Source organism: Saccoglossus kowalevskii, chromosome 14, assembly GCF_978046115.1.
Source record: "Saccoglossus kowalevskii chromosome 14, keSacKowa6.1, whole genome shotgun sequence".
Lineage (NCBI taxonomy): Eukaryota > Metazoa > Hemichordata > Enteropneusta > Harrimaniidae > Saccoglossus > Saccoglossus kowalevskii.
Genome location: NC_140654.1, coordinates 20743360 through 20815448, shown reverse-complemented (window position 1 = coordinate 20815448; position 72089 = coordinate 20743360). Strand labels below are relative to the sequence as shown.

Genomic DNA, 72089 nt, shown 5'->3' with positions numbered 1-72089 from the left:
AAAAATATTGTGTATCGATGAGAAACAATTTTGAAGTTCCTATGAAATGGTCAGTTATCATATTTTGCGCCATCTTATATTTCTGGCAACAGCTGTCACAGTTCGTGGCATTTGTTTCTCGCTTTAACGTGTTGCATGTATACCAAATCTTCCAATGAGACAAATAAACTATTGTCGATCAGTAACGTCCTTTGACCGCCATTTTGGATTACTAGCAATGTTGTGGTATATATGAGATACAGTGAAAAATAAAATAATTGTGATTTGTCTCTTGTTTATTGTCATGGTCGTGGTTTTACGAGAACATTGAAAAAAAACTATACTTCTATGGGCATAGGAGGACCGAATTTACCTGTATTCATTACTATTAATTCTCCCGGAATAAATAGTACATGCTGCAATCATGGTATCAATCTTATATTTATGATTATCAGTCCTCACGAGCTAAATAATACATGCTGCAATTAATTGTACCATTCCTATATTTATCATTATCAGTTCTCCTGAACTAAATATTACATGCCACAATTTTGATACCGTTTCTGTATTCAGTATTATCATTCCCTCCTTACTAAATAAAACAGACTGTTATGTTGGTAACATTCCTATATTTAAACTATAATGTACTCCCCGGTGGCTCACAACTAACGTAAGCAAACTTTGGACGACATAACAGCCTGACCAAATCGAGCCTGTCTTTTACCTTTCTGACTGCCTGGCTGAAACTGGCTAGATTTCTGATTTATACCACTAGTCTGTCCATGTGCATCTCTAAACTTATCAGTTAATTCAGGAATTTACTTAACTGACTTGGGTGACCTTTCACCTATAAAAATGGACAACTCATTACCAAAAGTACTCGTCAATTGATCTCTCATCACTAAGTCCTTAGCTCCATCAAAGCTCCTACCAACTTCAGATCAGACAGCTCTACCAATCAGTCAAAATAACTACTTAATCTAGCTGCAAATTGCTTACGCCACCTTCTTCCCTACTAGTTCGAAATTTCTTTCGATAACCTTTTTTATTCATATCATGACGCTTCTACAAAGCTGCCTTTACAAAATTGTAATCAATGGACTCTGCTGCAGACAACACATACAATGCTTTGCCTGTCAATAATGCACTAAGATTAATAACCCAACTACCACGGGCCATTTCTGAGTTTCAGCTCGAACCTTATAATAAATGCATCCATCTCGTCTCTAGTCTCATCAAACAAAGATAGTGTTGGGCCCTTAGAACTAGCAACGGACTGTGCCAACTGTTCTAAGCCTCCATTTTGACCATTAGCTTTCGCACGTAATCTCAACACTTCAAGTTCATGCTCTCTTATTTTCTCTTTTTCTTCACGGTCTCGTTCTCTCTCTATTGCCTCAATTTTCAACCTTTCAACTTCACGTTCATCCTCACGCTCTCTGTCCCTTTCCTCACGTTTCAACCTTTCAGCCTTACGTTCAGCCTCACGTTTGGCTGCTCGCTCATCCCTCTCCTCACGCACTCTCTGTTTCTTCTCACGCTCAGTCCTCATAAATTGAGTCAGCTCTTCCCCTTATAGTCTAATCTACTACATAACTCTTCGAGTTCAATAACAATATCCATGCTTGAAAAGGTGCAAATCAAATTCCAGTGATATTAAATAAAGCAATTTAATGTCAACCTGACAAGCTGGTCTGACAACAACGCGTTCTCTAGACCTTAAGCAGTTACGAAACAGTCAATTTAGTCAAAGGATTGCTGACAATAAAATCCAAATCAGAATCACAATCCGAATCAGAATTACAATCCCACTTCGGACACCAAAATGTCACAGTGTAAGTACTCAGGTTCTTTTACTGCTAGTATGGGGTAGACAAGACGATAGTACTGAAAATGAAATACACACACACCAAAATGTCACGCTGAAGCTCCTGGTTTTAATACCTCTCAAAATAATTACAAGAAATAAAGCACAGAAAAATACAATGAATAAAGTCACTAAAATAGGGGATTGCTCTGGGAAGTGTGCATCGGTGATAACTCACAGTTCCAGGATGCATTAATGGACGACAGTGAATGGATTTAGCAACACAACAATGAAGAAATACAGGAGTCTTGCTTGCAGAGGAACGCTAGTATTCTGGAGGGCACCGATGGAAGCAGGAGATCATACAAGTCTCACAAAATGATGGTTGTAGCCTGTATCACTTGTCACACAATATCGTAGCAGGACACACTGTATACCAAGTTGAACTGATGGAGCACAACTGTCCTGAGTCTGTCCAATTTATAGGCTTGATTCAGTGTCACCACCTGGGTTTCCACATGAGCCAATCAGAATGTCATCTTGCTAGAAGCTGTGTCACGTAGGTAACTCAGTAGATCATAAACATCCTTTGTTATTCAAATAACAGCACACCTGGTATATTCCTATTCTCCTTCCAAAGTTTAAAACACCATTTGTTATGTAAATTACCCGCACAATTGGCAGATTCCACTGTTTTTCCAGAGTTGAAAACAAGTATTACCTGTCTATCACCTTTATGACAGTTATCACAAGACAATGCACACAATTTCTTTCCGTGATTCCATGCACACTTCCATTTGAAGGGTTTGGGGTAATATGACAAAAAAATAAATAAAGGATGCTGACATATTTGTTATCGCTACAATGAATACAATAATTATCATCATTAGGTAGCAACAATGTTTTTTTAATAATCGGTATATTACTTTCTTGTATTCTTTCAGTACAACTAACAACAAAAATAGTACTAATGTTATTTTAGACGCAAATTTGTGAGAAAACTGAGCACAGCAAGCTGACTTTCAGTTGCCATTCAAAATGCAAACAACCACTTAATTATTTACATAATTCAAATGATGAACAAATTGTGGACAATAGCATTACGTTACTTCAAGTAATCTGTTGTCTCTACAGCTTGGCTGTTTGCTATGGTAAATAAAAGCCCATCTTATCAGCTTCTGTTATATTGTCAGTGTCAAGAGTTTCTGTATACACACATTCATTATTGAAAGAGCAAACGCACAACACCATTTTTTCAGCAAGGCAAAGCAACATCATTTTAACATGAGAAAAAAGAGAGGTCGTCAAAAAAAGTATTTTGAACCCATGAGTGAAGAGAAACGGGTCCGACTGAGTGGGTACAGCCGAAAATTAGATCCTGTTTCAGATGATTTAGAAGACGCTACTTTTGTTCGGAGAAGATTGATTTGTATAGTGACAGCGACACTGTCATTTCCGTTGACGAAGAAGTACGCGCGCACAAGTGACAAACATTCGTTAATTTTAGTGAAATTAGAGTCTTTAAACGAGCAAAGTAGCGACATGCTGGTTTGTTGTTTATGAAAGAAAGGTGGAATTCGGTTAGTGGAAGACATGGACAGACTCCATGGATGGGGTAGCTATTTACACTACCGCACAACTATTAATTCATGGTCTCTTAATTTGCCCACCTATATATTGTATTTTATTATTATTTGTGTCATATTAATTGGCCACGTTCAAAAAAAATAATCAGTATCCTATTAATTTGCCATCAATATCGCTATATAACTTGTTTTCAGTATGTGTTTATCTTGTGCACTTTATCGAGAAGCTGTGACCACCGGCGATCGTCGCAACAAGCACAGCTTTGACCGGAAAAAAATGTTTCATTCACGCACAATAAAAAGTTTTTTGCTGGATAATTATATGGTCATCGAGCAGTGAATATACATTGTGAATATCTATGATAAGCAACAATATTGAAAGAGTATGACAGCCACAGAGTTGAATCGGTATGCGTCCGCCACGTTGGAAATTAAATTCAGTTCTTACAAGGGTCTACTTTATGGACCGCCCGGGTGCGTGAGTTGACGATTTTGATTGGCCGAACGTTTGACCGCTTTTCATAATTCCGTGATTGACGAGATGAGTGGAGCCTGGTTTAATAACAATGGTTAAAAAAACAAGCCCAAGTTACTAGTATGGCTTCGGTGCTGATTGCTGACCACGTAGTTTGCGTTACACTGAAAGGGCACATGACCACGTAAATAGTCGCTAGATTCAGATCGCATGGCTTTCTTTTATTAATTCAAGCCAGTAACGTCAGAGGCAAAAAACAGTCCCCAGCACGCATATCATTTGGTACAGGATATAACTCTTTCTGAGGGATTTTTGACAACGTTTGTTTGGTTACACCGGGATTTTACCGCTGCAGGGACAATATTCAAACTCAGACCTAGTGTGAATTCTTCGTAATGTTTTTGTTGCACTGTGACAGGCAAACGGTGCGTCTTCGGTCTCAAAATAATTTATCAGACGTTACACTGACTACTTCCTGACCCCTTCTAGTCATTGTAGATATTATGAGCTCATTTGAAAATTCAAAGTTGTAAATAGATGGGCACGTGCCAGCTTTGTTTTTAAACGGGATGTGTCGAGCAATACTGACAATTTCCTGTCCCTTTCCAGTCAACAAAAGTGTTTCGTCTTTGCTCAGACAAAAGAAATATTTATTGTTTGTCTGAGGTCTTCGTACACGATATGCTTTTACAGGTGTTTCTCTTGTACATCTCCTTTTTCACGGCGGATTGTTTCAGTTTTTCGCATATCTCCCCTGGCTATGGTGACAAAAACCACGGTTTATAGTAACCGAGCAAAAACAATTTAATAGACCTGACGAAGATGCGTTGAATATCGCAATCACGTGCATATGTTAATTTGGTGACAGTGCAGGAAATGTATTTCTCAGGAACGCGTTAGACAGCGTAGTTGTAACTGCAGTCGCAACTAAACAAAAATGTATGAAGTTCTAACGGTATTGATAATTTAAACTTAAACCTATTGATGATTTAGTTTACATAATCCGCAAATAAACTAGATGCGATTAAGTAATCAGTAAATATACTTGAGTGGGATGACCCACCCATGTTTAGCATAACAAAACATTTGAATTAATGAAGTGAATATGACGCCATGTTGACGAAAAGACAAAAGACAAAAATGTGTTGTCATCCAGGTAAATTTGTTTTTTGTTGTTTCCTCAGTTCATACATCTGCACTGTTTTGAACTTATATAACTTCGAAATAATTAGTATTTATGATAATTATTAGAAAAATAATAACATACATACGTTCATTTACACTTTATAATAACCTTTCACAGCGACATTATTCCTAAAATTCCCAATCAAATGGTTAAATCGCAGCGGCAGAACTTTTTGATTTGTTATTCTGGCAGGGTACAGTTAATCCCTGGGCACATGACCCCTATGTAAACAATCATTTCAAAATATGAATTATCAAATTCCTGAATATTTCAGCTTTCATAAAATATATAGTTTGCTATTAAAATGTTTTGATTTGAGTTGCTCAAATCATGTTGCTACCTTAACACCGTATATTTTGATACTAATAAAAAAATCCCCACTTAAATTGCTTACGAGTTGCACATTGTACTTCTTACTATAGGGTATCATTGAACCGACATCACCTTGATATAACTTGAATTACGACACATAATAACCAGGGAATCAACAACATTATTTATTATTCATTACTAAAATGCAAATAGCTATGACAAGTATCTTGAAAAGTAGTCGCCAACTTATTATGCAAATCGATTTGTGTACATTGTAAACATGTACAATGTACGTGAACCATATCGCATAATCTAGACTAGTTTGGCATACCTCCTTATGAAAAATGCGAATGCACATACAACACATATACAACATACGAGAACGAATAGGTTACATATCGAATATAGCACGTGATGTTGGGATGTGAATGGAACGACTACACTAATTAAGATATTTCAATGTTAACATTTAGAATTGTTTGACTAATTTGGTTTAATTAACAATTGTATCACAATTGTATTATTTGATAAGATAATAGCTAAATATAATGTTCACATCTACAACTGTTGTTCTTGTATTTACGTTTTGCATAAACACAAAAAGTATGTCAGTATAATGGAGTTCATGGTAGATTAACAAAGATGTAAACAGAATTGCTGAGAGGGCCACCTTCTCCGTTAGGTGAACACTGAAATGAAGGACCATACGTATTGTATGTTTGGCAAGCGGTGCAACTTGATGCGCACCATCCTCCATTCTGAACCGCAAACATTCCGTAACCATTATCTAGAGCTACGGCAGCACATTTCTCAATAGGGTTTATGCGTGTTTTGTAGTATCCATCGAGTCGTGCATCAGTACCTTCAAGGGTGGGGATAGCACGTGCATATGTGTCAGTAAAACACCCAATTAAAAAGTAACCTGTAAACAAAGAATACAAACGCATGTATCTAGCAAATATTGAAAATATTGTTTTTGAAATTACTCTAGTAAACATACTAGTAGCTAATATACTTACCACATGTCACCCCGGTACATGGACATAATGGTACATTATATAACGAGCAAACATCACCACAATTAGCAGGACATGGTGTTTCTGCTGTGACTGCAATATATTACAAGACATGGTGTTACATTGTATAAGATATATATGTGTTATAGCATGCTTCTATGTAACTGTGGTGATTTATTTATTTCAATGTATAAATAGATAAGTTTATATTAATTAGGTTCACATGTTAGTAATGTGACAATGCACTCATTTGGAAATACGCTTACCTGTTTGAATTGAGAACATAGTTGTTTTGTTGTCATTGCCTGTAATGATGTTAGTATTATAATAGGTTTTTTTAAAAATTCGATACAATTTTATTCAACAATAACACAACTAGGTATATTATGCGTGTTATCACAACATCAATCCTATCTCGCCTTTTAAAAATATCCTAGACTAAGGCGAACATTCTCACGAGTTTTTGACGTAATATCAACTACTTGTAAACGCTTACCTGTTTGCAACGTCCATTGTTTCTGCATAGTTGAGAACATGGCTGTACCGTTGCCATTGCCTGTGTATAAGATATATATGTGTTATAGCATGCTTCTATGTAACTGTGGTGATTTATTTATTTCAATGTATATATAGATAAGTTTATATTAATTAGGTTCACATGTTAGTAATGTGACAATGCACTCATTTGGAAATACGCTTACCTGTTTGAATTGAGAACATAGTTGTTTTGTTGTCATTGCCTGTAATGATGTTAGTATTATAATAGGTTTTTTTAAAACTTCGATACAATCTTATTCAACAATAACACAAGTAGGTATATTATGCGTGTTATCACAACATCAATCCTATCTCGCCTTTTAAAAATATCCTAGACTAAGGCGAACATTCTCACGAGTTTTTGACGTAATATCAACTACATGTAAACGCTTACCTGTTTGCAACGTACATTGTTTCTGCATAGTTGAGAACATGGCTGTATCGTTGCCATTGCCTGTGATGATGTTAACATTTAAGATTGATACAACTTCGAACCCATTTTTTCAACAATAAGTACTTATATTGTGCGTGTTAACATATAATATCAAACTTATATTTGTGAAAAGCAAACATTGTGTAAGTGTTTGTTTTCACGATTTTCTGAAATATCAGGGTCCAATTGTTGAAATTCACCACTTGTTTGCCTGTAATAATATGCATTAACGTGCTTATTTTATTTGTAAATTCATACATACCCGTTGTCTCTATAGTGAATTGTGCAGATGATGAGATGTGCGATGGCTTTCTTTCACGTGTCGTTTTTAACATTGTTGTTTGCAAATCTGCCTCTATTGTATTCTTCTCAGTGGTTGGATTGAATGTTATATCCTTTATTATGCCTGGTGTCGTCGAAACGGTGAAACCATTGTGCATAAATGAATATTTTTCACGTGAGACAATTCTGCAATCTGCATAGTAACACAAAAGATGGAAAATAAGTGTTGCCTATACATATCCATGGCAACTCAAACACATTATGATAGTGAGCGCTATACTGTCCATTACTACAAAACACATATACTACGTGTACCCGTAATGACGACGGATGGAATAAAAACGCCGTTGGTGCACTCCAAGGGCCAATATTGTTTAAGGCGGAAGACGCCAGGCTTCCTGCAAGACATATGAATAGTTACTACAGGGATAAAGAATTATGTTGTGTTTAGTTCAAGCAATGATACTTTGACCATCTAAACATCCCGAGGTGTCGACAGTACGTATGGGGAATACTAGGCAAATATCGAAAGCGGGTAAGTCGGGAACGGGAATGCACACTAGAGCTTAACCAATGGAGCTAAAATGATCCTCCACCAGAGAAAGGGAAGAGATAATCGACAAGCCGATGGTTGATGCTGCAAATTTCTATGGAAACCAACACATGTTTGAAATGATATCCCACTAAGATACCGATATAGTATCGCTAATATAGTTTTAAGCCCTTAAATCAGTGGGTTATTGTTTGACTAATAATAAGTTATAACTTCTTTTGATTCAAACATCTGTTTTCACTACATATGCGAATATGACACGCCCCTTTGATATGTATACGTAAAAATACATGACGGCAATTGACAGTAAGTATCGTGTTCCATAAACAGTACCACGAGTTATCCCATCTGTTATATGTATAAGTGGTGATTATTTCAAAATAAGAAAGCGAGTTCTAATGAAATAAATGCTTTTAGATATCACAAGAGTTAGGATTAGTCAAGGATAGTTTGCAACTATAATATACACATGTTTTAAATTCTAATCCTATCTGCTTTTCTTACAAATTAAAGTGGAATCTGACGGACATATGCTAAAAGAAGGCCACCCCAGGAAACATACATGTACATTGTAATTATGTTGCAGGCATTCAAACAAAAACTCTTACAATAATACGTAATAACATGGCTGAATGAATCGCAAATGAAATATGTAGTTTACTTTGATCACCTTGTTATACAATAAAATTTGTAATAAAATTATGTCATACTCTATAATAATGTTATCTGTATCGTGTTTCAAATAAACCATGTGAATTACCCATTTCATACAGTTCATAACTGATTCCCTGTACGCATGTCTCTCACTCATATTGCAATTCAATGTTTAATTTAATCAAGTTCAATATTACGCGGCTGCTTTGCTCTTTGATGTCTTCTTGATTGTAGTAGTTAATCCCGTCAGTCTGAATTGTTATATGCATTTTTGAGTTCCCATGGGAGTGTTACGACACGCCCTTTTTCCGAAATATTATTTTTACTGCTTTGAACATGAATGAAGGTTTAAATCTACTCGCAAACTGTCATCTGTCAAGAGAGTCTAAGCTGAGCTTCTCAGATGAAGTTTTCATCAAACAGCTCAATATCTTAAATTTCGGAATTAACATCACAAGTATGGGGTGGTTATAACACAAATATACACTCTCACCCAGGGTGATGGTCGTGCCGATATACAACAATTTTACCCATATTTTCGAGGACACTGATATCAATAGTTCTTGGAAAGATCATTTCAAATTGAACATCGCTTGAACTTATAACAGATGAGATGGTTTGGAGGGATAAACAAATATAGTATTGTTTTATAGAACATAATACTTACCATCACGAGTTATGTATTCGTATGTATACAGATCAAAAGGGCACATCAATTCACTTATGTTGTAAAAATATAAGATGAAACAAAAAATTGAACACAGCCGTCTGACCTTTTGAAAGATATTTCCGAAAACCACCATAAGGTCGAGGGCCGACTGGTGTTTGTAAAATTATGCCAACAGAGAGGGCAAATAATGTCAAAGCGTACAGATTTATATCTCAAAGCGTGCCGACTTATATCTCAACAAACCGGAGGCTACGTTGCAAAATATAAATATCATCTAAAAAGGTTTACAAATTATAGCGTTTAACAATTTTCTTTTGAATACAACTGCACCGGTCTACTCTGGGTATAAATAAGAATGGACTTAGTTTAAAGAGAATATCTATATTACAAACAATTGACACACGTACAAAATTACACCAGGTTAACGGAGGTAAATTTAATTTAATTTCAACACTAAATTGTCCTTGTTCAACATTCACTATAAAATACACGCGCTTTCAAATTTGAAAGCAGAACAGAAGCATACAGTCACAAATCACAACCACACTGTTCTCCACCAAATGTACATAGTGCTACAATTACTCAGTGTGGCGTCATCAGAAACTTGACACAAAATGACAATCATGTCTTCTGTTAGCAATATATTTACATATATGTGCAATATCATGAACATATTTAAACATTGAACAGTTTGTAACATACATCACATACTAATTCTAACATATATACGTTTAGCTTGCACTTGAATTGTGTGGAAATGGGGAAATACTAATAACCTTCTTAAAATAATGTCAACGCTAATATATCACATGAACAAACATATAGATATACATTCAAGGATTCCCATTGTTGTTAAAACAATTCTGAGGACGTGTAGAAAATATTAAGCACATGCGTTGTATAAGTAATACTTGCCAGTCCTCATAAATCCAAGTATATATACACTGGGGAAAATGAGTATAACTACTCCAATCACAATTGGTAGAATTACGGCATTGCGGTGTTCACGATCGCGTGGTTCCATGATTACAGTCTAGGTTATGATAGGCATGTGGTACACGTATGAAGCATCGACGCATGCGCTATAACATCACAGAAACAGTGAAAAAAATGAGCAATATTGTTATTGTATGAAAAAATTAGGGTGGACAATCGCTGTGTTGGTTGGTTGATGTAATATCATTAGCTAAACATAGTGTGTAAAAGAAAAAAGGCTTACTTTGGAAAACGTTGCAGCTAAACATAATATACCAAAACAAATAACATTTATTGTAATTTTAGCTACGAGTGAAAGGCAGGTTTATGAGGTACAATGAACCGTTGATTGGAACTCGTATTACAGCGATGAGAGGTAAAATTAATTGTCGTCCAGCATTGAATAGAATTGCCTAACAGAGACACGTTTGCAGGTGTCGTTTGATTGTGGGTGTGTAGGTTCGAATCGTCATGTTTTTGAATATTATTTACAGAAAAAATTAAAGATCTTATTCAGACTACACATGTTAACGTTGCATTTACAGCGTATAGTGGACGTGCTTCTTCGTTAATCACAGTACTGCGTCTTTCTCGAGAGACGCAAAGTACACAAGAATTAGAAAACGATTTTAAGAATACCTTCTTCTTCTAGTTATACTAATGTACATCAATTATACATCAAACAAAACTAACATATATTACATTACATGTGTGTGTAATCTTGGTAAAAATTCGATATACCCTGTATAAATATAACATCTCAATAATGAAATGATTTTGTTATCACTTATTATTAAATATCTGTAGTCTTTACTTTGTCTTTGTTTAACACATTGCAAGACTGAGACACTGAAGGATTTACAATGGAAACTTAATTTGTATATGTTGCTGACTCAACAACTTTAATTTTATTTTATTTAGGGCGCTTCGAATCATTAATTGCAACACACATATAACCTGATGATGAACAACAACTTCAAGGATCTAGTAGAAAATGATGATGTATGTGAGGCCCTTATCAAGAAAGGCAGTGTTATCCTTAACACCACATGTACAGCTTCAACGACACAGTTTCTAGTTACAGTCATTTCCAGGTAAATGAAGCGGACCATACTGGAGCAATTCCCAGTGGTTCACTATATTCACCCTAGCACATAACACGGTTCCCGAATTTGTGTTTGGTTTATTTGTTGGTACATTTCCTTCTATACAAACCTAATGCCTCTGCCTTGACCAATGGAACGTACATTTTGTATTCAACTATTATGTGGTCAGTGACTAACTGACTGAAAGACTTATATTCTGTTTAGTGATGAGAGAAAGCTATAAAAACGGTTTACAAAGCCTAGAAATACAGGCCAAAATTACATGTGCTGTACATGAAAAGGAAAGGCCACTGAGAGAAACAATAGATCTAACATCATGAGTGTGGCAGACCGCAAATTGTTGATACAAATCTCCTAGAATATTCTAGTGTAAACCCCAAATACAGCTGAAATCCTGAAAAATAAGTTTGTCAAAGGGTTCAGTAAAAAACATTGACATCCAGCCAAAAACATTATTGAGAAGTTTGGAGAGGAATCAATTGAGAACTCGCCACTCCTGAATACCTAGTCTTAGTGGGGAAAAAGTGAACCACTTTATCGAGAGTGATGATGTTTACAAACGTTTTGTATTGTGCCAGATTTTCGCACCTGGTACAACATACATTATGATAATAGTGGTGGCGTTTATTTTATTAATTTAATTTTTAAGTTTAATGAGATCAAGTCAATTTTTACTTCAATTTTCCTGGATTTCCGTCAACCAAATAGTTGTCTTCTTTGAGCTCTCTTTATTTTGTTTTGTAACCCCCAAAACACATCTCCCTGAATTTTGCAATCTTGTGGTAGGGGTGATTGAACGCCCATATTACCAAACGACTGGGGACCAGACTATATTTTTTATAAAACTGCATAAATCCGTATGGCTAATCAGAGTTGGCATATCACGTGATAATTGGTTCTATTGATGTAGAAGGCCTTACGAATATGTGAGTTTGCACAAATTATTAAAATAGCCATTTTTACTCTATTTTAACTTTATTACACTCTCCAGGTTGAATTGATGTAACTATTCAAATGTTAGTTTGGTGGAATTGTAGCACGATCTCTGCGATTTGATTGGACAATGCATCCTATGTATTGCCAAAAAGTCGCACTTAAATGCACATATATGAATATGAGCTGTTATGGAATACAATACTCAAATATTGGCTGGGGAAGATGAGGGAGCTGTAGCCTGACACACAAATATGATATATAAAATTGAATCTGAATATCGTTCTTGCTCTCAGGGAAATAGAAATTTAATTTACATATCCCATGTATCAAATAGAAGAAACAATCGGATTAGATTTCCCCCATTTTTACATTATCGGCGTAACTAACATTCACTAATTTTCCATACTTTAAGTTATTATAGGGAAACAGTAAAGCTGGAACAATATATATTGAAAATTCAAAATGCCCCTCAATATCAAAGTGATCTACCAATGTAGACTAACTTACATTTAAATCAAATTACAATATACTACATCTTCTGCATAATCAATGATTGTGAAATTAGTTGAGAGTAGAGTGTTATTATTTTGTGTGTTGTAATTGTAATGTACAATGCCCAGTTAGCTAGCGATGCTAGCCCAGCTGCAGAATTAGGATAGATAGCTCCACACAGCTCCAGGCCAGTGTCGTACGTTACAGTCCAGCTCCAGTGCAGTTCAGCGCAATCGTCGACGTGGCAGCTAGCAAATGTTTTCAACTTGAAGATTAGTCTGTCCAATACGGGACTGATAGAGGCAAGACATCTTGCAGTGGTTCTATGCCGTAAACCAACCTGTGTTTCACGAGAAAGAGTGGTTTGCCGAGCTTGTCAATTTCTCTACATGGGCAAGTTTGAAGTAGCGTGAGATTACGGTTAGTGTTTTTGTACACAGTATTAATTCAGACCTTGTCATTTGGAGCTATATAACTTATTTCGTCGTCGATGTTACAGTGTACGACCGAAATCTCGAAACTACATGGTGCAAATTTCGGAACTCGGTAGAGTAGGCAATTCCGAACTGGGCTATTATTGTTACTATAACGTTTATTGCAAATTGTTAATTACTCCTGTTAATTGTCTATGATTATTGTCTTATTAGTTATTAAATTAGTATAATTTATTTGTCATATTTTAGATGTGTGTCTTTGTTTGACCTCCAGTGTTGCGTTCTGGAGTGCGGTATATTGACGGCTAGGTTCGCGGGTGACTAACCCGTTCGTAACAGTGAAAAACAAAGTAGTTCTTGGACATTCATTTGAGAACGTTCATAATATTCTGAATACAATACAATTTTGCTAAAATTCAGGATAAATTTTGTAACGCACATTTCAAGTGAATCCTGAAAACACAGGCATATAAATCATTGAGTTCAACTGTTATGAACGTGACTTCCAATATATCACGCAAATTGTTACTATAAGATAACTGTCAGGGCGCTTCTTAAACAACTGGTTTTATTCGGATGCCTTTATTTATACGACAGGAAACATAAAAAAGCTTGAAACAGGCCAATTGTTCTACTCATCCGCAGTTCACTATTCTGGTAACGTAAATTTCACGATGGTGAATTTATTTCACATTTCTAAAATGTATACGGGTAAGGCAACCTACATCTCACCACAGACATTAGCTAGCCTTTATGCTTATTTTAAACAATGTGGACTGGTATCATAGCGTTTCTAACAAACATGTATTGTATATTATACAACTTACAGTTGATAAAGAAATTATATATTGTTCATATTATAGAGCGCATCAATTAGTCCATCAGGCCATTTAGGTGTGCATTTCATTTGAACTTGGAGCATCGACATTTCCATCAATAACATTTGCAATAATATAGTATATTTATAACTCATTGTAACTATCTAAATGGTATGTTATTTTAGGCGCTTTCTAAAATATAACATGACAGCCGCAAATCAAAAAAAATCTAAAGACAAGTTTAAATTAATTGAACAGAATGGACAATGCATATTCACAAAATTAACACTAACATACAAAGAGAAAAAAATTGATTCCACAGGGAGCCCGGGAACTATGATCAACTTTAGGCACTCCCTGTGAGCGGGGGGGGGGGGGGTATCGGCTGGTATCTAGTGTAAGAAATACACAAGGGATGAAAGCACCAGCGAGCTCATATTTTTTTAAACTGGAAAAACAGAACAGAAAGCCAAAGCCTTACCTATATTTTACCTCTATCTGCAGAATAAATCAAGAAAACTGGACTATCTGTAATTAACTAATGTGTATAGCTTTGAGTCAACCTTGTATTTCTACGTGTTCGTGTGAGCAGGCGAGTCAAAGGTTCCTGAACACACGCTATAAGTAACGACGTCCCCACCATGCCAGTGAGTCTCACATGATTAACTCAGTAACATAGGCGGTGGCACGAGATGTGTGCATAAGGGGACAAGATCTGTTCACTAACCTTGCGCCGCAGGCGCGACCTTACACGGGGGTCCGGGGCATGCTCCTCTTAAATTTGGAAATCTAGATTCTCTGAAACGCTATTTCCTAAATTTGAGGGTCACATTTTGCTGATACAAAGGATTTCAGCTTGATTTTGGAGGGGCGACGCCCTTCCAAAATTTTTTGAGGAGGCGACCGCCCCTCTGCCCCCCCCCTGTGCAGCCGCCACAAAGGTAATACTGATTATGTCAGCTAGGAGTAGTTACTTAGTTGTTAACAAAATATGTTTTTACTTGGATCGATGACACTTAACAACCTACCACTTTGACCATAGTTACCTGACCCAAGCGAACAGCGAACGCTTGACAATATACGAGGGGGAATACAGTAACATACAATATATTTGTCACTCACACACGAATGGCACACGGAAAGTGACGCGGATGGAATACCTGTATTAGGTGACTACTCCATCTATCGTTATTCACACAATAGGTAGTGACCATCAGTTACATCTATGGAAAGCAATTCGGGACGTCGGATGGATTAATAAAATACCAGCAGAGAAACATACAGAGTTGAATGTCCATTCGACGTGTGAGGTATCGGCTATTCAGTCTGTCAACGGCATAATATTTACTTAACTAGGTGGGAGTAATAGGGGGCGAATCATCACATCTTCATTACGATGACGGCTTCATGATCGACAGACATACAGACAAAACATTCCTTCACATTTCTAAATCAATGTCAAACAGACATACAACCTACGATTCATTTGGCATTGGTAGAATTGTTTCAACTGAAGGCGTTGCCCGAATATCATGCTGCCTCTAAGTCCATGTATCTTTCAGTGACTATCCAGTAAATAAACCCAACAGCGTCTTACCTCCAATTGACCTTTTGTATCTGGTCAAATAGTCATCACAGTTTCAGGCGTTATCATATGACCGAACGATTAATCTCTAAAGATAGCGTGACCGATTCATAGTTATTGGCAGTTCTAACACTTCACATCTCTCTTGGTCACCATCGACCAAACACTTACAGGTTGGTACTATATTATTTAAAACGTGACATTGTTTTTAATTTAAATATGATTTGGCGGCACAAAATATAGACAGAATATGCAATATCTGATCAGTGTGAAATTCCCCAGCTGGTCACATTGGTCCGCCCAGAACGCATTTGGACAGATAATACGTAAGATCACAATAGTGATTATTAGTGTGTTAATTTGTAGAAATTGAAAATGATATTTTTTTAATGATGGCACGTACACATTTACATGAGTTTTCAGAGCTGTGACACTGGTCATGGGAGTGTTGTTAATTCAACCCACTTAACATTGATGTAACATAATGATGTGGTTTTTCTACTGGCACTCGCGCTTTCTAACATTCACAAATTTCATTTACGTTGAAATGTGGTATATAAGAATCAAATATAATTTTTAACATTGAAGTATTTATCAACTTATCATATTATCGTTGACCGTTACAAAGATCACATTCAAGGACGGTGTCACTTAAACCAATAGTAAAATAAGGCATGGGCAATCCCGTTTGTTTAGCCTATCAGTTCTTATATCTAGTAAACATTGCAGAGCAGCAAGATTATCATTAGATCTCATAAAATAACGCGATATATATTCATATTCCAATCAACTATCGCGAGACATAGATAATTCTTTTTACCTCCATGACCACACTGAAATTCAAAAGTGGCATTTACGGAAGAATTTAGCGAATCTGTGGACGATAGTTACGAACAACGCGTAAAACACGTACTATGAAGTCGAACGCGACAAAAATACCACACCCTAGTTTTTACCGATAACCGGCTTACGCTGATATCCTGAGTGATATCATGTATATGACACCAGCTATCCCATGTTTCGGTACCCCTGAACACACAAAAAAAACAAAAACTGTTAATGCACAAAGTGGTATGATCGCTCGAAACGCAGCGAAAAAATGTCGGAAACCATCCGCAAAATCTGCAACAGTGAGAAATATCGTTTCAAAGTAGCTCAGTATATACTATTTGAGGTAAACACTAAGACATTCAGGTACTTGCAACTCGCCAAAATGTTGCTCGATTCTTAAAATTCTTACAAAGCTGCAAAGGTCAAAATTTCCAGAACTCATCTCTTTTTTTTTTTAAATATCTGGATCCATTGTACGACGAAATAGGCAATTTCCGATAAAGCGCGAAATTTGCAGAATATTCGGTGTTCGGTAAACTTCGACGGTTTCTATGTCAATACCACTTAGCGTGGCACACCTAGCATATACAATTAAGCCCATTAACACCTTAAACAATAGGCGTTGCCAGTCTGTTGTATTAGTAGTCTGAGCTTAAAAAGAACTGATAACATTACTGACCTCGTCTGAGATTTTGAGCGTTGCACTTAATATGTTATATGTTAACAGAAACATTAAACACGTTAAGATTACTGACACTCCTGTTAACATATGTCACATTGCTTTCAGGATGTTATCTCGTATGCTATTCAAAATGATTGTGTCATGTCTGTTTGCATCTATGGTAAATTGCTGGGATGTACCAGACAACATATACGATACTTACTTCGGGACAATCTCGAGGGAAAGACCGTATATGCCGACTGAAATACATGGGGAGATACCAGACTGGATTGAAGGTATGACAAGTATTTAAAGGGCGGTGGTCGTTTTATGTAAATAAACAATGTATTTTACACGCGTTGTATACGTCGCTATGAGTTCCCCTTTAATGTTACGCATAAGCTCATGGGTACAATTAGTTAATAAAGTCGTGATTAAAACGTAATTTTTCAGTAACGTACACTTACCAAATTTTACAGGGTACCTTTTAAAGCAATCTGGTGGTACATATGGTAACTGGAGTAACCCTGAACTTGGATCCAAAATTACCCACGCGTTTGATGGATTAGGAACAGTGGCATCGTTTAAAATGCGTGATGGTATGGTGGAATACGGAACTAAGTATGTTATATATCAATCGATTCACCCATATTCTCTTCAGTAATAAAATGATTAAATTGGCATTAGTTCTATGCTAGCGGGTTCGCTTGCATTGTCTCGTCTTATATCAGGCATCGTATAATGACGTGTGTTTTGTTCTGAGTTTGGAAGAATGAAACTTACCAACGTTCTATTTATTCCTAATATTTTGCCCCCATATTTTCGTCGTTGTTGATGATAGTACAGTTAGATGAACATGTCAACAAATAAATATGACTTCGATTGATGTGACAGTGTGAAAATCGATATTTCTCGATTTCAAATTCTTCTTAAAGTCGAGTGAGTGTTTTGCTCAATCATTTAGTTTCGGAATTCACACGCAATTCACAAATGGATGGCAGCTTCAACAACACGCTTTCCTGTAAAATTGTTACGATATTGCGTTATTGTCTTTTATAGTCAATATAAATAATATTTATTTAGTATATTCAGCCTCACGTCTTTAAGGGTGTATGTTTGAAATCGCGAAGTTTCAAGTGATAGCTTAAATGGTAGTCGTCACGCCACGCATGCGCGAGATATAGGTCAAAAACAAAAACATCAATACTGGTTCATTATCGAAATTGTGAATACTATGGCTCAACATGAAGCTAGATTTGTGCTATTTGTAAACAACGAGCATTTTCCGTGAAACCAGATTAGTACATTTGTGTATGTTCATTTTTCCAGATTTTATTTGACTCAAAGCTATAAAACGTGGGATTATTATGAGTGGGATATGGACGTATCTAAGGTCGCTTGGGCAACGACGTATTCTCCTATTGTATGTATAGTTAAATCCATAGTTACCTGAGTGAACATGAGTACTCGGTCTCTTGAATTGCGACAGGAATTGAAAATCCATTAAAATAAATCGCACAGACTTCGTTATACCAGAATAAAGTAATGATGACACAATCGATATTGTTTTCATTTGTAGTCTTCATTGGATGGGAACTGCTTTTTTTTACATATTTGATATAGTCGATTTGAAAGCCACATATCTACACCATTTTCACATTACTGAACACTTCCTCACGCCGACTTATAAAGAAACACAATGTGTCAATCATTCTTTACTATTATTCTGAGTTCACGTTCTCATGTAGCACCAAGAACAGTTCGAAAAATGGTCAATTTTCAGCGATTATTCTGCCCTTAATCCAAATATTGTTTTCTGGAAGATTGGAGATAATGTCGAAACCGTGACAGACGCTAGTTTCGGTTAGTTACCGGTATAGTTTTTAAAATCTTTGTGTATATGCATTAAGACTGTACAACTACGGTGGTGAAACATAACAAATATTGGGTTGTAATATTGGAGTTAAAGCTATGTTGGTTAAAGCTATGGAGTTATGATGGACAATAAGCCGTAAACAGCGCTTGTAAATTATATTTTTTGAACAAAATCAAACGACAGCAGCAAGACGAACGAGGCACATTAAACGTACAATTCATTTTGTTAGTTTTGACGTACATTTGATCACAGCGCAAGGCTGAATTTTTCCGAATCTATCTATCTAATTTCCTTATCGCCTGTGCTTGAATATATACAAGTTAACATGTCATTCATAGGACTATGGATCGATCTTGAGACTCTTGACACCAAGGGAGCATATCCGTTCAAAGATGTTAACTTCGGGCTGCCTCCATATATGGTGAATTTGAATAATCCGGCACACGAACACACTGACGCCGACGGTGTAACACTGTATAGTTCTGAACTCATGTTTGATATGCGTGATAGTGAAAACATCAATGCGTGGTATGTATAATATAAAGTAAAATATATTGTATATAAGTGCATATTGTTATTGTGTCACAGAGGGCGCACTAGCTCTGCAAAAAATGTTCACACGTAATAGGCACGAGACCATGCTTTGTGTGGAGGTTCCCGAGATGAGTGGATTGCGCAAATATTTAAATGTATAAAATAATGTGCCCGAAAAAGATTTCCCAAAATAAACCACAAACAACTGATGCGTCAATATAATTGTGTTTGTACAACACAAACACAATTACTTAATTAAATAATTTATTCATTAAGTTTTTATGCAGTGTCGTGAATAAATTTATTCATTAATATATTCAAAGGCGAATGGTGTATAAAATCCAGAATGACGAACGGATACCTTTAGCGTCTTACTTAGCAGGCGGTCCCTTCAATCTGAGCCAGTGTGTAGATGATGGTTACCCTGACTTTGATCTACCCGGTGGTTACCTCCATTCTTTTGCTATTACTGAGAATTATTTTATTATTCCAACATCGAATTTTTTCATGGATGTATGTAAAAACCTACGTGAGTTGACTATATTGTTTACTACATTGGTATTTGTATAACAAAATGATATAACCAAGAAGTCAGACTTTTTTACAGAATACACAAGTACTGAATAAATAATCATTCCTCACTTTTTTTTCACAAAACAATTCTGTTATTTAAACATTTATGCACGTTTATCATGGACTTGAATCTTTAACATTTGTTCACTTGCTATACATTGATGTATTTTTTCAATCGATGTAGATTTGTTAGCGTGGTTTCGATAATCAACATTATTATTCTGCACATGTTTTTAAAGCTATGACATTATTGAAACACAATTTACAGACACTGTGAAATTCAACTGGTTCGGGAGATCATGATGCGTGATTCCCTTTGAAAAACGTTATTGCCACGTAGGGATAATTCTGAAGGGCGACTATGAATTCGCACATTTTCTGAATGGAATTTTACGCATACAGCACAATGTATATTACAGTGTATACGCTGGAAATGCATCTCAACACACTATATGTTTACTGCTCACTTGATTGAATGGAGTCAACCTTTCTCTCCCTAACTGTGGCCTTCTTCAGTGACTACAAATGATAATGAAATTGTATCATTATAACTGAAAATAACAGGCAAAATATAAAATGAATACGAAATAAATCTCAAAAAATGTGAAATTGTAACAAAGAAAACAAACAAATGCTGTAAAACATCATGCCGCAGGGGTAGGAGTGTATGATTGTAGCTCTTAGCGTATGATGCGCCCTCACTGTCCACTATTGATCCTTTGGTGTATGGGTAGTTTGCTTGCAGCCATTTTGCCATCGAAATGGTTCTAGTTTTTTGCGTAGCTTGTTTTCGCATTTATTTATTTTTTATTACGCCTATAAATAACATGTCGTTTATAGGGTGGTCGATGCTATTGAAATGTATGGCTACTGATGTGTCTAGATTGAGTCATACTGTTGCAAGGTGGTTGTTAAATCTGTCGTTTCTTTGTCTCCCCTACGTATGTGATTAAATATATTACATTTCTAATGTTGCATTTTATGTGATAATTTACTCTGATAAATGTTAGTTTTGTGTGAACATTTACATATTTAACATCAAAAACTTCAATATTAAACAAATACCACGTTCCCATCTTTACGTACTGAATCAGTCACCAAGTTGTCAAAAATGCCATCTCGGATCAACCTAATGTTACCTGTCGGATCAATATGAATTCTGACATAATATTTTTTAAATGATATGCAAATGTGGTGAATATGTCGTCTATGAAACATAAATTATACAAAGTGGTTGGATGATGGTGAACATGATAATAGTAATGTGTGGAGATTTGTCCATGTATTGCCAGGCGCATTAGTTATTGTTGTTAAACTGAAAACTATTGTTATTAAGTATAAGTGTTAGCCAATTGGTAATGTTAGAGGTTGATGGAAGTAGAACCTGTCTAAGATCAACTGTCTACTTGGGGTTTTGTATAGTGTTAACTTTGTTAAACCTAGTTGTTCAAAATTGAATTTAGAAAACCATCATAGCAAAGAATAGCTAAATCAAATTTTAAATAAATGACACTATCCAGCCATATTTATTGACTAGAAAGTTTTTAAACCAAGTAAAATATACACACTGAATGGTGACAAAACCCAAAATAGATGCACATGTATTATTTACACTCTTATTCAATAGAGCGCCGACCCAAAATACTCGCCAAAAACATTTTCTTTAAATACACGTTCATTTCTATAAGGTAATGTTCTAAAAATGTGCTTTACTTTATTTTTACACGTTTTATACGAGTTTCGCGTGTTTAACAACCGACCAATACAACCACACTCCGGATTATTTTTGTGCACACTTTCGCTACCACGGTTGACTACTACTATCAACTCCCTCTTTTCACGTTACGTTGTTGTTAAATTATTATTTCCTACACTGACACTAACAACAATAACACAAGCAATATTTAGGTTTGTGGGTCGCACATGCATAGCGATTGCGAGGTTGTAGCCTGGGCTGAAGAAAAAACATCAAAAGACTCCCAGGTCCCAGTGAATATTTAAGATAGTTACACTGAATACAAACTAGCAGCCTGTTGGCTGATATAGCTCCGCTGTTTGTGATGCATGCTCTGAAAGCAATGACTAAAAAGCAATTTAAATTTAATGCTAGCGTCTTTAATATCGCAAGACACCAACTTTCTTGATTTTGTTGCAGAGAATATTTCACTAAAAGTAGAGATTTTAAGATATCTTTACGAAATGGACAAATCTAATAGAGGTCTACCCAAGCTGCATGTGTACAAGTATCGAATAATTTGGACTACTGGTTTTGAAGGACAAGTCAAAAATATGTTTTTTGATGAACAATGACGAAAATATTTGCTAAAAATAGAGAATTGAAGATGTTGACAGGAAGTGAACAAGTCTGACAGAGATCCACCCAAGGTCGACCTACAAATGAAGTTATAAAGCAGGTTAGAGGTTTTCAAGAACAAGTTGAAAAAAACATTTTTTACCAAAAATGACAAAAATATTCACTAAAATTAGAGAATTGAAGATATCGTCATGAAATTAACAAATCTGACTGAGATCCGCCCAAGGTACCTACAAATAAATTTACAAAGCAATCAGGTTAGAGGTTTTCAACAAGAAGTTGAAAATAACATTTTTACGAAAAATGACACAAATATTCACTAAAATTAGAGATTTGAAGATATCGTCATGAAATTACAGGATCTGACAGAGATTCACCCAAGGTACCTACAAATAAAGTTACAAATTAAGCAATTGGATTAGCAGTTTTCAAGAAGAAGTTGAAAATAACGTTTTTGATTACAATTACAAAAATATTCATCAAAATTAGAGAATTGAAGATATTGTCACAAAATCAACAAATCTTACAGATGTCCACCTGATATACCTACATATACAATATCAAAGCAATTGGACAAGCAGTTTTCAAGGAGAAGTCGAAAATATAATTTTTTAACAAAAATGACAAAAATATTCATCAAAATTAGAGAATTGAAGATGTCGTCACAAAATCAACAAATCTGACAGAGGTCCACCTGATGTACCTACATATACAATATCAAAGCAATCAGACTAGCAGTTTTCAAGGAGAAGTCGAAAATATAATTTTTTACCAAAAATGACAAAAATATTCATCAAAATTAGAGAAATGAAGATATCATCACGAAATGAACAAATCTGAGAGAGGTCCACCCAAGGTATGTACATACCAAGTATCAAAGCATTTGGGCTAGCGGTTTTCAAGAAGAAGTCGAAAATAGCATTTTTGACTAAACATGACACAAATATTCGCTATAAATAAGACAATTGAACATATCCACATGAAATGAACAAATCTGAGAGAGAACCACCCAAGGTACCTTCCTAGAAAGTTTCACAGCTGTACAGTTTGTGGTTTATAAGAAGAAGTCAAAAATGTAAAGTTGACGACGGCGACGTCGACGGACGCCGACGGACAATCAGTAATACTATAAGCACCGCTTGACTTCGTCGACAGCGGAGCTGAAAAAATCAACTCTACGAACAAAATATACGACAACATTAAACGAAATGGTTAACCTTATCAGGTGCAATCAGACAAAGTTGTTAGCAGGCGAATAACACATTGTGGCGACAAGCTAATACAATTAAATGTTTATGAGTTTTATAGCATTTTATGTTGCTGTGTATATTAGGTAAACGTCAGCGCTTTCACGATAATTCATTCGCCAAATATCTACCAGCCAAATCACCGAGTGAAAAGAAGCAACGAGGATATGGATCAAGCTTCGCTGACGTAATCATACAGACACATCACGTGATCCTGAAACCCGCAACAACTCATTGTGTACAACTTGCCATTATGATTCATGAATAATTACCACGTGACGTCTTAATTTAAAAACTACAGGAGTTGTAATTTAAATATTCAATCTAGTCATTAGTAATACCTGTACAAAAATATTCAACTGTGAGCAAATTCATTAATCGTATAAACAATTGACAGAACAAAGTCTGGGCTAAGTAAATGTTATCGAAGTAGAATGAAAATATAAGTCAAATTTCAACAATGCATTCCATTTTATTTGAGACTAATGTATTGTTGACACTAGGTTTCAATAAAAATTAACTAAAAGGTTACTTCTGGTCCACTAACCTATATGTTCGACATATAAATGTGTCCAGTTGTTGGCGTACGTGCGGAACATGGGACTGGAACAAGCAAACGTTAGTGGAAGGTAACAAGGTCACCCATGCAGTCAGATTATTTACAACCATTTCTCTATGAAATCTTTGTTCTAAAACGTCACGCTTGTGGGACCTTTTACTTCGCAGGCATATTATTCAACAGTGTTGGCGAGTCTCGCCATTTTCCCCCATGAACGGCTTATTTAAATATGAATGCACATACACAGTCTAATGTTGCTAGATAATTAGAGTTCAAGCCAATATGTCTCGCGGTACATTATTTTGTCACCATCTGGCTCGTCTTCCATAATTTATTTAGTCGAGTTTTTTAGTATAAATTCCCTGCTAATTCAGGTTGATGGAGTCCGACCTGGTTCATTAAATTTGATGAATGATTACCAGCTTATCAAGAATAATTCATTCATTCAAACATATGTTAATTGTGGATAATAAACGCAGAAATTGAGATACATTAAATGCAGTACAATTACGGTTATTCAATTGTCGCTATGTGTACTTTATTGGTCAAAATATTACGTGACACTGGTCAGGCCGAGCATAAGCGAAACACCTTTTGGAATATTCAACAAGTGCGTGGGAATCATTAGTTTCTAGTCAAAACATTCGTTTATTGCACTCAAAAATTGTCAGTACTCAACCAAGCTTCCTATCGAGTGTTGAAGTCAAAGAAATAAATTGGTTTTGATTTTCAGTAAATGGATTTTATTTTCGTTAGTAATCCGCCATTGCCGATAGAAAATCAGTGAGGATGTGTTTAACTCTTCTACTGCCTATCAGCAGTTACATGGCTAAGCGACCGGAACAGCATACATGTATACAAGGTTATTTTTTTCAGTTTCGCCGCTACTGCTCGCCGATTAACTGTCACTTTGCGTAAAGACCGGTAATATAAGCGACCCAGATTTTCGTGAAAATGTTCAGCACTAGAGGGCGCTGTTTGATCTGGATGGAGCAATATTATTACAGTGAAATATTAATGTGCCCTTACATTTACGGCGGATCAAAATCATGTCTTTAAAAACACGTTGAAATCAATTTTTCGAATATTTTTGTTCAGCTCGTAACGATCAGTAAACAACCACATTGGATATAAGGATGAATTTTGGCACAGTTATCATTGAAAAGACGATTCTATAAATTCTACGTAATCACCTTCCTGTATGCAAATAAATAGTAAGCGCGAAGAAAATTCTACAGGTGTCATGAAATGAATCTGCCATTTATTTATTTGCGTACATGTCCGCTAAACTCCGTAATACACATTTCATAGAAATCACAATATCAGGACAGTTTTAAAATTCGGGTAATTTGTTGTCTTTCCAGCTACTTTAATGTTTTATAAATGATAGAAATGTTAAACCTTGCGTACATGAAATTTATGTGAGACACAATTGCCATAGTACTATTTCTAGCGTTAATTGTGAAAAAATACCGTATAAGATCAGATAATTAACTCGTTTATTGAAAATAAATAAATCACGAGAATTCAGTAATAACCGTAGTATATTCATGAACAGGGGTGCAATTCCTATCCTGTGAAACAAAACGTCCTGCGTTTTGAAATTCAAATTGTTCAATTGAATATGCAAATTGGCGTATTGATGAATGCTTGGCGAAGTTTTGAAAACAGAAAATTGCTGCAATATTTGAAATAGCTTGTGTTTTACTGAATGAGCGAACTGTAGATTTATCTACCATTGCTGACTAGGTTAAAGGGCGGCAGTCGTCGCGCCACGCATGGACGAGATATATGGGTCTCATATAAGCAAATATAGCGACTTTGACTGTTGCGCAACGAGTATAAACTAAGACGTTACCAATCTTCAATTAGGTATGTTTTTGATGATTGGAAGGTATAGAAGGAGTCGCCGGCGGTAATAAGTGCAAGTTGCGCCCAGTTCAAACCTCATACTTGTGATTTTCATTAGAAAAGCGCATTGAATTGTTGGAAAATCAATGTGTATCAACACAAATGTAGTACATGCGCAGCGCGACGACCACCTCCTATTAAACTATTATTGGATAATGTGAGTTGTACACCAATTTGTCATTCATTTTTAGTGAGTGGCAAACTAACATGAATTAACATTGTTATAAAGCAAACTAAATAAAATAATCGGATGAACCAGACTTGAATCACGGTGAGAATAATATATAGATATTATGTATATAGTATGCATAAAATCACAGTACACTTATTTCTGAACAAATCTTGTCCCAATACATCTTAGCCCATAAAGTATTAACATTAGGTATTTGTTATCGCTACAATGAACACAATAATTTTCATCATTATTACTGTATATTTATACTAAAAAATAGTTGTACACTGTACTTCTTAAAACAGGGTATCATTGAACCGATATCACCTTGATGTCAACTGGAATTACGACACATAACAACCCGGGAAACCAACCTCATTATTTTAGTATTCATTACTAAAATGCATATAGTTATGACAAGTATCTTGAAAATAAGTCGCCAACTTATTATGCAAATCGATTTGTACGTGAATCATATCACATAATCTACACAATTTCAGCATACCTCCTTATTGCATTCTAACCTAATTTAACCTTGCTGCATGCACATACAACACATACACATTTACGAGAACGAATACGTAACATATTGAATATAGCACGTGACGTCGGGATGTGAATGGAACGAGTACATTAATTAACAATATATAATTAGGATATTTCCATGTTAACATTTAGAATTGTTTGACTAATTTGATTTAATTAACAATTGTATCACTTACATATCGGTATTATTTGATAAGATAATAGCTAAATAAAATGTTCACATCTACAACTTTTATATTGTTTGTCACGAGGTCAATCTTTAGTTGTCTTTCTTGTATATATCTATATAGTGGTACACAGTGCAGTCATGTATATTTGCATAACAATGGTGGTGCTATCACAGTGTAGAAGGGTGGGCCACCCCCGTATTTAAAATAGATGCGCCATTATCCGAAGTGTGGCTAGTGGCAAACCATGATTGGCTGAATTTAACTATTTACGTTTGGCAAGGTGAAGTGCACAAACACAAAGAGTATGCCAGTATAATGGAGTTCATGGTAGATTAACAAAGATGTAAACAGAATTGCTATAAGGGCCACCCTCTCCGTTCGGTGTACACTGAACTGAAGAATCATACGTATTGTATGTTTTGCAAGCGGTGCAACTTGATGCGCACCATCCTCCATTCTGAACCGCAAACATTCCGTAACCATGATCTATAGCTACGGAAGCACATTTCTCAATAGGATTTATGCGTGTTTTGTAGTATCCATCGAGTCGTGAATCAGTACCTTCAAGGGTAGGGATAGCACGTGCATATGTGTCAGTAAAACACCCAATTAATAAGTAACCTGTAAAAGAAGGACACAAACGCATGTATCTAGAAAAGATTGAAAATATTGATTTTGAAATTAGTCTAGTAAACATACTAGTAGCCAATATACTTACCACATCTCGCTCCGGTACATGGACATAATGGTATATTATATAACGAGCAAATATCACCACAATTAGCAGAGCATGGTGTTTCTGCTGTGACTGCAATATATTATAAGACATAGTGTTACATTGTATAAGATACATATGTGTTATAGCATGCTTCTATGTAACTGTGGTGATTTATTTCTTTCAATGTATAAATAGATAAGTTTATATTAATTAGGTTCACATGTTAGTAATGCGACAATGCACTCATTTGGAAATACGCTTACCTGTTTGAATTGAGAACATAGTTGTTTTTTTGTCATTGCCTGTAATGATGTTAGTATTATAATAGGTTTTTTAAAAATTCGATACAATTTTATTCAACAATAACACAACTAGGTATATTATGCGTGTTAAGGTAGAGATGCAGTTTACCTGACATGTATTTTAATTAGTTAATTAGGAAACCAAGATGACCTCCCTTGTACACAAAACTATATATTTTCGGAAAGCTTATTGTATGAATTTTAAAATGTTGTTATTTTTTTTTTTATGGACACTGTAGTTTGAAATATGCACAAAAATGTGCGTTTTTGGTCAAAAGTGATTTAAAAAAAATTTGCTTCTAAACCATGCTTCTGTTTCCTGTCAAAATTGGTTTATGGGTACATCTGTTTACTATGAAGAAAGTGCCGTCTTGAAAACTGTCTATCAGTTGTCAATTTTGCAGGGCAGCAGCTCAAATTTCACTACTTCAAGTTTATGCATAAATTAACACCCAGGCTAGTTGTCTGTACGATTGTTGTAACACTGTTCAACCAAAAACAATGCTCCGACAGCGTTTTTAAGATAAACACATTGTCAATCATTTGTGAAAATTTCAAAACAAAAGGTCAAAGCGTCTAGGAGCTATTTTTTTTTAAAGTTCTGGGATGTGCACTAAAAAGAAGCTGAGATAATTGCTAATTTGCATAACAATTCACTCAGTAAGAAGTTTGCTAATGCTCATAATTAAAAAGGCTGTAACAGTTTCAAATTTAAATGTATTACCGTTTTGTTAAAAGTTAAATACAGTGCATAATATGGAGATCCCGTCATTTCTTTTTTGCATCATGTTTCTTTTTTATTATTTATGTACAGCCTTGCTAAATCTTGCTAAGCATTCAAAAGAGAGAATATTTGCACCTGTTATCTATATTTTCAAATCGTTTTTTGAGTATGTTCCACTATTCACAATTCTACAAAATTTAACAGTCTATAGCCAAGACTGTTTGGATAATAAAAAGCAAAAAAAAAATTCACTCCCAAGTGCCCACGAACCTGCATCTCTACCTTAATACAACATCAATCCTATCTCGCCTTTTAAAAATATCCTAGGCTAAGGCGAACATTCTTACGAAAAAAGAGGAGTTTTTGACGTAATATCAACTACTATATTATGTAAACGCTTACCTTTTTGCAACGTCCATTGTTCCTGCACAGTTGAGAACATGGTTGTTTCGTTGTCAATGCCTGTGATTATGTTAATATTTAAGATTGATACAACTTCGAACTCATTTTTTCAACAATGAGTACTTATATTATGCGTGTTAACATAATAATATCAAACTTATATTTGTGAAAAACAAACATTGTATAAGTGTAGTTTTGTTTTCACGATTTTCTAAAATATCAGGGTCAAATTGTTGAAATTCACCACTTGTTTGCCTGTATAATATGCATTAACGTGCTTATTTTATTTGTAACTTCATACATACCCATCGTCTCTATAGTGGATTGTGCAGATGAGGAGATCTGCGATGGCTTACTTTCACGTGTGGCTCTTAACATTCTTGTTTGCAAATCCGCCTCTATTGTATTCTTCTCAGTGGTTGGATTGTATGTTATATCCTTGGTTATGCCTGGTGTTGCCGAAACGGTGAAACCTGTGTGCATAAATGAATATTTTGCACGTGAGACAATTCTGCAGTCTGCATATATGGAAAAATATGGAAAATAAGTGTTGCCTATACATAACCATGGCAACTCAAACACATTATGATAGTGAGCGCTATACTGTCCATTACCACAAAACACATATACTACTTGTACACATAATGTCGAGGGATGGAATACAAAAATCGCCGTTGGTGCACTCCAAGGGCCATGATTGTTTAAGGCGGAAGACGCCAGGCTTCCTGCAAGACATATGAACAGTTACTACAGGGATGAAGAATTATGTTGTGTTTAGTTCAAGCAATGATACTTTGACCATCTAAACATACAGAGGTGTCGACAGTACGTATGTGGAATAATAGGAAAACATCGAGAGCGGGTAAGTCGGGATCGGGAATGAACACTAGAGCTCAACCTAAAGAGCCAGAGAAAGTGAAGATATAATCGACAGGCCGATGTTTGATGCTGACAATTTCTATGGAAACCAACACATGTTAGAAATTATATCCCACTAAGTATCGCTAAGATAGTGGAACAAATTGTCGGGGTGATGGTTTCGAGTCGGATTGGGTTGGTGTGAGTTCTGTTTCGGACCAGGAGTGAGAGAAAAAACGGCTTAATTCTGCAGTTGGGGAACTTTTGACTCACTTGGCTTCAGCTTGAGGTGCCGGGTCATAACGCTTGCAGACGCACACAATGATGAAGAAACACCAAAATTACTTAGTTATAAATATATTGATGAGATAAGACGTGACTTTTAAATACAATGGTTGTTGATACTTAGGCTAACTGAACGCAAGAATACGGATTCGTGTAGAGAGTTGGCTGTGTTGCGACGTGTCGGGGAAAGGACTGGATCTGGATCCAATGTGCGTCCTGTGATACACGTAGTTGAGCACGTAGAGCTGGCGGTCCGTCGTAGGTGCTATGTCAGTCGGTTGCTACTCTCTGCCTCCGCCTCCTTGCCCTCAGTATGCTGCCCGGAGCCCAGTTCGACTCGTTGTGTGTACTAACCCTCTAAGGGTTAACTTCTATCATGCGTCAGCTGCACTTTAGCCAGTGTTTGTAATTGAAAACAATACGCTTCGAATATTAATTACAATATTTGATTAGCGCTAATTAATGAAAAGGAAACCACTATTACAATAATTGGCAATTAAGATAAATGAAAACAATACATCTCGGATGTTGGTTACCATGTTTGGTTAGCATTAATTATTAAACAAAAGACCGCTGTTACTATACTTGGCGATTGAGATAAATTACGCTGTACCAGTTTCCCAAGTTCAAAGCCGGTGGAAATGATTAGACTGTCACCTGCTGTGCCTAATTAATGTGCCCATTGTCTCAGCTACTAATCCTCTATAATGATACGGGTAACGAGAGCTGGTACTGAACAATTGATTCGTTAAACATATACCATGACAAAGGAAAAAAATTCAGCTGGCGACATATCATGAACTTTCACATTGGAGATGCGACAGTGAATAGCGCTGGAAAATAAATATACCTAAAAAAAAACTCCTAACAACTTCCTAACATGGCGGAACTGAAAAATATGAAACGTCCTCTTTTCCGGTATCAACTAAACTAAAACATAATATATACGAAAACTGCTAATAACTTCCTAACAAAATGATAGTGTGACGTAGTAGTTTTGAGCCCATAAATCAGTGGGTTAATGTTTGACTAATGATAAGTTCTAACTTCTTTTGATTCAAACATCTGTCTTCACTACATATGCGAATATGACACGCCCCTTTGATATGTATACGTAAAAATACATGAAGGCAATTGACAGTAAGTATCGTGTTCCATAAAACAGTACCACGAGTTATCCCATCTGTTATATGTATAAGTGGTGATTATTTCAAAATAGGAAAGCGAGTTCTAATGAAATAAATGCTTTTAAATATCACATGAGTTAGGATTAATCAAGGATAGTTTGCAACGATAATATACACATGTTTTAAATTCTAATCCTATCTGCTTTTCTTACAAATTAAAGTGGAACCTGACAGACATATGCTAAAAGAAGGCCACCCCAGGAAACATACATGTACATTGTAATTATGTTGCAGGCATTCAAACAAAAACTCTTACAATAATAGCCACAATTATGTGATAAACGTAATAACATGACTGAATGAGTCGCAAATGATTTACTAACGGTTGCTGAAATATGTTGTTTACTTTGATCACCTTGTTATACAATAAAATTTGTAATAAAATTATGTCATACACTATAATAATGTTATCGCACGAAGATTCTTATCTGTATCGTGTTTCAAGTAAACCATGTGAATTACACACTTCATACAGTTCATAACTGATTCCCTGTACGCATGTCTCTAACTCATATTGCAATTCAATGTTTAATTTAATCAAGTTCAATATTACGCGGCGTCTTTGCTCTTTGATGTCTTCTTGATTGTTGTAGGTAATCCCGTCAGTCTGAATTGTTATACGCATTTGGGAGTTCTCATGGGAGTGTTACGACACGCCCTTTTTCCGAAATATCATTTTCACTACTTTGAACATGAATGAAGGTTTAAATATACTCGCAAACTGTCATCTGTCAAGAGAGTCTGAACTGAGCTTCTCAGATGAAGTTTTCATCAAACAGCTCAATATCTTAAATTTCAGAATTAACATCACAAGTATGGAGTGGTTATAACACAAGTATACACTCTCACCCAGGGTGATGGTCGTGCCGATATACAACAATTTTACCTATATTTTCGAGGACACTGATATCAATAGTTCTTGGAAAGATCATTTCAAATTGAACATCGCTTGAACTTATAACAGATGAGATGGTTTGGAGGGATAAACAAATATAGTATTGTTTTATGGAACATAATACTTACCATCACGAGTTATGTATTCGTACGTATACAGATCAAAAGGGCGCATCAATTTACATATGTTGTAAAAATATAAGATGAAACAAAAAAATTGAACACAGCCGTCTGACCTTTTGAAAGATATTCCTGAAAACCACCATAAGGTCGAGGGCCGACTGATGTTTGTAAAATTATGCCAACAGAGAGGGCAAATAATGTCAAAGCGTACAGATTTATATCTCAAAGCGTGCCGACTTATATCTCAACAAACCGGAGGCTACGTTGCAAAATATAAATATCAGCAAAAAAGGTTTACAAATTATAGCGTTTAACAATTTTCTTTTGTATACAACTGCACCGGTCTACTCTGGGTATAAATAAGAAGGGGTTTAGTTTAAAGAGAATAACAATAGGGACAGAACAATGAATGGATTAGAGTTCAGTAATTATTTGTCTATATTACAAACAATTGACACACGTACAAAATTACACCAGGTTAACGGGGGTAAATGTCGAATTTAATTTCAACACTGAATTGTTATTTGTTCAACATTCACTATAAAATACAGGCGCTTTTAAAGTTGAAAGCTGAACAGAATCACACAATCACAACCACACTGTCCTCCACCAAATGTACGGAATTACTCAGTGTGGCGTTATAAGAAACTTGACACAAAATGACAACCATGTCTTCTTATTTAAACATCGAACAGTTTGTAACATACATCATATACTAATACGAACATATATACGTTTAGCTTGCACTTGAATTGTGTGGAAATGGGGAAATACTAATAACCTTCTTAACAATAATTTCAACGCTAATACATCACATGAACAAACATATAAATATACATTTAAATATTTCCATTGTAGTTAAAACCATTCTGAGGACGTGTAGAAAATATTAAGCACATGCGTCGTATAAGTAATACTTGCCAGTCCTCATAAATCCAAGTATATATACACTGGGGAAAATGAGTATAACTACTCCAATCACAATTGGTAGAATTACGGCATTGCGGTGTTCCCGATCACGCGGTTCCATGATTACAGTCTAGGTTATGACAGGCACGTGGTACACGTATGAGGCATCGACGCATGCGCTGTAACATCACAAAAACAGCGAGAAATTTGAGTGATATTGTTATTGTATGAACGCGTTTGAGGTGGTATGCAATGTGATACAATAGAGACAAATGAATAAAAAAATTAGGGTGGCCCATATTGATAGGTCGCTGTGCTGATTAAAGCCATCTATCTCTTAGGGTAATTAGTTGATGTAATATCATTAGGTAAACAAGGTGTGTAAAAGAATGAGAGATACAAATTAATTGTCGCCCAGCATTGAATAGAATTGCCTTACAGAGACACGTTTGCAGGTTTCGTTTGATTGTGCGTGTGTAGGTACGAATCGTCATGTTTTTGAATATTATTTAAAGAAAAAATTAAAGATCTTATTCAGACTACACATGTTAACGTTGTATTTACAGCGTATAGTGGACGTGCTTCTCCGTTAATCACAGTACTGCGTCTTTCTTGAGAGACGCAACGTACTCAAAAATTAGAAAGCGATTAAAGAATACCTGCGTCTTCTAGTTATACTAATGTACATCAATTATACATCAAACAAAACCAACATATATTACATTACATGTGTGTGTAATCTTGGTAAAAATTCGATATACCCTGTATAAATATAACATCTCAATAATGAAATGATTTTGTTATCACTTATTATTAAATATCTGTAGTCTTTACTTTGTCTTTGTTTAACACATTGCAAGACTGAGACACTGAAGGATTTACAATGGAAACTTAATTTGTATATGTTGCTGAATACACAACTTTAATTTTATTTTATTTATAAGTTGGGCGCTTCCAATCATTAATTGCAACACACACATAATGAACAACAACTTCAAGGATCTAGTAGAAAATGATGATGTATATGAGGCCCTTATTCAGAAAGACAGTGATATTCTTATCACCACAGGTCCAATGACACAGTTTCTAGTTACAGTCATTTCGAGGTAAATGAAGCGGAACCATACTGGAGCAATTCCTAGTGGTTCACTATATTCCTCCTAGCACATAACAATATTCCCGTATTTGTGTTTGGTTTATTTGTTGGTACATTTCCTTTTATACAAACCTAATGCCTCTGCCTTGACCAATGGAACGTACATTATGTATTCAACTATTATGTGGTCAGTGACTAACTGACTGAAAGACTTATATTCTGTTTAGAGATGAGAGAAAGCTGTAAAAACGGTTTACAAAGCCAAGAAATACAGGCCAAAATTACATGTGCTGTACGTGAAAAGGAAAGGCCACTGAAAAAAACAACAAAAGATCTAACATCATGAGTGTGGCAGACCGCAAATTGTTGATACCAATCTCCTAGAATATTCCAGTGTAAACCCCAAATACAGCGAAGATGCTGGTTTAAGTTTTTCAATTGTCACAGGGTACAGTAAAAAAAACATTGACTGCCAATCTAAAAAATGATTGAGAAGTTTGGAGAGGAATCAAGTGTGGAGCTCGCCACTCCTGGATACCCTCTCTCAGTGGGGAAAAGTGAACCACTTTATCGAGAGTGATGATGTTTACAATAGTTTTGTATTGTGCCAAGTTTTCCCACCTGGTACAACATACATTATGATAATCGTGGTGACGTTTATTTTGTTTTTAGTTAAAAAACGATTAAAAAAATGATACAAATTATTTAAATTTAATGAGATGGAAGCGTAAGTAAATTTTTTTCTTTAATTTTTCCTTGATTTCCGTCCACCAAATAGATGTCTTTTTTGAGCTCCCTTTGTTTTGTTTGTAATCCAAAAAAAAATACATCTCCCCGAATTTTACAATCACGACCATAATACGAAATGACTGGGACCAGACTAAAAACATTTTTTGATAAAAATGCATTCCGGTGCCCCAATGCATGTACCTGATCAGAGTTGGCATGTTCATACGAATAGGTCAGATTGTACACAATATTGAAATAACCGTTTTTTAATCTTTAATGCCTGATCAGTTCACACCCTAGACAAAAAATACACTCGCAAGTGTGAATCGATCAAACTATTCAAATGTTAGTTCGGTGGAATTGTAGCACAATCTCTGCGATTTGATTGGACAATGCATTGGAGAAAACATCCTATGTATTGCCAAAAAGTCGCACTTAAATACACGTTGCCTGAATATGATCAGCTAAGGAATACAATACTCAAATATTGGCTGGAGAATATGAGGAAGCTGTAGCCTGACACACAAATATGAAACTGAAAAGTGAAACTGAAAGCAATATCGTTCTTGCTTTCAGGGAAATAGAAATTTAATTTACATATAGAAGAAACAATCGGATTAGGTTTCCCCCATTTTAACATTATCGGCTTAAATAGCATTGATTAATATTCCATACTTGAAGTTATTATATGGAAGCAGTAAAGTTGTAACAATATATATATATATTTAAAATGCACCTCACTATCAAAGTAGACCAATGTAGACTAACTTACAATTAAATCAAATTACAATATACTACATCTTCTGCATAATCAATGGTTGTGAAATTAGTTGAGAGTAGAGTGTTGTGATATTCTATTTTATGCTGTAATAGTAATGTATAATGCCTAGTTTGCTAGCAAGGCTTGCCCAGCTTCAGAATTATGATAGATAGCGTATATTGTCATTTCAAATTAATAATCATTTATTTGTGCTTGTGCAAGACGACCGTGAACACGAGTTAGTCAGTTGTCACCCAGCTCTAGGCCAGTATCGTGCGTTGCAGTCCCCTCAAATCAAGCTGAAACCCTTTGTGTCAGCAACATTTGACCCTCAAAATGCAGGAAATAGCGTTTTAGATAAAAAATCTTCCGGGCCCATGCCCTTGATTCCCTAGTAAATTCGCACCCTCGGCACGAGAGATGGTAAGCACATCTTGCCCCCATGCAACATTTCGTGCCGGCGCTAGCACATGTTTTCAAGATTATGTCTGTCCAATACATTGTAATGTAGGACTGATAGAGGCAAGACACCCTGCAGTGGTTCTATGCCGTATAACCAACATAATTTAGGAACTTGTGTTTCACAAGAAAGAGTGGTTTGCTGAGCTTGTCCCTTTCTCTACATGGGCAAGTTTGAAGTAGCGTGAAATTACGGTTAGTGTTTTTGTACCCTACATTCATTGAGACCTCGTCGTTTGAAGCTATATACCTTATTTCGTCGTCGATGTTACTGTGTGCGACTGAAATCTCGCTAGAACTACACGGTGCAAATTTTTGAACTTTGGATTATTATTGGTTGTGTGACTTTGTTTGACATCCAGTGAAAAACAAGGTAGTTCTTGGGGATTCAATTGTTACTACAAGATAACTGTCAGGGAGCTTCTTAAACAACTGGATTTATTCGGGTGCCTTTATTAAATATTATACGACAGGAAACATAAGAAAAAGCTTGTAACAGGCCAATTGTTCTACTCATCCGCAGTTCACTATTCTGGTAACGTAAATTTCACGATGGTGAATTTATTTCACATTTCTAAAATGTATACTTGTAAGGCCACCTACATCTGTAAGTTAAGATGAACAAATCTTGAAAATCAAGCAGAATAAGGGCATGTCCGATACTTCTGAATAACTCGGTGATCAGTCCGATATAAAGTGTATTATAGACAGGTAATTGTGAGTGTGAGACGAATTTAGTAGTTGTAATAACAAGCCCGTTATACACTTGTGCTTGGGAGAAATACAAATGATATGTAAAGTCCGCATTGTAACCAGCTTGCCCGAGGAATATTTGTGGTGGAAGACAGACCGGGACTGTGAATGCATGTATTGCTTCTGTTTGTGTTGGATCAATCTGGGTAGGCCCAACTGAACTGCCGACCCCATGTCTCTAATAATCCAGTAGGTGTGCAACTATCATTAGATTGAAGTGCGAAGTGAACTAGATAAACAGGGTTGTTTTTTCAGCCAATGTTAGTTTTCCTTAACCGGTTTGAATGATTAAAGACTTAACAATTATTCTAGGCTTGTTTTCAAATCTGCTGGAATATTTGCTTCGAAATTTTATTAATGGTGGATCTATCAACGTTTAATGCACTGACACAACCCCGCTGCTTGTTTGAAATAGATATTTTTTTGCTTGTTTTTATCAATGCCGCGTTAATATGGTCGTCGAACGGGATGAATCGTTGCTTTTGTTTCAACCTCAAACGCGGCGTTTTCCCATTGAGTTCAGCGAGCACTTTGAACTACCAAAAGTAAACAACGTAACCAGTTTTTTTCGACCACAGGCGTTGATGTCTCTGCATTACTGTGATGCTACGTATTGGTCATTTGGGCATCGATTCACAGGAAGGCAAGCTTAATGACGGCTGTATAAACACTGTGGCCGCAGGTCTGAATGTAGCTCAATATCTGAACGATTACATGATCATGAGTGCATTATCCGGCCTACATCCCGTCAACCAGAGATGAATTCTTTTGGTTCGTACAAACCATATTCAATATGAGAAATTGTTTCTATTTGTTTTCGTTTATATTTTCTACGTAGTCAACTGAACCCGGCGGTTGTACTGACAAATCACGTTCAAACGATTGTATCGGTATATTTACACGTGTTCGGGTTTTATGGTGAAATAAACAACCTTGAATCAAATATTATGTATCTTCAACTCGTGGGGGAAATCTTCGTTCGTTTCAGTCCCCTGGATTTAGAACACTATTAGATCCAGCACCGGACAGCAACTGTCAATTTACTGCAATTGCAGACCAATTAAGGCAACACGATATATTTAATCGCCTTCGACATTAAGACAAGAATGTTTTGCAAATCTCCACAACATCAGATGGGTGCCCACTAAATAATGTTGTTGAAGGAATTGTTCTGAGACTCCCCTTAGAAATAGAAACTAATGGAACATTCGACGATCACGTAACACGTAACAATAAGCTGCAGTGATATACAATGTTCAGTTTCTAGTCAAATTGACAATGGTGTAAAGACTACCTACCGAATGCCATTCTCGAACATATGGCAGAAAGGCCAAGGGAACTTTACATAATACATAAGTCCGATGGGTAGTATTTATAAGTTCATCAGTGAAAACACTAAAACATGCGCTAAATATACAATATCGAGTAGTATCTACGAAATTAATCGCGATGACGAAACTTGTCGGGCTGATATTTTATTTAATCACTTCCATATGCAATTATTAAACGAGTTCTAATGGACATGACGACTTGGCGAGTTCTATCTACATTCACACATTTCACCAACATTATCAAACAAGTGCCTGTTGAAACATATTGAGTCATGTATATTCATTAAGAAATTTAAGTTCCCTGAACACACGTTCTAAGTAACGACGTCCCCACCATACCAGTGTGGCACTGCACGATATTTTGCATGAGGGGGCGAGATCTGTTCACCAACATTGCGCCCTTAAAGATTTTGAAATCTAGACTCACTGAAACGTTTTTTCTTGCATTTTCAGGGGCTCATTTTGCTGACACAAAATGTTTCAGCTTGAAACTTTTTTGAGGAGGCGATAGCCCCTTCTGCCCCCGTTATGCCGCCACAGGGTTTATACTGATTACATCAGCTAAGAGAAGATACTTAGTAGTTAAAAATATGTTTTTACTTGGATCGATGACCCTCAACAACCTACCACTTTGACCATAGTTACCCGACCCAAGCGAACAACGAACGCTTGACAATATACGAGGGGGGAATTAGACAACATACTTTTACGGTACTTTTCACTCACACACGGATGGCACACGCGAAGTGACGCGGCTGGAATACCTTATCAACTTAGCGACCTGTGTTAGATGACTACTCCACCTATCGTTATTCGACAAAAGGTAGTGACCATCAGTTACATCTATGGAAAGCCGATCGGAACGCCGGAGAGTTTAATAAAATACCAACAAAGAAACATAGATAGTTAAAAATTCATTCGACGTGTGAGGAATCAGCTATTCAGTCAGTCAACGGCATAATATTTACTAGGTGGGCGAATCTTCACATCTGCATCATGAGATGGGCTTCGTGATCGACAGACATACAGACAAAACATTCCTTCACATTTCTAAACTTATGTCAAACAGACATACAACCTACGATTCATCTGTGGTTCAGTTTTATGAATCCTGGAACATATAATATAATGGCATTCAAGTTGGTGGATTTGTTCGACTGAAGGCGTTGCGCGAATATCATGCTGCCTCTAAGTCTATGTATCTTTCAGTGACTATCCAGTAAATAAACCCAACAGCGTCTTACCTCAAATTGACCTTTTGTATCTGGTCAAATTAGTCATCACAGTTTCAGGCGTTATCATATGACTGATAGAACGATGAATCTCTAAAGATAGCGTGACCGATTCATAGTTATTGGTAGTTCTAACACTTCATGTCTCTTTTGATCACCATCGACCAAACACTTACAGGTGGGTACTATATTATTTAAAACGTGGCATTGTTCCGAATTTAAAGATGATATGGCGGCACAAAATATAGACAGAATATGCAATCTGATCAGTGTGAAATTCCCCAGCTGGACACATTGGTCCGTCCATTGCGCATTTGGACAGATAATACGTAATACGTAACATCACAATAGTGATTATTGCTCTGTTAATTTGTAGAAATTGAAAACGATATTTTTAAATGATGGCATGTACACTTTTAAAAGAGTTTTCAGAGCTGTGACACTGGTCATGGGAGTGTTGTTAATTCAACCCAGTTAACATTGATGCAACATAATTATGCGGTTTTTCTACTGCCACTCGCGCTTTCCAACGTTCACACATTTCATTTACGTTGATATGTGGTATATACGAATCAAATATAATTTTTAACATTGAAATATTTATAAACTTAACATGTTATCGTTGACCGTTACAAAGATGACAGTCAAAGGACGGTATCACTTAAGCTAATATTGAGATAAGATAAGGCTTGGGCAATCTTTTAAGGAGATAACATTTACGCATTTTATTGTAGGTGGCGCTCCCAAGTGAATTTCACGCAATCCTTGGCATCTGAGTTCAAACACTGTTTCGAAGCCGTGCATTGTATAATAACATAATTAAACCTGTGCTGACTTGTTTAATGTAAAACACACGTCATGAAATTCGTTGGCGCAACGTATTTTGAAGCCAGTGTACACATTAAAAAGAACTGATAACATTACCGACCTCGTCTGAGATTTTAAGCGTTGCACTTAATATGTTATGTGTTAACAGAAGCATTAAACACGTTTACCTTACTTACTCCTGTTAACATATGTCATATTGCTTTCAGGATGTTATCTCGTATGCTATTCAAAATGATTGTGTCATGTCTGTTTGCATCTATGGCAAATTGCTGGGATGTACCAGACAACATATACGATACTTACTTCGGGACAATCTCGAGGGAAAGACCGTATATGCCGACTGAAATACATGGGGAGATACCAGACTGGATTGAAGGTATGACAAGTATTTAAAGGGCGGTGGTCGTCGCGCAGCGCGTGTTCGGATTTTATGTAAATAAACAATGTATTTTACACGCGTTGTATACGTCGCTATGAGTCCCATATCGAACAGGACGCGGCGCGACGACTGCCGCCCTTTAATGTTACGCATATAAACTCATGAATACAATTAGTTAATAAAGTCGTGATTAAAACGTAATTTTGTAGTAACGTACATTTACCAAATTTTACAGGGTACTTTTTAAAGCAGTCTGGTGGTACATATGGTAACTGGAGTAACCCTGAACTTGGATCCAAAATTACCCACGCGTTTGATGGATTAGGAAGAGTGGCATCGTTTAAAATGCGTGATGGTATGGTGGAATACGGAACTAAGTATGTTATATATCAATCGATTCACCCACATTCTCTGCAGTAATAAAATGATTAAATCGCGATTAGGTCTCAACTAGCGAGTTAACTTGCATTGTCTCGTGTTAGACCAGGCATCCTATAATGACGCGTGTTTTGTTCTGAGATCGCAAGATTGAAACTTAACAGCAACGTTTTATTTATTCCTGATATTTTGCCCCCATATTTTCGTTGTTGTTGATAGTACAGTTAGATGAACATGTCAAAAAATAAATATGACTTCGATTGATGTGACAGAATGATAATCGATATGTCACGATTTAAAATTCTTCTTAGAGTTGTGTGAGTGTATTGCTCAATCATTTAGTTACTTTTTGATATATACAAATTGCAAAGTTCATTTTGGAATTCACACGCAATTCATGAATAGATGGCAGCTTCTACAACACCTTGCCTGTACAATTTTTACGATATTGTGTTGTTCTCTTTTATGCTCAATATCAATAATATCTATTTATATTCAGCCTCACGTCTTTCAGGGTGTATGTTTGAAATCAAATCAAAGTATAAATTGATAGCTTGAATGGTAGTCGTCGCGCCACGCATACACGAGATATGAGTCGCACATGAAACACGATGGCGATTTTGACTATTGCGCAGATCAACGAGTATAAACAAATACGTTTCTAAGCTTTAACTGTACAATTCCCTTGGTGGTTGGAAGGTAAAGAAAGAGTCACCGGTGGTATTTAGTGCACGTTGCACCCAGGTCAAAAATAGTACTGGTATTTTTTTAGAAAAGCGCCGTGGATTCTGGCTAAATCAATGTTTATCAACACAAATGTCAAACATACGCGGTGTAACCTTCCTTTAACACAACTTTATCTAACTTGAAGAATAAATCTGATTCTGGATAAATACAAAACTATTACGTAACAATAAAAAATAAATTGTAATAACACAGTAAAAATATAAAAAAACATCAAAACTGATCCATTATCACAAGCTGTGAATACTATGTGTCAACATAAAGCTAGATTTATGCTATTTGTAGACAAATTTGCAGGCATTTTCTGTGCAACCGCATTACATTGGTGTATGTTAATTTTTTCCAGATTTTATTTGACTCAAAGCTATAAAACGTGGGATTATTACGAGTGGGATATGGACGTATCTAAGGTCGCCTGGGCAACGACGTATTCTCCTATTGTATGTATAGTTAAATGCATAGTTAGTTAATGCATAGTCAAATCGTATCTGAGTGAACAGGAGTACTCGGTCACTTGAATTGTGATAGGAATTGAAAATTCATTAAAATAAATCGCACAGCCTTCGTTATACCAGTAAAGTAATGATGTAAATTAGTCCAAGTGACGCAGTTGACATCATCGATATTCTTTTCATTTGTAGTCTTCATTCAATGACATTGTTAACTGCTTTTTACAGATTTGATATAGTCGATTTGAAAGAAATGTCCCACATATCTACACCATTTTCACATTACTGAACCTAACCTCACGCTGACTTATAAAGAAACACAATGTTTCAATCAGTCTTTACTATTAATCTGAGTTCACGTTCTCATGTAGCACCAGGAACAGTTCGAGAAATGGTCCGTTTTCAACGATTATTCTGCCCTTAATCCAAATATTGCTTTCTGGAAGATTGGAGATAATGTCGAAACCGTGACAGAAGCTAGTTTCGGTTAGTTACCTGTATAGTTTTCAAAATATTTATGTCTATGCATTAGGACTGTGCGACTACGGTGGTAAAACACGACAAATATTGGGTTGTAATATTGGAGTTAAAGCTACGTTGGTTAAGGCTATGTTGAGATAAAGCTATGGAGTTATGTTGGACATGGTTTCAATAAGACATATACAGCGCTTTTAAGCTACAACAGCACGACGAACGAGGCACATTAAACGCACAATTCATTTTGTTTGTTTTGACGTATATTTGACCACAGCGCAAGGCTAAATTTCTCGCAAATCTATTGTATGTAATTTCTTTGTTGTCTGTGCTTGAATATATACAAGTTAACATGTCATTCATAGGACTATGGATCGATCTTGAGACTCTTGACACCAAGGGAACATATCCGTTCAAAGATGTTAACTTCGGGCTGCCTCCATATATGGTGAACTTGAATAATCCGGCACACGAACACACTGATGCTGACGGTGTAACACTGTATAGTTCTGCACTCATGTTTGATATGCGTGATAGTGAAAACATCAATGCGTGGTATGTATAATATAAAGTAAGATATATTGTATATAAGTGCATATTTTTGTTGTGTCACAGAGGGCGCACTGGCTCTGCAAACAAATGCTCAATAGGCATGAGACCATGTTTTGTGTGGATGTGTCCGAGATGAGTGAATTGCCCACAAATTCAAATGTAAAAAATAACGTGTCCGAAAACGATTTCCAAAAATAAACCACAAACAACTGATGCGTCAATATAATTGTGTTTGTACAACACAATTAATTAATTAAATAATTTATTTATTAAGCTTTTCTGTTGTGTCGTAAATAAATGTTATTCATTAATATATTCAAAGGCGAATGGTGTATAAAATCCAGAATGACGAACGGATACCAATAGCGTCTTACTTAGCAGGCGGTCCCTTCAATCTGAGCCAGTGCGTGGATGATGGTTACCCCGACTTTGATCTACCCGGTGGTTACCTCCATTCTTTTGCTATAACTGAAAATTATTTTATTATTCCAACATCGAATTTTTTCATGGATGTATGCAAAAACCTACGTGAGTTGACTATATTGTTTACTATATTTGTATTTGTATAACGAAATGATATAACCAAAAAATCAGACATTTTTTTACAGAATAAACAAGTAAAGGACTGAATAAACAATTATTCCTCACTTTTTTTTCACAAAACAATTCTGTTATTTATCATGGACTTAAATCTTTAACATATGTGTACTTGCTTATCATTCATGGTTTTTTTTCAATCGATGTACATTTGTTACCGTGGTTTCCATATTCAACATTAATATTCATTATTACATGTCTTTAAAGCTATGTAATTGTTGGAACACAATTTATAGACATTGTAAAATTCAACTGGTTCGGGAGATCATAGTGCGGGATTCCCTTTGAAAAACATTATTGCCACGTAGGAATAATTCAAAAAAGCGGCTAAGAATTCGCACATTTTCTGAACGGAATTTTACGCATACAGCACAATGTATATTACAGTGTATACGCTGGAATTGCATCTCAACACTCTGTATGTTTACTGCTCACTTGATTGAATGGAGTCAACCTTTCTCCCCTAAAAGTTGGCTTCTTCGGTGACTACAAATGGTGTAAAATATCATGCCGCAGGTGTAGGAGTGTCCGATAGTAGCTGATAGGTGGCTCTTAGCGTATGATGCTCGCCCACTGTCCAGTATTGATTCCTTAGTGTATGGGTAGTTTTCTTGCAGCCATTTTTCTATCGAAATAGATTCTATTTTTTGCGTAGCTTGTTGTCTTATTTATTTATTTTGATTATGCTTATAAATGACATGTCGTTTTTAGGATGGTTGATGCTATTGAAATACTTTTGCAAAATGGTTGGTAAATCTGGTTCTCAGTTGTGTCTTTGTCTCCCCTACGTATTGTTTTTGACATTGTTTGCATGCGATTAAATATATTGCGTTTGTAATGTTGCATGTTATGTGATCATTTATTTTGTAGTTATGGTACTCTATTAAATGCTAGTTTTGAGTGAATATTGACATATTTAACATCAAAAACTTCAATATTAAACAAGTAACACGTTCTCATCTTTACGTACTGAACGTTGACAACAATTCCATCTCAGATCAACTTAATGTCGGATAAATATGAACTTTGACATCTGAGTGTAATATAGTATATGTAATGGTCTCGTGCGATCGGTAGTTGAAATCATAATATTTATAAAATAGTATGCAAATATGGTGAATATGTCATCTATGAAACATAAATTATACGAAGTGGTTGGATGATGGTGCACATGATAATAGTAATGTGTGGAGTTACGTCCATGTATTGCCAGACGCATTAGTTATTGTTGTTAAACTGAAAACTATTGTTATTAGGTATAATTGTTAGCCAATTTATATTGTTAGAAGTGGGTGGAAGTTGAACATGTCTAAGTTCAACGGCTTTCTGGCAAGCACTACTGGCTTCTGTAATACTAGGTATTATGGTGTAGAGTGCCATCACATCAAGTGTCGCTATGTGACTACGTTGTGGTACCTCACCCAAATCTAGGTGTATAAGGTTTCACGTTAGTCTTATATTGGACTCCCAACAATTTGACTGCGCATTCATTAAAACCACTGGTTGATCAGTTCTTGCTCGTGACTTCCGAGGGAGATAAGAAAACAGGCTCAACAACATATATATATTGTGTTGAATTTTGTTTTAAAATAAATGTTTATTTCCATTGAACATGTTATCAATTGTACTTGGTAGAGCGTTCATAACATAAACTATTGACTGCAAATTTCCTATTTCAGTGTCGGACCCAGATGACCCAGTACTGCCCACCTTCCTGACCGGTTATGAATTTCGATCAGATATTCCGACGAGATTTGTTTTCATAAGCCGTAAAACCAATGAAGTAGTAGGCGAATTCTCCACACCAGATGGGTTGTTTATAACACATCAGGTATAAAAGACTGGACAACTGATATATGGCTGAACATTATTTTAGATACATCAGTTAACATTATAGTTAATTTATCAGGCGATATATTATATATATTTTTATATGCCGAATGATCAGTTTAACACAATAACTCAATTAAGCTATACAGATGATTGGCTTGTATTCTGACGTAGTTTTCTTCTATACCATGGCCTAAAACTGAATGTTATCAGTGCAGTTCACATTCTCAAATCTCAACATGATGTGTGAAAATTTATGTGCCAGTAGCACGATAATTTATTCTGAGCATTATCCATATAAATTCATTATTATAAAATGTATATACTGGAAACATCAAAATTCAGTGGCGGTGGCACCGGCGTCTCCCCCAAACCAAGCTGAAACTTTTTGTGTCAGCAAAATTTGCCTCTAAAAATGCAGGGATAGTGAGCAGATGTCGCCCCACCATACCAAATTTTGTCCCGCCGCCTCTGCAATTTGAAATTTATTTAAATTTTGTTTACACAAATAATTCGGAAAAAAAATTGCAAAGATTTTTAGATTTTGATTGAACATGCTATAGTCCGCCATGTATTATACGAATACGAATATTGTTTTTTGATATAACATACAAAAGCAGAGTTAACTCTTCGAATAATTCTGTGTTTTGTCCATTATCTGACGATTGTATAATGGGAAAATATCGATTGATGAAAAAGTAAAGAATCATGATAATAAGCTATCACTATTGAGATATATACATGTGGATAAACAAAATAATTGATGATTAATTTGTGTGTTGCAGCTCAATTCTTATGAACTGGATGGCAAAATGTACTTAGATATGTTGACATACTCGTGGGATGTATACAGATATTTCGATTTGGAAGAAATTGTAGCAGGACCAGTAAGTTATTTCATAAACATCAATTTGCAATGTTGCATGCAAACAAATATTTTTGAGCACAACTATACATTAAATGTTGGCGATCTGCCTATAGCTGTTATTACAATTTGACAAACTTTCTGACTAAGTTTTGCAATATTACAATCATTGTTTGTATCTAGGGCACAAAGAGAACAGTGGTAGAGCGGTTTGTAGTTGATATGAATGATTGGACGCTTATTGACAGAATTGATCTTTATCCATCGGGCTATCAAGTTGTTGATTTTTCAACCATCAACTATTATAATTATAACACTAAACCCTACACGTATGCGTACATGGCAGGCTTAGACCCAGTACCAAATACGGTTATCAAGGTAAGTTGATAAATTATTTGTATGCTATACAAGGATGGTACAATGCAGTTTAGTGATCGCAACGATACAAGGTCAATGGGAATACAATGAGCCCGTTGTCTCTTTGGCATGATACATATGTGTTTAAATCCCGCCAGTGGTAGTAATGAACAAGAACTGTTTTTCTGCTGTTGTTCTTCTCGCACTGTTATCTTTTGTCAGTAAACATCGATTATTACATGGATGCTAACAACCTATTGTTTGCTATTCACATTCGCTTGTTTATCTTGGTGTACAGCCTCACTTTCGTCACAAACTAAAGAAATTGTGATTCCCCAGTTAAGTCACAAATGTCTTCAGAATCTATCTCCGACTGCAACAAAATGTACCACCTCAATAATGAATTGAAGGTGTTAATGTATAAACGCAGGTTTTTTTTAAATGCAGCTTTATTACATACAAAACATGCTACACATTTTAAAAGACCAGAGCATACATGAGTTTATGAAATGTATTATCTACGTTTTGGTAATTCAGTTGGTGAAGGCGTTTCAAATTCGACTAGCTCCCAGAAATTATGTCAAATTTACGTTTAGGGAATAATGTTTGTCTTCGTTGTTGTTGTCGTCGTTGACTCCGTCTCAAGTTTTATGTCGTATGGTTACAATAACACAAACATTTATTTTTCCTTCCTTTCAACTTGGATATTATATTAACTAGCCCACGAACTCAACCAAATTCAAATATGGAACATGTTGTATGTTTATTTTTCCAAAATATTCTTTAAATTTCAATTAAAATAGTTTTATTCCTTTGGTTACAATAACCCAAAATGTTTTATTTGATCATCTTCAAATTTGAGAGTCGGTTTCGTTATGAAATTCTGGTGCAACTATCAATTGTAATTTTCAAGGATTAAGTGAATTAAACGTACAATCCACAATTCAATGAGCAAAACTACAAGAGAACGTGGATCTTATAAGTAAAATCTTATAAGCTAATCAACTTCCAACTTTCCTTAATAACTACAAAATACAAGTTGGGAGAATGAGTTATGTGTATAATCGTTCACCCAGTACAGCTTTTATGGACACTTATAAAATGGTCACATCTATCACATCAACGGATCGATTATTGCTTTTCAATATGTAAATTAGTGGTAAAGTAAATATAATACTAGTAGTATCCGACGTCGTCTTTTACACTAATTATATTTTGTAATAATTATTTATAGCCTTGTTAGTTATGCAAATTAAGAATATTTTTAGTATGTTCCACCTGGGTTAGAATTCCAAAATGTAAACAGCGTTAAACCATAACTGTCTACATATACAAGTGCCCACGAACATGTATATATTATATAAATTAAATAAATACCCTGTACCCAATAACCGTGAATGTGGGACATAACATCAAATTGGCGTCGTTTTACTGAATAAAGAATAAATCATTTACATAGGTTTATGGGACCGGAGTTTTAAATGTTCATAATAATTTGGTATTAGTTCAATCTTAAGTTATGCACAGGTGTGCTGACGTTGACTTTATATTGACTTAAACACGAACCCAATTATATTATATTTATACACATATCATGGAGATTAGTTATGAATATTTTTTATTTATTGCACACAGTTGAACGTTGAAACAAAATCAGCACTGTATTGGGGTCCATACGATGGTTTGATAACAAGTGAGCCAATATTTGTCCCTACTCTTGACGCCGTTGACGAAGACGATGGTGTTGTACTTGTCGATGTACTGGACACACATACTGAGACAGGTAACGCTAGCTTTGTATTCTAAACCGATGTATATGATAGCCATGTTAATGCAACATATTTATGTAGTTAATGAGCAATAACTGTCAATACGAACATTCACGAAGCCTGAATACATAGACAAACATTATTTACCTTAGTTAATTCGAGCTATATTATGTTTTACGAGGTAAACCTAATGAGTTACGTTCGTTTTACAGGAATGGTCATAGTGCTGGATGCGAAGGATTTCTCCGAGATCGGCAGGGCGATTTCGCCTGAACTTTTGCCGTTTGGTTTACACAGCAAATTTGTTGCTCAGAAAGTGGAGATGAAAGAGCCACCAATATCTCGTAGCGGGAGTGCTAGTATACAATTCAATATTTGGATAATGTGCTATGTCTTTCTATTGTATTGTACATATTGGTGATTCATTGGCATATCTAATAGTATGCAATGTCTGCAACACAACTACAACGATAAGTGCCAAGTTTTGCTAAACGTTTCGACAGGTTTATTGAAATATACATATAAAATACAAAGTTAAATTAGAATATTTTACAAGGAATAATTAATTCATTAATAGTTGCTGAAACAATGTGCAGATCCATGAAACGCCTAATAAATTGTCAATAAATTATTCTTTAACTGTAGTTTTTTAATTTTCACACGCAAATGTTGTGAAATGTAGATTGCGATATTTTCCATCTTTTGTGTAAGAATATATGCTGTTGATTCACAAACAGATAAAATGATGCTTTCAATGCCCGTTATGGGCTGTTCAATCATATTTAAGTCATATAGAACACTTTACTAAATGAACCTTAATTGGACCATTAAGTTTGTTAAGTTTTTACCCCGGGGGCGGCAAATGCTACTACTGAATGGAATTACTAGCTTGCTGTCATGTTCCGCTTCGGACCATTATTCAGTTGAATAATGACTTCCTTATAACTTGCCTCATATGTCTATCTTAATATTGTACAGTAGGGTGTGGTATGAAGTAATATGTTGCTGTGCAAAGTCCTATGACGTGGAAATCTGGACAGTTTGGCCTCACAACCAATTCAGGCTCCTTCCACCACCCCTCTGCTATCCCATGTTTCCCTCTCAATAACAGATTCTGGATTGAAATCATGTTTCAAGGTATCTAATCTTTCTTCTATATTGGCCTGCTCGTTTCTCAACATGATCATATGCTAACTTGCATTCATCAGCCTGGCATGTCTGCCATACATGAGGAAGGAAGGGGAGATATTCTGTTACACCACTTTTTCTACAGTTATTATTATGCATGCACTAAAGGTCCAACATGCTGTCACCAGTCCTGATTCTGTTCTTCAATCAAAGACCTTAACATACCGAGGAAATTCTCATTGAAACACTCATGTTGGCCATTTTTTTGTGGAAGTCATTGTCTTGTATGAGACTTGGCTACACATGTCATTTCAAATAGATGTTAGTATCACTCCAATTTCAAAATTCCTCTCACTCATGGTCTGACTTACTCGTGTTTCTGCTGCGAATTTTGTTGTTTTGTTCATTGTAGGTAGAGCTAAGGCACGTGAAGTCGTGAGTTCTCATTAGCATATCCGATCAGCCTTTTTCTAGAGTGCGGTAATCTATGCTCAACATCTCAAGTGACCTTGTAATCTTGATATTAACCGATGGAAATTTAGCTCTCCCATCAGCAGTGACTCTGCACCTGGCACACTTTTATAGGATCGCACTTTTCTCGCCACATCTCTTGTCATCTTTCAGTGCATCATCAGCTTTACTGGATCTGTGCAGCACACTATTTCTCAAACCTAGCTTTTCCCATTCCTCAAGGGCAGTCTCCACATCAGCATGCTCAGCTATGTGTTCTCTGTTATCAAGTCTGCACCCATTCAAAGAACTTGTACACTCTTTCAACCACTGATCCCCATGTCAGGTATCATATATTTTGAGGCACTTGACAACCATAAGAACTTGGTTCAGCTAATGCTGAGGCAATGCAGGTGATGCTACACACAAAACTCCGCACCTGGCATTGTAACCACCAACTGACTCCGGCATACAGCAATCACTTCTCAGATGTCATAACCTCTTTCTTGGGCTCAGCTGTTGGTCGCAAATGGATATTTGCACTCCACAGTTCACTCCAACTCAGGCTTATGGACTGCATGTTTGTTCTTATTACCTCACGTGACATATAAACCAATAGTAATTCCATACAAGGGCATTGCTATTTTAGTAACATTCTTCACCCATTATTGTTTTCACATCTTTTTCTGGCATTAGCCATACCTGCAGGGCTACAGTCATGGCAAAATCTATCCGTACTCCATCTTTGGGAACATTATGCCCTCACCTCTTTCCTGAAAAATTGACATTTATTAGCTACAACCTTCAAACAATTGTCTCAGCCTCTCAAGATTATCAAGGAATGAGACACTACATACAACCACATCATTTTGTTACACTAGACATGTCCTAATTGCCAAGTCAGCAAGACACTTCCCATCACCATTTGAAAGGGGCTGTTTCTCTTTACATATGAATAATGTAAATTTGAATTTGAACACTTTCATTTAGATTATCTGGTGTAAATAAATAAATACAAAGGGGCTAGCGCTGCCTGAAAGACCCACATGAAGACTGTTGCACTCAACTGATGGGACAATGTCACACTCATCCATACTCATTTGCCAGTAACCAATTTTTACGTCACCAGTTGAGAACCATTCAGCACCCTTGTGCATCCATGATCTATTCTATCCTGGGTAGTGCTTAGACATGAATAGCTTCATGTTTAACGAATGCAATATGGGCAACATATGAACTGTTTAATTCCCTGATTCTCCACTGTCTAGCATTCCCCTTAGGATCTTTTTAACACACATCTGGTATACATATTATAATGCAGGGCTTTGCTATATAAACTATAGCATACTGTTAAACATGACTAATTTTTCATTTGTATTTCAAGTACATGCGTTGGCTTGGCCTATGTAGGCGCGTCCGTACTTTTGCCTATATCTGTTAAAGCATTGAGGGATTATCACCTCGTGCAAGAGTACTGGAACACAGAAAGTATGACAATGCTAACAGCGTCACCGACCGTCTATGGCTGGGGCAGTGAATCACGACAGTGAATAGTTGAAAAAACTACTAAATGCCATTGGACAAAGTTATATTAAATCATATATAGTAGGGCCCTACTATACAATTGTTTGGATGGGCATATTGAATTATATGGGGAGATTGAGTTTTGGGGTTATGGTTCAGGTCAGGGGTGAGGAACTCTGTTGTTATATTTCTCTGAGAGCTCTATATAATTAATCTATTTATTGAGAACTTATGTGTTTAATTTGCTGTGTTAAAAGGGAACCTCTCAATCCCATGTATTGCATCAAATGTTTATGGGTAATTGAGTCTGCCTCTGTCCACTAAATAAATAAATGCTTATCTTTCCCCTGTCGCGCTAATCCTGAAGCACAGCCTCTTTTGTGCCCTTGAATGTGACAACATTCGCTTTACCATTAATTTTAATTATAGTTATTTTATTACCATAGTGTACTTGCAGTTTGCTCATCGTCATTTTCTTGATGAAAGTTAGCCATCTTAACCTCGTCGTGTGGTCTACCGTTTCTTGTCTATGGTATATATTCTTTGCTTTATTGTACGTAAATTTACATATTCAGTGGTATATAGTATCAGCAGCAAGTAAACCATGGACACTCATAATTCTTGACTGTACACTGGTGGACCATAAGTCATGTTTTTCACTACATGTTGCTAACAATATTTCATTGTAGACCATGGTGGTTACTGGGAAGATATCGTGCCCCCCCCCCGTTCTTCGAAGTTGATGTTTATATTACAAAATAAACAATTAGTGCTGGAATTTTCTTCAGCTGAATACAACAGAGAATGACGAGTACTTGGGCTCTGGATCTGACTTCTTTCTCCTGAAGCTTGGACTATATTAATAGGTTTGCAATGAATACGACGCAGGTTTGATGGACACGTTGCCCAGGCACAGTGTAGATAGTAGAGTTATGTCGTTCACTGTGAATAGGATTTCCATTGAATCTTCATTAACATTGTAGTAGTGTGTTGTTGACATTGAACCTGAAATAAATATTACTAAATAAAACAAATACCAACCGTATGTACCTGCATGACAAGTGTATCAAAGTGTACCTGTGCATGATTCAACTCAATTAAATAACTAAATACAACATAAGACGTTAATTTGGCAGCCATACAGATTTATGCAAATAAGTCAACCATTCCAAAAAAAAGTGAAACAAATTCCCATGCTCAAAAAATGGTTAAAATGACACCTAAGAGGAATGTTATAACATAATAAAGCTATTATGATAATTCTGAAATGTGAAAAATAGCTGGTTTTAATTTATGCAAATTAGACAAACATTCACTCCGTATATTTTCTTTGACTTTTTGTATGTGGGTCTGAGGACCATTGCGGAAGGCATACTCAAGAAAAAAAAAATCTGTTGCAATTAGATGACAGAATTTCCTATTATTTTTGCAAAATTGACTGGAATATTTTATTATAATATTATTTAATAGGCTATTTGTGAAGCTGTATACAACATTGAACAACATTCATACTAAAAAAATAACTAAATTCGAGTAAAATTATGCATGATGAAAGATTTATCTTCAATCAATTAATTTTAGGTTCGATCATGTATTAAAAATGTTATGTTTACGTGGTGGCCATTCAGTCATAAGTGCGATTAAAATTTATTAATAAATTTATTTATTTATTTATTTAACACTCTCAAATATCTCATAAATCCTTGGCTTTATTTATATTGCGAAATTACTGCGTTGATAATAACCATAGATGTCAAATATTTTTACTTCTAGATTGAGATACAGTTTTTCATGTCAACATTATTGAGCTTCTGGGAACTGACACAACACAGGTCCGATAGCTTTCAGTTTTTCTGCACGCCATTATCCTAACTTATATTGGCTTAGACGTAGTTGAAACCATAGTCACTCGGATTGAATTGGAAATAAGGTTTTCAAGGTCACCCCTAGTCCTGATCCATTAGAGCTTTAGTCACCTGAAAGAAAAGAGAAAACGATGGTTCTCACTATAAAATTTAGCACCGAGTACTCATACTGAGTATACCCTGATATCAGTTAAAGCTATACGTGTACAGTTTTTAAATTTGTAATGTGATTTGACCTTTCGATCCAGACTATTTATCATGGAGCAGTGGTGATTCGCATCTAGTCATTAAATATTTTAATATATTCTAATTCTCTCTATTCATAACAATTCTTTAGAACATCGACCCAGACTATCTCTTTGAGCAGAGGTGATTCCCATAAAGTGAATCAATATTGAATAAGCCTTTGTTAGTCAGTAGAAGATTTTTTTTATGCAGTGACAACAAAAGACTAAGTTATGTATCAGACGATAAACTGTTTACTTTCAGACTGTTGACTGGTTAGACAACCACACTTATGGCTTATAAAAGAAGAATCAAAATTGGTAAGCGTTTTTAAATCTGTCTTGTGTAGTTTTTGAGGTGTTTCTAAGGTTATCAGCTTCACAGAATGAACCAGATTTTCGACTTAGCTTGCAACGGTGCATAAACGAACAAATCTTTTGAACTATTTTCAAACATTTTTAAAGTTGTCATGTTACAGGACTGGCTGTTATGTGCCTGCTGTCTTGTGTAATGTGGTATTATTATTGGTGCCGGCGAAACGGTAAGAATAATATGTATGATGTACGCTGAATATTATAAAGTATGTATAGGATGAAACCTGACTACGCAGCCTCTACTGGTATTTCAGCGCAGGATGAAATGACGAGTCCGCAGATGTGTTACACAATTCGTTGCGTGAGCGCTGACCTTTTGGAATGTGTGGTCACTGTTCTCAGACAGTCTGCATACTAAAATTAAAATCACGTCCAACATGTACGTAACATTTCCATAATGATTAACTTATGAATTTTCAAAATCTAAAACCAAAACAAAAAATAGATTGATATAGTGCCCCAAAGCAATTGTCAATTTGTCCTTTCATATTTGGCAGAAAAAAAGTGATGATCGGATTCATAAAAAAACGATTACTGGTGTTATCAACTAGCCTGGTCTTCTTAACAATAAACCGTGTAGGACAACAACGGAATATCAGCTTTGATATCATGTAAAATTTGGCAGACGAGGTCGAAAAGTCCAACTAAATTAACGAAATAGTCAAAACTCAATATTATAAAACTGGGACGAAATATGCTACAATATCATTCGAAAGACTAAAAAATCACAGTGACACAAATGGCAGGCTTGAATGTATGCAAACAATGGAGACAACAGCCCCGCTCCTCCCTTAACTTGAAAACAAACAAACAAACAATACTTTACAAAATGGCAGACAGAAAGCAATTTTCGACGGTTTCTGTCTTCAGTAGCGGATAAAAGTATTTTTTTACTTGTATTCTCCTATTGGTGAATCCGTATTTGATGCCATTATGAAAATGTCAGCATCTACACCGAGTTTACACGAGTGTACACGAGTGTACACACGTGAATGTACTAGCGCTTATACCTGCAAAGTCTTAGGTGATGCAAGATTCGATTCATCCATATAATGTATTCAATTGTCACATGAATGAGGCAAGTACTATTTCAATTGCCATTCAACTAGTCAACAGAGACAGTTATCACCATATCTGTTCGTTACAACCTGATCTGTACCACCGACGCCTTTCTCAGTATAAGTTCGTCTTGCTTCACACATTATCATTCATATACACCACTCCTCATCCAATATGGCGCTTGGGTAGTCATTATTGCTTAGATATATCCTTGATTGCATATGTAAATTTTGTGTTTGGACAAATCAAATCGATGGTTTGACACAAATAGTATACTGGTATTATATAATACATAACTACGTGCAACTAACAATATATTGTTAGGACCGTTTGAAAATAAGAAACGTGACCAAATTGAGACAGAGAATTACGTGAAATATAGTTGACGTTGACACTTCACTTAGTTAAACACATTTGCAGCAAATAACTACAATATAAAAGAAGAGTTTCAATTTAAAAAACTCTCCTTTCATTCGCTACAGTACATTTAAAACTATTCGTCTGTATTAGGAATCATACCACAGATTGTGATTATGGATTTATCTAGGACGATTTTCATTTTCCGGACATTGAATGTCACTGTTGTCTCTCCTGACTTTTCTTTTATGTAAGTGCAAATTGCAAGTGCTAGTGCTGACACATAATGCATTTTGCCACAGAAGTCATTTCCTGTTTGGGACTACATGATAGGGCTGTGTGGTCATCTCCCTATCAAATGGCAATTTTATTGCGCTATCCTGGCGTCAACCAGGCCCGGTCGAACACAAGCACCTGCAGACCTTGACCAAAGTTCCACCAAAGTCGCATTCGTTAGTGAATGAATCTCGGCCAGTGGAATTGGCCTTTCCACTGAGTCTGTGGCACACTCACCCAGTGTAGGGGTCGACCCTTTGATGTTCACCCTAAGGTAGGATTTGAACTACCGATCATAAGTCTGGTGCGACAACCACTATGCTACCAGTGACCGGTCTCATGTTAACATGAACGAGCCAATATTCACTGACACAAAAGCAGTAGGTACATTGAGATAGAAGGCGTAAATAAAATCAAATTGTGGCTAGCTGTTAGTGCTTCCTTTGATTTTGAATACTTAAACAATACATTCAAATTTACATTTAATCTGAATCAAAGATTGAGACTAAATAGTTAATTATTTTTACCAAATGTTGTGCACTAATAAAGCCATGTCAATAAGATAAATCTAGTGAGTGGGGTCATATGTGGTCAGTAATGATGGGAATCTACGTCTGTATTCTGCATTAATCTGATTTTCAATATAATTTGCAGGCGATTTGAGAGACGCAAGGCTTCTAGATTTTCACTCACGATCAAATGCAAGCAATTTGACCTTGGACAAAATGCCAATATATAACACAACGTCACTTGCAGGCAAGGTAAGGTAAATTTACAAGTTATTCCTATGAAGAGGACATAATAAACTACATTAAATCATTTTAATTTTGGCCATTATTTCTTTTTAGAAAACGTGCGCTATAAGTGTTTTACCACTTTCTTTTGAATATGATTAGACCAGAGGTATTTTTTAGAAAATAATCGAGCGCCCTCTAGTGTTTGAAATCGTATTTTTTTTATCAACGTAGCTTGAGGATTATGTTGTCGGAATCGTTTTTATAGCATTAATACACATACTAAACTGTATTGGTGTGTATGCAGATGCGAGTATATAATTGAAGAATGCACTATGTGTGTTTGATTTAGCTAGCTTGTGTGGCTAATGTTTGCATGCACCAACTATGCAAATTTTTATTATTATTGAAACTGAATCTGTTTTTTATGTTTAGTCCACAAACTCACTTTTTTGAGTGCAAGATGGCGTCTGTATTGTTGACTCACGGTATACTCGCCTGCCGGGTGATACAAATGTAACTTTAAATCGTCCGTTGATGATAAAATTACAAGCAGTATACTAGCTGACTGGAACTTGATCATTCTAATTCTCTATACACTAGTTGGAAAAAGCATCGTCCACAATTAATAATTTCTACTATTCCATAACTTCAAATTTCATTCACCCTCTGTTACATAATACATGCAATGATAATCATATTTCCTTATATATTTTCCATTATATGAGAACCACTATTTTTCAGAACTTATCTAGAACCCGGATGGTCGAAAAAGACATGCGTAGACGCCTGTCATTTCTGCGCTGTACATGTCACCAGCTGCAAAATACTAGTATACAGGTTTCTAATAAATATGTGAACTGTTCAAACGCTAGTGAACAAAACATGATGGCTGCTGAAAGTGGGAAAATACAGACAGACAATTATAGACAATTGCAGTTGTCCCATGAAATGTACGTCGATGACAAGTATAAACTGATTTACTGTCCTGTTCCCAAAGTTGCAACATCAAATTGGCGAAGAGTGCTGATGGTAATGGGAGGGCGCTACAACAGCACTGCTGAAATAAAGGACAGTACATGGGGTATTTACACAAAGAAATTCAAACAACTTGGAAGCTTTGATCTAGAAGGTAGAGTACGGTGCCTTCAAACATATACAAAAATAATATTTGTAAGGCATCCATTTGAACGGTTGCTGTCCGCATATCGCGATAAAATTGATGGAAAAAATTCGAAGATACAAACGTTTCAAAGTTTTGTGAGGTTTGTCTTGAGCCACCAGAAAAACATTAACGTTCACTGGCAAACGTATGAAGAGCTTTGCAAGCCTTGTGATGTACATTACGATATTATCGGGAAGTACGAGACCTTTACACGTGACGCCAACCACGTGCTGCGCAAGATCAAGGCTGATGATATAGTGACCTTCCCGGACTTGGAACCGCATGGAACAAATACGTCATTGTCTTTATTGGTCAAAAAATATATTTCGAATGTTACAGAAACTGAAATGAAAAGTTTATACACAATTTATGAGAACGATTTCAAAATGTTTGGTTATCAATGGTAGTACACGCTCTTGAGATCTTCCTAATTGAGTTATAGCTCTTCATGTAAAGCCGCGAGAATTTCCATTTCATTGTCTCGTCTTGTTTGTTCTGTCATTACTCTTTCGTTGATCATAAAGCGCGATTCCCTAAATCACAATAACACTCTCGCAAAAACAATTGTGGTTCTACTTCACGTTGTCACGATACAGTCCCCAACGTGGTTTCTTCGACTTCCAACTAAAACGAACGAATAACTCCTGTGGGCTCTGGGTGGCGCTCACACAACATTTGTCAAAAACCGTGAAATCTACATATTGTGCTTACAAACCATTTAATCGACCAATTAGTGATATCATATTACTTTTGCTAGTGCCCGTAAAACAGTTGAAATATATTATTAGACTTATTAAAGTAGTGAAATTAAATTTCCTTTTGCACTGCTTGCCATGAGTTTATTAGTCAAAACAATTATTTACAATTACTCTACCACTCAGAAATTGCAAAGCTCTTAACGTCTTCCATTCATATATAAATGTCAATAAAGCGAACTATGTTCTATAGAGGTTGGTACCAGAGTGGTATGTATTTCTTCCCGATGTACTGGATGATAGGGACAATTTCCTCACCTTTAAAACTTTCTCGGACAAATATAACATATCATCAAATCAATTTTTAAAATATTTCAGTCTTATTGATGCTATTCCTAGAAATTGATTAGTTTCCTTGAATAGCAGAGATAATGAAAATGAATCTACCCTTATCCATATTAAAAGAGCTTACTCAGAAATCGTAGAGAAAATGTATAGGTTAAACCTAATAACTCAAACCTGTGTTGAAAAGTGGAAAGATTTTTGGCACAAATCTAAATTTTGAGTATTATTTCAAACTACATTTCATTACTACTTATGATGTATCACTCAGAAATTGTAAATACAGACTGATTAATAAAATTTCCACTACAAAAAGGTTTTTTAAATATACGTAATATAGTCGATACTGATAAGTACTTTTTGTCACAATTTTCCTGAAACACTGCTTTATTTGTTTTAAAATTGTATTCATGTCTCTCCAGTGCATCGCGATCTTAAATTTGCCCTTGACAATTATTGTAATATTTCAGTAAATTTTTGATCAAAAGATGTTTTCTTGGGATTAAATGTACATGATTCTAATTCAAATTCAGACTGCATCATTTGTTCAAACAATAGAAAGACATATTCCATAATATGATTTGATGATATACATATACTTCCATTTTGCATATCAAGATACGGAAACACTACTATCAGTTGACTATAACCTGACAAGCTATAACTTAATTTAGTATACGTAGCAGCTTAGTAACCACGTCACAAAAAACATGCATCCAGAAAACTTTATTGACATCCTCGTAATCGGAATTATATTACAATATTCTTCCTTGAAGACATTTTATATGTTTCGTATGCACAGTAACTTAACTTAGTATACCAGATTCATTAGGAAAATCTCAGTCAAAAGAGACTAAAAAGATTAACAATTCTCACATTTCAGGAAGAAAATGTTACCCAGGAAGTAACACAGAAACTACTGTATAAACGCTATTCTGTGGGTAAAAGATAAAATACAAATCATAATCTTCAATTTCAAACAACATTTATAAAAATAAATGTTATGAAGAAACGTTTTAGCTACTATTTAAATATCTTAACGATGGTCGACAGAAACACACATTTTCATAATCGGAAAGAAAAAGCCACTACAGTAGCTCCGCATAAGTATTTACATATGAAAAATTAAAATTAAACTCACTTTTCTGGTCAATTTGCCTTGAAAAATACCAAAACACAGCAACCTGATATTCAGTACATAGGAACAGAATAGAGCCAGGTACCATGCTACATTCGACCTTGTATTGCTTCATGGTAAATGGCGGCCTAATTGTGAACTGGCTTAATCTAAAATTCTGCATCCGATGGCCACACACACCCAACCCAATAATGCAATCAAATATTTTTCACTGTGTTTGGCAATATTCAATATGTATGCTCTCTTCAACTAAATAATACATGCCACTACATTGACGGCATTTCTTTATTAAATGTTGGTAGTTCCCTCGAACTAAATAATACATACTACTACATTGACGGCATTCCTTTATTAAATGTTGGTAGTTCCCTCGAACTAAATAATACATACTACTACATTGACGACATTCATATTTTCAATGATAGTAGTTTCCTCGAACCAAATAATACATGCTACTAATTTGACGACATTCATATATTCAATGTTGGCAGTCCCCTCAAACTAAATAATACATGCTACTACTTTGACGACATTGCTATATTCAATGTTAGCAGTTTCCTCAAACTAAATAATACATGCTACTACATTGACAACATTCCTATATTCAATGTTAGTAGTTCCCTCAACCTAAATAATACATGCTAATACTTTGACGACATTCCTATATTCAATGTTAATAGTTCCAAGTCCTACTGGAATAAATAGTACATGCTAATAATTCGATACCAATCCTGAAATCGTAGCAGCCATCGACAACTACACTTTTATGTGACATGGATTCGTATATATATTATTACCAGTTCTCATGCACTACATGCATGTATTAGCTGCTCTCGGCAACTAAATGTTTTTTGCTGCTATTTTTTTAAAATTTCTCTCCAGTAATAAATAGCACATGCTAATATTATGGTAAAAATGCTAAATTAGTAGCAGCTCTCGAAAAAAAAATTATGCTGTTTTTTTATTTGTGCCATTGATCCCAATATTCAGTATTACCAGTACTTTTGAACTACATAATATATTACACTAGTTTAGTACCATTAATGAATTATTAGCAGTACTAGCTAGATAAATGAATTGTATGTACTGCTATTTTTGTGCCATACTTATATTCATTATTATATAAGTTTCTTTGAACTAAATAGCACATGCTAATATTTCGGTACAAATTGTGAATTATCAGCAGCTCTCGATAACTAAATTGTATGTGCTACTATCTTTGATACCATTTATACATTCATTATTACCAGTCCTCTTTAACTAAATAGCACAAGCGAATACTTTGGTACAAATTGTGAATTATTAGCAGCTCTCGACAACTTAATTGTATGTGCTACAATTTTTGATACCATTTATACATTCATTATTACCAGTCCTCTTTAACTAAATAGCAAAAGCTAATATTTTGGTACCAATTGATAATTATTAGCATCTAATTATTCAGCAACTAAATTATGTGCTGCTATATTTTGATATTATCAGTTCTCTCGAACTAAATATCGCATCCCAATATTTTGGTTCTATTTCTGAATTATTAGCAGCTCTAGACAACAAAATTATACAATTGTATTTTGATACGATTCGTATATTCATTATTACCGTATAAGTCCTCTTCAACTGAATAGCACATGCTACTATTGTTGTACCATTTCCGGATTGATTATTAGCAGCGTTCCACGCCATTTCCATATTCATGATAACACTCCTCTCGATACATGGTACTTTTTTGGTACTAATATTGAATTGCCAGCTACCGAAAATTTAATTACATATTCTACTGTCATGGTACCATTCCAATATTGATTATTACGGTCTCTCTGAAACTAAATAATCCATGTTAAATATTTGGTACCATTCCTATATTGATTATTTTTAGTGTGTTAAAGTGTAATATTGCTTATATTTGCTAAAAGTGAGTGTAAACAAGAATATTTAACAATACTAAATATTTTAGCATTAAGATTTATTTTTTACAAGTGCTCTAAGCTAATGTACGAACATTCCATGTAGCTAGACGAAGCACATTGATTAACTATGTGTTTGTATTCGTATTGTTCTGAATTGATTAAATTACTGTCATTGTATGCACAAGAAAGGTTGCTAAGAACATGACAGTGATGGTAAAAAGATACATATTTGAACTAATTTGATGAAGATAGTAGTCGAATAACACAACTTAATTTGCCAATGCTTCATACACACTTGAATAACACGTACAAAACGATATGTACAAATAATCAAGGCAATTATAATTGCTAATTTGACAATGATGTGGAAGCTGTTGAATATAGGATTAGAATAATTCATATCTCTCTGGTGATTTGAACTGAAATTAATGTATATCACATTTACCGTGTTATTTTATCTATTACTGCCCGAATATAGTCGTTTGCGCCCGGGCGCAGGTGATCATTTACCCGACGTTAGGAGGGCAAATAATCTCTTAGTCCTTGTATGTAAAAATGATGATCGCAGTAATTATAACTGCTAATGAGGCTATGGTATTTCTGTATTGAGTGTACAGTCACAAGCTGGTGATTATGGGATTAGAATAATTCGCACGACTGTACTATGATGTGAATCGAAATTAATTTAGTTTAAATTTACCCGTTATTTTTCTTATATATATGGAATCATTCATCAACACTAATTGTTGAAGTTAGAAGATGTTTTTTCTCGAAGTCGACTAGCTATGTTTCGATTTCTTCACAAAAATATAGAAAGACATATATAGAATACTTCATTGCTTCCTTCGTCGTCATCGGTGCATCTTCGTTTTCATTAATGTGTTGAGTTCATCTTTTAAAGTAAAGCTAAATTAGACAGTTTTCCCTAGTTGACTATCTACATCTGCAACCCAATTAGCAGTCGCAAACGACGTACAGGAAATCGCAATGTAACGCGACGTGTGACTTCATCCCATGAATTAGAGCTAGTTTACTAAACGAAATACGCCAGTATGGTGATATAATCGACAACATGTGACATGGTTTCGACCTGTATTAGCGAGTTATATGTTCAAAGTGAAATTATATAAGCTATACATCAATTATGTCAATAATTTGTGAGAACGATTAATATAATTATAATTCTTAATGAGTCAATGATGCCCATGTATTGAATACAGAAAGTGGCTTGTGAATATCAAATGTTAATACATCATGTGGGTGTATGATTATTTGACTGGAAAATAGTATAGTTCAACATGTCCATTCTTCCACATTTAGACAAATTGATTTTAAATAAAAAAAATAATGGTGAAGGAAATGTTGGAAGTAGCTTTATATTTGTTTAACATGACTGTAATTTACTGTAATTCAAAAAGAATTTAGAAGATTATATACGAACACAACAAGCAAATATATCATCATTCTGGAACAATACTAATAGCAAGCTGCTCCTCAAGATGTATGTGTGTGCCAATGTAGAACAATGTATAATAATAGACGCTAATCATCAAATGTTGGATGTCAGTCCAAAATAATTTTAATTAGTTCAATATTTTCTGCTACATTATATTTCACATCTACACAAATATGCTTATATTTGCTGAACATGAGTGTAAACACGAATGTTAGAGTAGAGTAAAACAAAAAAAATGCTATTCGGAAACTAAAGATTTTATCATTCAGATATGCTTTTGTACAAGTGCTAAGCTGCGTACGAACATTACATGTATATAGACGAGACACATTGACTATCTGTGCGTTTTTATGCGCTTTGTTCTGAATTTATTATACTACTGCCGTTGTATGCACAATACGGGTAACTAATAACACGACAGTGATGGTAAATCATGAAACGATACATATTTGAACTAACCTAGCGTAGAATGCCGAATAATACTAATTAATTTGCCAACGCTTCATGCACGCTAGAATAACACATGCTACTATCATAGAGCTGCTCAATGATATGTATGTATGAAAATGATCGAGGAATTTATACTTGCTAATGGGCAATCATTGGCAAGGTGTTAAATATAGGATTAGAATACTTCATGCCCCTCTCTGGTAATTTGAACCGGAATTAATTTGTATCACATTTACCGTGTTATTTATTATACATCGTCTTTTATTTCTACATAGATGTAAACGTATATTTCGTAAATTTGAAATGTGAATGATATTGTGTACAGATAATAAGATTGGTTTTGCTAACACTGACTGTATTACAGCATAAAATAATATAATTGTAGAAAAATACAAACGACTCTCTTCATTATTCATATATTATTTCATTACGAGACCTAAACTACTAACGAATATTCCATATGAATAGACGAGTTTTTTAAAAGTACATTAATTAACTGCACATTTTAATTCCCAATCCTCTGGATTTATTATACTACTGTCTTTGTATGCATGATAACAGTATTTATAATTGCTAATGAGGCTATGATATTCATGTATTGAATGTACAGTCACATGCTGGTGATTATGGGAATGGAATAATTCGTGCGACTGTACGGTGATGTGAATCGAAATTAGTTTTTGTTTAAATTTTCCCATTATTTTTCATTCATCGTCATTCACATTTAGACAAATATGTGGCATCGTTTATAAATAATCTAAATAATTACAAATAATATTGTGTATCGATGAGAAACAATTTTGAAGTTCCTATGAAATGGTCAGTTATCATATTTTGCGCCATCTTATATTTCTGGCAACAGCTGTCACAGTTCGTGGCATTTGTTTCTCGCTTTAACGTGTTGCATGTATACCAAATCTTCCAATGAGACAAATAAACTATTGTTGATCAGTAACGTCCTTTGACCGCCATTTTGGATTACTAGCAATGTTGTGGTATATATGAGATACAATGAAAATAAAATAATTGTAATTTGTCTCTTGTTTATTGTCATGGTCGTGGTTTTACGAGAACATTGAAAAAAAAAACTATACTTCTATGGGCATAGGAAGACCGAATTTACCTGTATTCATTACTATTAATTCTCCCGGAATAAATAGCACATGTTGCAATCATGGTATCAATCTTATATTTATTATTACCAGTCCTCACGAGCTTAATAATACATGCTGCAATTAATTGTACCATTCCTATATTTATCATTATCAGTTCTCCTGAACTAAATATTACATGACTGTCGCATACGACTTTTTTACCACTTCCGTGTGACTGAGAATGTTCTAGAACCGTACTGTGTCTGGATGGAATTTTTAGAAGTTGGTTGAATAGGTAATAGGGCACTGTAGAAGGCAATAGAAGGTAATGGAACATTCTAGAAATTTGTAGTAAGTTCCAGACTCATTATGTATGCTGATGTAATGGTCTATTTATAGACAGTGTGGGTATATATAGGGGAGTTGTTCAGCACTGAGTTCAGATCGGAGATCTCATTGAATTGTATTGGAGTTTAAGTATCTAGTTATTGGAGTAGTGGAGTTTTACCGCGTTATTGTACTTGATGTTTGCAGAGTATAATAATACCAGTACCAGTTGAAACCTCATCTGTTGGCCCCGTGTTCGTATTTTATCATCGCCGCCAGGGACGTCTTTTTGTTACTGTTGCCATTTTGGTATTTGAACCATCACACCTGTACTATACCAATTACGGTAATATTACGTTGCGTGTGACAATGACACAATTTTGATACCGTTTCTGTATTCAGTATTATCAGTCCCTCCTTACTAAATAAAACAGACTGTTATGTTGGTAACATTCCTATATTTAAACTATAATGTACTCCCCGGTGGCTCACAATTAACGTAAGCAAACTTTGGACGACTTAACAGCCTAACCAAATCGACCCTGTCTTTTACCTTTCTGACTGCCTGCCTGAAACTGGATAGATTTCTGATTTATATCACCTGTCTGTCCATGTGCATCTCTAAACTTATCAGTTAATTCAGGCATTTACTTAACTGACTTGGGTGACCTTTCAACTATAAAAATGGACAACTCATTACCAAAAGTACTCGTCAATTGATCTCTCATCACTAAGTCCTTAGCTCAATCAAAGCTCCTACCAACTTCAGACAGCTCTACCAATCGGTCAAAATAACTACTTAATCTAGCTGCAAATTGCGAAATGCTTACGCCACCTTCTTCCCTACTAGTTCGAAATTTCTTTCGATAACCTTTTTTATTCATATCATGACGCTTCTACAAAGCTGCCTTTACAAAATTGTAATCAATGGACTCTGCTGCAGACAACACATACAATGCTTTGCCTGTCAATAATGCACTAAGATTCATAACCCAACTACCACGGGCCATTTCTGAGTTTCAGCTCGAACCTTATAATGCATCCATCTCGTCTCTAGTCTCATCAAACAAAGATAGTTTTGGGCCCTTAGAACTAGCAACGGACTGTGCCAACTGTTCTAAGCCTCCATTTTGACCATTAGCTTCCGCACGTAATCTCAACACTTCAAGTTCATGCTCTCTTATTTTCTCTTTTTCTTCACGGTCTCGTTATCTCTCTATTGCCTCAATTTTCAACCTTTCAACTTCACGTTCATTTTCACGCTCTCTGTCCCTTTCCTCATGTTTCAACCTTTCAGCCTCACGTTCAGCCTCACGTTTGGCTGCTCGCTCAACCCTCTCCTCACGCACTCTCTGTTTCTTCTCACGCTCAGTCCTCATAAATTGAGTCAGCTCTTCCCCTTATAGTCTAATCTACTACATAACTCTTCGAGTTCAATAACAATATCCATGCTTGAAAAGGTGTAAATCAAATTCCAGTGATATTAAATAAAGCAATTTAATGTCAACCTGACAAGCTGGTCTGACAACAACGCGTTCTCTAGACCTTAAGCAGTTATGAAACAGTCAATTTAGTCAAAGGATTGCTGACAATAAAATCCAAATCAGAATCACAATCCGAATCAGAATTACAATCCCACTTTTGACACCAAAATGTCACAGTCTAAGTACTCAGGTTCTTTTACTGCTAGTATGGGGTAGACAAGACGATAGTACTGAAAATGAAATACACACACACCCAAAATGTCACGCTGAAGCTCCTAGTTTTAATACCTCTCAAAATAATTACAAGAAATAAAGCACAGAAAAATACAATGAATAAAGTCACTAAAATAGGGGATTGCTCTGGGAAGTGTGCATTGGTGATAACTCACAATTCCAGGATGCATTAATGGACGACAGTGAATGGATTTAGCAACACAACAACGAAGAAATACAGGAGTCTTGCTTGCAGAGGAATGCTAGTATTCTGGAGGGCGCCGCTGGAAGCAGGAGATCATACAAGTCTCACAAAATGATGGTTGTAGCCTGTATTACTTGTCACACAATATCGTAGCAGGGCACATTGTATACCAAGTTGAACAGATGGAGCACACCTGTCCTGAGTCTGTCCAATTTATAGGCATGATTCAGTGTCACCACCTGGGTTTCCACATGAGCCAATCAGAATGTGATCTTGCTAGAAGCTGTGTCACGTAGGTAACTCAGTAGATCATAAACACCCTTTGTTATTCAAATAACAGCACACCTGGTAGATTCCTATTCTCCTTCCAAAGTTTAAAACACCATTTGTTATGTACATTACATGCACAACTGGCAGATTACACTGTTTTTCCAGTGTTGAAAACAAGTATTTCTTTCCATGATTTCATGCACACTTCCATTTGCAGGGTTTAGGGTAATATGACAAAAATATAAATAAAGGATGCTGACATATTTGTTATCGCTACAATGAATACAATAATTATCATCATTAGGTAGCAACAATGTTTTTTTAATAATCGGTATATTACTTTCTTGTATTCTTTCAGTACAACAAACAAAAAAAATAGTACTAATGTTATTTTAGACGCAAATTTGTGAGAAAACTGAGCACAGCAAGCTGACTTTCAGTTGCCATTCAAAATGCAAACAACCACTTAATTATTTACATAATTCAAATGATGAACAAATTGTGGACAATAGCATTACGTTACTTCAAGTAATCTTTTGTCTCTACAGCTTTGGTGTTTGCTATGGTAAATGAAAGCCCATCTTATCAGCGTCTGTTATATTGTCAGTGTCAACAGTTTCTGTATACACACATTCATTATTGAAAGAGCAAACGCACAACACCATTTTTTTCAGCAAGGCAAAGCAACATCATTTTAACATGAGAAAATAGAGAGGTCGTCAAAAAAAGTATTTTGAACCCATGAGTGAAGAGAAACGGGTCCGACTGAGTGGGTACAGCCGAAAATTAGATCCTGTTTCAGATGATTTAGAAGACGCTACTTTTGTTCCGAGAAGATTGATTTGTATAGTGACAGCGACACTGTCATTTCCGTTGACGAAGAAGTACGCGCGCAAATGACAAACATTCGTTAATTTTAGTGAAATTTGAGTCTTTAAACGAGCAAAGTAGCGACATGCTGGTTTGTTGTTTATGAAAGAAAAGTGGAATTCGGTTAGTGGAAGACATGGACAGACTCCATAGATGGGGTAGCTATTTACACTACCGCACAACTATTAATTCATGGTCTCTTAATTTGCCCACCTATATATTGTATTTTATTATTATTTGTGTCATATTAATTGGCCACGTTCAAAAAAAATAATCAGTATCCTATTAATTTGCCATCAATATCGCTATATAACTTGTTTTCAGTATGTGTTTATCTTGTGCACTTTATCGAGAAGCTGTGACCACCGGCGATCGTCGCAACAAGCACAGCTTTGACCGGAAAAAAATGTTTCATTCATGCACAATAAAAATTTGTTTTGCTAGATAATTATATGGTCATCGAACAGTGAATATACATTGTGAATATCTATGATAAGCAACAATATCGAAAGAGTATAACAGCCACAGAGTTGAATCGGTATGCGTCCGCCATGTTGGAAATTAAATTCAGTTGTTACAAGCGCCTACTTTATGGACCGCCCGGGTGCGTGAATTGACGATTTTGATTGGCCGAACGTTTGACCGCTTTTCATAATTCTGTGATTGACGAGATGAGTGGAGCCTGGTTTAATAACAATGGTTAAAAAAACAAGCCCAAGTTACTAGTATAGCTTCGGTGCTGATTGCTAACCACGTAGTTTGCGTTACACTGAAAGGGCACATGACCACGTAAATATCCGCTAGATTCAGATCACATGGCTTTCTTTTATTAATTCAAGCCAGTAACGTCAGAGGCAAAAAACAGTCCCCAGCACGCATATCATTTGGTACAGGATAACTCTTTCTGAGGGATTTTTGACAACGTTTGTTTGGTTACACCGGGATTTTACCGCTTCAGGGACATTATTCAAACTCAGACCTAGTGTGAATTCTTCGTAATGTTTTTGTTGCACTGTGACAGGCAAACGGTGCGTCTTCGGTCTCAAAATAATTTATCAGACGTTACACTGACTACTTCCTGACCCCTTCCAGTCATTGCAGATATTATGAGCTCATTTGAAAATTCAAAGTTGTAAATAGATGGGCACGTGCCAGCTTTGTTTTTAAACGGGATGTGTCGAGCAATACTGACAATTTCCTGTCTCTTTCCAGTCAAAAGTGTTTCGTCTTTGCTCAGACAAAAGAAATATTTATTGGTTGTCTGAGGTCTTCGTACACGATATGCTTTTACAGGTGTTTCTCTTGTACATCTCCTTTTTCACTTCGGATTGTTTCAGTTTTTCGCATATCTCCCCTGGCTATGGTGACAAAAACCACGGTTTATAGTAACCGAGCAAAAACAATTTAATAGACCTGCCGAAGATGCGTTGAATATCGCAATCACGTGAATATGTTAATTTGGTGACAGTGCAGGAAATGTATTTCTCAGGAACGCGTTAGACAGCGTAGTTGTAACTGCAGTCGCAACTAAACAAAAATGTATGAAGTTCTAACGGTATTGATAATTTAAACTTAAACCTATTGATGATTTAGTTTACATAATCCGCAAATAAACTAGATGCGATTAAGTAATCTGTAAATATACTTGAGTTGGATGACCCGCCCATGTTTAGCATAACAAAACATTTGAATTAATGAAGTGAATATGACGGCGCCATGTTGACGAAAAGACAAAAGACAAAAATGTGTTGTCATCCAGGTAAATTTGTTTTTTGTTGTTTCCTCAGTTCATACATCAGCACTGTTTTGAACTTATATAACTTAGAAATAATTAGTATTTATGATAATTATTAGAAAAATAATAACATACATACGTTCATTGACACCTTATAGTAACCTTTCACAGCGACATTATTCCTAAAATTCCCAATCAAATGGTTAAATCGCAGCGGCAGAACTTTTTGATTTGTTATTCTGGCAGGGTACAGTTAATCTCAGGGCAAATGACCCCTATGTAAACAATCATTTCAAAATATGAATTATCAAATTCTTGAATATTTCAGCTTTCATAAAATGTATAGTTTGCTATTAATATGTTTTGATTTGAGTTGCTCAGATCATGTTGCTACCTTAACACCGTATATTTTGATACTAATAAAAAATTACCCACTTAAATTGCTTACGAGTTGCACATTGTACTTCTTACTATAGGGTATCATTGAACCGACATCACCTTGATATGACTTGAATTCCGACACATAATAACCCGGGAATCAACAACATTATTTAGTATTCATTACTAAAATGCAAATAGCTATGACAAGTATCTTGAAAAGTAGTCGCCAACTTATTATGCAAATCGATTTGTGTACATTGTAAACATGTACAATGTACGTGAACCATATCGCATAATCTAGACTAGTTTGGCATACCTCCTTATGAAAAATGCGAATGCACATACAACACATATACAACATACGAGAACGAATAGGTTACATATCGAATATAGCACGTGATGTTGGGATGTGAATGGAACGACTACACTAATTAAGATATTTCAATGTTAACATTTAGAATTGTTTGACTAATTTGGTTTAATTAACAATTGTATCACAATTGTATTATTTGATAAGATAATAGCTAAATATAATGTTCACATCTACAACTTTTGTTCTTGTATTTACGTTTTGCATAAACACAAAAAGTATGTCAGTATAATGGAGTTCATGGTAGATTAACAAAGATGTAAACAGAATTGCTGAGAGGACCACCCTCTCCGTTAGGTGAACACTGAAATGAAGGACCATATGTATTGTATGTTTGGCAAGCGGTGCAACTTGATGCGCACCATCCTCCATTCTGAACCGCAAACATTCCGTAACCATTATCTAGAGCTACGGCAGCACATTTCTCAATAGGGTTTATGCGTGTTTTGTAGTATCCATCGAGTCGTGCATCAGTACCTTCAAGGGTGGGGATAGCACGTGCATATGTGTCAGTAAAACACCCAATTAAAAAGTAATCTGTAAAAAAAAGAACACAAACGCATGTATCTAGCAAATATTGAAAATATTGTTTTTGAAATTACTCTAGTAAACATACTAGTAGCTAATATACTTACCACATGTCACCCCGGTACATGGACATAATGGTACATCATAAAGCGAGCAAACATCACCACAATTAGCAGGACATGGTGTTTCTGCTGTGACTGCAATATATTATAAGACATGGTGTTACATTGTATAAGATATATATGTGTTATAG

At 35.6% G+C, this 72089-nt stretch overlaps 3 protein-coding genes across 3 annotated transcripts; all 3 read left to right on the top strand.

Annotated features, from left to right (window-relative positions):
* Window positions 1-11428: 11428 nt before the first annotated feature.
* LOC146734555 (all-trans-retinyl ester 13-cis isomerohydrolase-like) lies at window positions 11429-24140 on the top strand. The gene is made up of 8 exons (XM_085507520.1): window positions 11429-11559; window positions 17455-17624; window positions 17808-17949; window positions 18658-18751; window positions 19077-19191; window positions 19543-19732; window positions 20062-20267; window positions 23959-24140. The coding sequence occupies exons 1-8, from the start codon at window positions 11429-11431 to the stop codon at window positions 24138-24140; spliced, it is 1230 nt and encodes a 409-aa protein (XP_085363646.1).
* A 16911-nt stretch (window positions 24141-41051) lies between these two features.
* Window positions 41052-50792, top strand: LOC146734554 (beta,beta-carotene 15,15'-dioxygenase-like). The gene is made up of 12 exons (XM_085507519.1): window positions 41052-41196; window positions 41435-41576; window positions 42668-42761; window positions 43142-43256; window positions 43610-43799; window positions 44119-44324; window positions 46073-46224; window positions 47009-47110; window positions 47272-47466; window positions 49081-49228; window positions 49427-49573; window positions 50755-50792. Exons 1-12 carry the CDS (start codon window positions 41052-41054, stop codon window positions 50790-50792), a joined length of 1674 nt encoding a protein of 557 aa, XP_085363645.1.
* Window positions 50793-58094: 7302 nt separating this feature from the next.
* On the top strand, window positions 58095-58778 carry LOC146734553 (carbohydrate sulfotransferase 9-like). The gene has a single exon (XM_085507518.1). The coding sequence runs from the start codon at window positions 58095-58097 to the stop codon at window positions 58776-58778; it is 684 nt and encodes a 227-aa protein (XP_085363644.1).
* Window positions 58779-72089: the final 13311 nt, after the last annotated feature.

Excerpts from the sequence above, each read along its gene's own strand:
- LOC146734553 (XM_085507518.1), top strand. The coding sequence starts at position 58,095 with ATGGCTGCTGAAAGTGGGAAAATACAGACAGACAATTATAGACAATTG.
- LOC146734555 (XM_085507520.1), top strand. The coding sequence starts at position 11,429 with ATGAACAACAACTTCAAGGATCTAGTAGAAAATGATGATGTATGTGAG. Across the intron at positions 17,625-17,807 it reads GATACCAGACTGGATTGAAG|GGTACCTTTTAAAGCAATCT; the intron begins GTATGACAAGTA and ends CAAATTTTACAG. Across the intron at positions 20,268-23,958 it reads GGATGTATGTAAAAACCTAC|GTAAACGTCAGCGCTTTCAC; the intron begins GTGAGTTGACTA and ends TGTGTATATTAG.
- LOC146734554 (XM_085507519.1), top strand. The coding sequence starts at position 41,052 with ATGATTGTGTCATGTCTGTTTGCATCTATGGCAAATTGCTGGGATGTA. Across the intron at positions 43,800-44,118 it reads AGTGAAAACATCAATGCGTG|GCGAATGGTGTATAAAATCC; the intron begins GTATGTATAATA and ends ATATATTCAAAG. Across the intron at positions 47,111-47,271 it reads AAGAAATTGTAGCAGGACCA|GGCACAAAGAGAACAGTGGT; the intron begins GTAAGTTATTTC and ends GTTTGTATCTAG.